At 41.2% G+C, this 72,089-nt stretch overlaps 1 long non-coding RNA gene across 1 annotated transcript; it reads left to right on the top strand.

Annotated features, from left to right (window-relative positions):
- The first annotated feature begins 47,576 nt into the window (after positions 1–47,576).
- Positions 47,577–54,499, top strand: LOC307208377. Its single transcript, XR_013835127.1, has 3 exons — positions 47,577–47,676; positions 49,561–49,667; positions 54,102–54,499. It is a non-coding gene; the product is annotated as an uncharacterized lncRNA (long non-coding RNA).
- Positions 54,500–72,089: the final 17,590 nt, after the last annotated feature.

The raw sequence follows: 72,089 nt of genomic DNA, 5'->3' as shown, positions 1-72,089 counted from the left end.
CTGTGCCCTATACCACCCCCGAATTTGTGGGAGTGGGGGCACTAGGCACAAAGCCCTCCTGTGGGATTTTCGGCACTCCTCGACGCCGTCCCCGATTCGTGCCGCTGGTTGCAATGATCTTTAAAAGAAATAATTTGGACATGATTAATTGCACATACATCAAGGAAAAAGGGGAGTAAATACTGCTGACAGAAGAGATCTCTGATAACAAGACAACAATAAAATACGAGAAGAATGTCAAGATACGGTAATGACTGAGGGGGGAGGGGGGAAAAACCTGCCTCTACCTTTTTATGTGATTTAACAAGAATCCCCCTCCCCTAATGAGTCAGAAATTAAGGACTTAAGCTGTGGATTTAAGGCTGTGTGGAGATAAACTTTCGATCCAAAGCAATGTTTCAAGATGAAGCTGGAAAGCTAAGAGTTTTGGAGTGACGCAGTCAGGAAAAAATGCCGTTCGCCATTTTGTGAGGCATTGTGGGAGCTCTTGGGTCTGGGAGGAGAAAGAGAGAAATAGAGTTGTTTACATATCGTGAATCAACTCCTCGGTGGGACTTAAGAGCGACAAATGCCAAAATCTACGATGGATAAAGTGATGTTATCTACGAAGGAGATATATGGAAACCATCTGGACTTAGTGAAGGAACGGGAAATCCACACAGGATTATTACACTTGCTATCGGCTTAAGGAGACTAACAGAAGAGATCGTAAAGGAAAAAGAGAAATTATACGAACAAGATATGATGTGGCAACACCAAGATAAGACTGGATAGAATTATGAACTTTGTTTGGACTGATTGGGATTGATTTGGACATTAACGCAGTAATAAGAAGATGATCTGAATTCCCCTTTGGATCTTGAAGTATGGGTTCCCCCAACAAAATTTAAAAATTTGGCTTTGTAATTCGGAATTTATATATGTGATTTAATTTGATGTGATTGGCCAGTTAATAAAAATTATTTAAAAAAAATAAAAATAAAAATAAAACTCAGCCTTTCAACATATGGATGGGAGGGGGCAGTTGGAGGAGGAAACATTGTATCTCCTCCTCCTCCCACAACCAGGAGCAGGTGAGTTTGATCCAGTGTGGTAGTACTCCTTCATGAGTGGCTTCCTTGCACACTCACAAAGGAGAAGCAACCAGCCAACAAACAAACCCTTTGTTTACCAGCTGCTAAGCAGGGGGATTTGATCCTGTATAGTGATGCTTCCAGGTGCATGATAGGTAAAACAGGTACGTTTGTCTCTGTGGCAAATAAATTGTTTGTGTTATTATTGTTATTTTGTTGTTGAAAGAACATTGCTACTAGCACTATATCACAACTTCTGTAGCCTACATATAGTATGGGTATGTGTCCTCTTTTTTGCTCTTCAAAATATGGCAACCCTAAGATGGTTTCATTCAGTATAAGGCAACTTCCTATGTTCTTATAGACCACCTGGACCACACTTTCCTGGAATCAGGATTGGAACTGAGTTTTAAGCAATAACTTAGAATTCAAGAGGATGTCCTTTATATTGATGTTTAGAATACATATTTGAGCTGTCAAGAGGAATTGATTCATTCAGCTACATTGCCATATGCTTTGTCAAGCTTTGCAAGTGATTATTATGAAGAAAAACATATAATTATGTTATATTGCTGAGGTTAAATGCATGTGCTCTGCATGCTGCCTGCATGGGAAACCCAAGGGATTGAAGGACAAGCTGCTGCCTAAAACCAGTCTGAAAAGCATCCAAGCCTATGACAAGTAAACCTGGGTATGAGCAGTGGCTGACTTTGGGCTCTCAAATTTCAGCAGTGCCTGTATGACCCTAAAATTTAGTGCCCCACCTCTTGTGCTATGTTCAGCATTGTGGTTGTGGTGTGCCCAGCGGTGCTGGTGCCAAGTGCAGACGAACCGGTCACTTAAACTAAGGAACTAGCTTGGTTGGAGAGCTTTCATAAGGTCTGCTGCGTCTCCACTGGCTTCATGCTGCAAGGTCAGCTGACAGGATTCAGGCCACTACTGCAGCTTAGAGGTGCATTTGATCTATAGGGCTTAGTCTACTTGTATATGTACTTGAGGAGCCAGAGAACTGATTACACAGGGACAAAGCACTGAAGTACTGTAGCTGCCAGTTAAGTTCTAGTTCAAGACCTCTCTAGCAGCTGCTGTAGGAAGACCAGGGTGTAATAAAAAAAAAATAGTCTTTCAAACATAATAAAGCTCTTGTTAGCATCCTGACAAATCCCGTACAAAATACAATATGGTCTCCTTTCCTCTTGATTGCCAGGACACAATTGAAAATATGCCAGCCAGATCTGTGGAAGGCTTGCAAACAGAAGCAAAAGGAAAGGTGATACAATTTATCTATTTCAAAAAAAATAATAACCTGTGTTTTTGAAGCTTGTGTATCAAAAATATTCAGGGTCTGACTCAAGGCTTCTCACATTGGAAAGTACCTGTTTCTGATGAAGCATTGTGAGAAAGTTAGGACAGATTGCCTCTAAAATATAGTCTGGCATCTGCCAGATTTCCAAAAAAATGCTGCACAAATGTGGTTAATTGTGGGCAACTCAGTAGGCAATTAGCTGTGCTACTCTGGCTCATGATGTATTTCCAGCATGGCTGTGCTGCTGAACAAGATGTCCACCCCTCTGTTACGATGTTCCATATGTCCCTCCATTTACAGAAACAGTTGGTGACTATTTATATCAATTACCTTTGTCATTAATTCATTTACACTCCTGATTCATGCACATTGTATCTGTCACTGCCACACCTTGAAAGTTGTGCACATATCAGGAATCCCACCCTGTCCACCTATTCTTCTACTTTAGACAAGGGCTCTACAGTATTTCTTCCCAAAATTAAAAATGGTATATAAATTTTAATACTAGTAAGTGATGCTGATGGTAGCAATACTGTCACCATCACAACCAGAACTATCATTCTGACCTGAATAACCTCATAGTGCCAGATCTGAATTATGTCAAAAATTCAGAATCTGCATTAACTTGAACATTTTCAGAATTTGGTTTCTGATATTATTTTTAAATGCAAAGTATCCCTCAAACAATTGCTCAACACAAAAAGGCTTGACGTCTTCTAATTGCATCATTTAGCCAATAGTATGCAGTAATATATCAAATCCACAATTTCTATTTATTAATGGGGAATTCTGAGTCCAATTCATTCCAACGTATTTAGAGTTTCTAGACAATTTGTCCCACCACAACTGCTCTTCCTTTTGATGAAATGTCAACTTGATACACTTACCTAAATGGCAACTCTCTGAGCACAGCTCTATACTGAAGATATGTGAAGTATAGGACTATGAGACATGGCAGAAACTCTGTTGCATGGATTTCAGGATGGAACATAGGAATCTATTTTATATCAGTTCAAAAAATTGGGCCAAGTCTCAATCAAAATAAAGCTGATTTTTTTGGGGGGTGGGGATCTGAGCATCTGAGCATAGGTGGAGACAACTGCAGATCAACACATAGCAGATTGTGTGGCCCAGAGCAATCCAGAGCTGTCAGGGGATAGGGATTAGGAAGGAGAGCCAAGCTAAGCAGTTGGCTCCTTACCTCTCTTGCCCTGACCTAGCCACTGTGATCCACGCGACGGTCACCTCCAGACTGGATTATGGTAACTTGCTCTACGTGGGGCTGCCCTTGAGACTGACCCAGAAACTCCAGTGGGTGCAGAATGCCGCAGCGAGACTCCTTATGGGGTCTTCGCTGTGAGATCACATTCACCCGGTGCTATACCAGCTGCACTGGCTCCCGGTGGAGTACAGGATCAGGTTTAAGGTGCTGGTTTTAACCTTCAAAGCCCTATACGGCCTAGGACCCCCGTACCTATGGGACCGCCTCTCCTGGTATGCCCCACAGAGGAACTTACGGTCTTCAAATAAAAACATCTTGAAGGTCCCAGGCCACAGAGAGGTTAGGCTGGCCTCAACTAGAGCCAGGGCTTTTTCGGCTGCAGCTCCAACCTGGTGGAACACTCTGTCACAAGAGACAAGGGCCCTGCAGGACTTGACATCTTTCTGCAGGGCCTGTAAGACAGAGCTGTTCCACCAGGCCTTTGGTCAGGGCGCAGCCTGACTCCCTCCTTTGGCAGTCTTTACAAAACTTTAGTTTATGGTTGCCATCAATTTTGATTTTAATTAATTTTTATAATGTTTTTATAATGTTGCACTGTTTTAGTGTTGTTAGCCACCCTGAGCCCATCTTCGGCCGGGGAGGGCGGGATATAAATAACATTTATTATTATTATTATTATTATTAGGACAAGGGGGGAAAAAGGAAACCACATAAAGGAGGAATTTACCGTATTTACCTGAATGTAATGCATACATTTTTTGGCCGAATTATGTTGCGGAAATTTGGGTGTGCATTAGATTTGATGGTGCATTTACATTTGCCAGCAAATACTTTTTTGGTTTCAAGGTTTTGAAAATAGAGGTGCACATTAGATTCAATGGCGCATTAGATTTGCATAATATGGTACCAGCAAGGACAGACTTTGGTAATCTTTCATAATATGGCTCCCTGTGCAAGGCCAAAATTTGGTGCCTCCAAATGGATCTTCTTAGTTATAGATCATCTTAATTTTGTGCCCCCTTGGCCAAGGAACTGCCCTAAATCTGGCACTGTTACTAGTTGGCTGCATCTTCATAGGAGAAGGCGGAGTGTGGGTGGCTGGATGCTTTCCCCCCACCAACCATTCTTTCTTTGTACACCTGGAAGCATCACTATACAGAATCAAAGCCCCCTGCTTAGCAGCTGGTAAACAAATGGTTTGTTTGTTGGCTGGTTGCTTCTCCTTTGTGAGTGTGCAAGGAAGCCATTCATGAAGGAGTACTACCACACTGGATCAAACTCACCTGCTGCCTTCTTCCTTCCGCTTCCCCTTCCCCCAAAAAGAAAGGGGGACCACCACCAGCCATCTAGCACTGGAGAGAGTGGCTGTGGGGTGTGCATGAGGCCCTGCCAACATAAACAACTTTGCAGAGCCCACAATCCTCCCACGTCATGGACTTCCTGCCGGGGGGGGGGTGAGGGGAAGAGACTAGGTGCTATTCTAGCCTCCTGCTTGCTCAGAAGGAGGTTGAGCCCCACAGAGCTCAGTCCTTTCCCCTTTCACAAAGAACTGCTTAGTGAAATGGAAGAGTGCACATTGCCAAACTACCAGTGGGACTAAAAAAACAACCCGGGAATTTGGGCACATTTTAAAAATCCATCTGGACAGAAATTTTAAACCTGAAAAAGAGGGCATGTCCGGGGAAAACCAGATGTATGGCAACCCTACATTAGTTAGTACTGGCAGCAGCTTTTCAGTATGTATGTCAGTACCTAAGTATGCCAGAGATTGAAGCTGCAGAGCAGATGCTCTGCCACTGAACTACAGCCCTTTTTTACCCCATTACTTATTTTTAGAGTTCCCCCCACCCTGGAGATTGGTGAGCCAATGGCAATCTGTAACTTGTGGTTGGCAATCTGTTGACCCAGTGAGTGCCATCTGTCAAAAGGGACAATGCCATAGTAAGGGGTCGTTAGAAGAGGAATTAAAAATAAAACTGATTATTTCGCAACAGCATTATACAAATCGATAGTGTGACCACACTTGTAATAAGCATATAATTCTAGTTGCCTCTTTTCAAAAATAGTATTATGGTGCTGGAAACTGTTCAGAAAAGGTCAGCCAAAATGATCATGTAGTTGGAGCAACTCTGTTATGATGAAGGGTTACAACTTTTGGAGTTTCTTAATTTAGAGAAAAGGTGAGTAAAAGGAGACCTGATAGGAGTGTTAAAATTATTCATGATGTGGAAAAAGTGGATAGAAAAAAGGTTTCCTCTCCCCCCTTCCAGTCTTATAACACTAGAACTCAGGAACATGCAATGTAGCTGAATGTTGAAATATTCGGGACAGATGACATAAAGTACTGTACTTCTTCGTGTAGGAATCTGCTCCCTTAAAACATAGTACTGACTACCAAGTTGGATAACTTTCAAAGAGGATTAGACAAATCCATGGAGGATGAGGCTGTCTTGATCTACTAGCTATGATGGCTGTGTTCTTCCTCCACTGATGGAAAATCACCATTGGGAAAGACTGCTGCTGAGCTCAGATCCCACTTTAGGGCTTCCTATAGGCATCTGGTTGGCCACTGTGAGAAAAGGATGATGGACTAGAAAAGCCATTGGTATGATTCTAGCAGGTTCTTCTTACATGGATATGTTCTATATTCATCTTGGCTAGTTATACCTTTTGCAGGCCCAATTAACACCATCTCTTTTCAGAGTTGAATTAAGGCAATTTTCATGAATACTGGTGATTATTTTGCAGCCCATTCAATGTTGAGATGCCAATGGAAGGTGTGCTAATTCAGGATTCCATTTTCTTTCCTTCCACCAATATTATGTGAGATAAATGACCAGGTCAAGCTACTTTTGCTGCTTTGGGAAGAAGGGTGGGATATAAATTTAACAAATGAAATTAAATAAGTGTTCATACATTTGGTCTAGTATTCTGACTAGCTGCAGCTCTTCAGAGTCCCAAGGAGAATTCTTTCTCCATACCTTATAGCTTATTCTTTTAACTATAGAAGCTGGGGGCTGAACCTGTGGCTTTTTGCATACAAATGCCAAATGTTTCTTGCTAGTGAGTGGGGGAGTCAAATGCATCTTACCCACTTCCCCTAGATTGCAATCATCTCATGGTGAGAGTGAAACAATCCACTGATGGAAAAGAGAAAATGATCACATAAACTGGTCTTGTAGAGAAGAGAATAATTTTAGATAACCTTTATCACAAAAATGTGGAATTCTAGACATATGTTATATAATAATAAGGCTTCCGTGCAACCTATTCCAGGCCTCTTAGTCACCTATTCTGATTTACTGGAAAAAATGCCACCATTGACAATGGTACAATGTAATCAGATGATTAATCCAAAGCCTAAAATAAGTCCATGAGACACATATAATTCAATACCAATTTTCCCTACTGAGAGCTTGCCACTAAACTAGAAATTAAGGAAGAAAGATAAGTGGCAGGCCACCTCTCCTATGTTATTTATTCTGAATAATATCACATTCCGCCTGACTCCCCCACATTGAATTGCAAATGCCAGACACTCAACATTTTCATTCTAGGGTCCTTGTAGTAGCGGCAGCTATAGTATGCACACAGAATGTCTCATACATACAAAGTCCTCTGCATTAACTGGCTGTTCGGGATGGGATATAACAACCCCAACTTTCTGAACTATGGATTCACAAGCCAAGAAAGAGGGTGAAGACCCCAACCTCACCTCCTTCCATTGTGTATTGGCTTCAGTTCCAGTCTCTTTAGACCAGAATTGCCTGTTATGGATGATATTTAACTTTAGTCCTCAGGCCCATACAGAGCTTGTCTGAGGCCCAGTGCATGAGTCTTGTTAGAATAAACTTCTTGGCATGACAGCGTAAGTCTGGCAATACTCTCCTGGCACCCCCTGGCCAGCTTAGCCCTCTGAAGCCTGGGACAAGTGTACCCAACTACACCCCACCTCTTCATGGGTTTGTTGGGCCTACACATAATAGACCCACTGAAATTAGTAGAGATGACTAACTTATGTTCATGAATTTTAACGAGTCTACTCTGGATAGGACTTAGTTGAAAAGGACCCTACATGAGGGACACAGAACTCTAGCTTCATGGAAGTCTAATAACCAGGATTTTGACCTTAAGCCAGAGATCCACATTTTGGATGTTTTGAGAAAGTCTAGTTTAAAGAGGCTAATAGTGACAGAGGTATGTAAAAGAGTAAAGGAGGAGCAATGAATGGGCATGATGGCCCAATACTTGTTCTTGACTTTGATGGAGGGGACCTTAACTTGGGGAATGGCTGCCACTCAGCACTAGAGTATGTGCTTTGGCTATGGGCAAGCCTGAGAATTCAGAGCAAAATAGAAATGGGAATGGAAATTGCTGATGTCTACTTATACCCTATCTGGAATAAAAATCAATCCAGACAATATGATTTGTATGTTGTTGTTGTTGCTGCTGCTGCTGCTGCTGCTGCTGCTGCTACTTCTGCTTTCAGTCCATAAATGATTCAGAATCATGTTTCCTCCTCATTTGCATTGTGTATCCTTTGAATTGAAATGAATGGGGTGGAATAACATAATTAAAATGTAATTAATGTAATTTCATCATACTGGACAGCAAGATGACTAATGTAGTTTTTGACAGAAGGTGACCTACAGTGGAATGGAACAGGGCTGCATGTTAAAAATATATGGTAGAACTGAAAAGTGGAAACATCCCCTTTTTCTTATAGACAGTCCCATGTTCAATACTCATCCTCTCCAGTTAGGGTTATGAAATATCTGTGCATGGAAATTGGGAGAGTTGCTACTTGTCGGTGAAGACAATAATGAGATAGGGAGACTAATGGCCTGACTCAGCATGGAGTAGTTTTTGTGTTCATGTGTGATTTGCAAAACCATGGTTTAGAAAACTAGGATCATTATGTCAAAAAACGTCCATTTTCTTCAGTGCCAGGTATGAATCCACTTTGGAAATTATCCTTTGTCGGGTCTGCATTTTCAAATGAATGTTCCTAAGTCACATTTCTTGATACATGGATGAGAATGCAATTATCTTTTGGATTTTTCATTCCTCTGAATTTCATGATGCAGCTCTTGGCTAAAGGAGGAGGGAGGGAGGGACAAAGTGCATAACACATGTGCATCTCAGGTTAAAATACATGTTTATTTCTAAAGTTTACCATGACTGCCATTATTCCTAGCCTTTTGTCCTGCTGGCTGGGGCTGATGGGAGATGCCAAGCCTAAGAACATGTGGAGGGGCACATGTTCCTTCATCCTATTTTCAGGAGTGCTCTTTTGCTTCCATTTATACTTTGCTTTTATCTTTGTAAGTGCAGTTCTTCTCCCAGCCAAGCTCTGACACCAGCTTTCCCATCAATTTGGGAACCTGTGTTTATTGTTGAATGTCTAAATTCTAGCCTCAGGCAACTATGCTTATTTCAATGTTCTATCTTTACATGCTGCTACATCAAAAATCCCCCCCAAAGATGGGTTGCACAGCTCAAAACACACTGGGAATCTGATTATTCACTGAAACAATACATTTTATGTGCACCTGATATAATCTCCCTTGGGTCAGGATTTGGAGGCAGTCTCTCCTTTTTGTGACATTATAGGCCTTGAAGCAAGTTCTTGTGTTTAAAAAGGTGTCTGACATGCTGTGGTCCTTCCCTGCCATTACAGGGATGTACACTGCAACTTCATTTTCATCCCTTGTTCTCAGAAATGCATAGAAATGGATTCACCCAGTGGGCATAGTACATGTTAAAAGAGAGCAGTCTGGGAGGAGACGTTGCATACCAAAACACACATTTGAAAAGGATTCCCTTGGAAAATGGCAGCAGTGCACTCGCATCCAAATGCTTCCCATGGCACTCTGCTTTCCCAAAGTTGGCATTCATTCTTTGATAAGTCATTAGAAGAGATGACATGTATATCTTGGCACAACTGGAACCCAGGGAGAATCTGACAGATGTTAGAGTATAAATCAGTTGTGATGAGCAATGCTTAGCCTCTAGAGACATCTTCTGGTCTTCCACTAAAGGTTACTGAACCAGAGATAATACAAAGATGCAGATACAATTATACAGAAGAAAACACAAGGTGCTTTCTATCTCCACTTAGAAAAGCCTAATGTATGAATAATGTTCCATCTGTATGACAGCCAAATGCAAACAGAAATTGATTTTCTATGTACTAAGTTCAGCGTCACTGACTTAAAACAAGCTCCGTGACTTGAGGGACATTGTCAGGGATATGTACAAAATTCATGACATAAGATGGTTCTCTAAATGAGAAACTGGGACAACAGCGTGGATGGGGACAGTTTGGGAGGGGCGGCAAGTTGACATTGCATGAAACTTTTGTAGCATGTAATCCAAACTAATCAGGCACTGAAGGCATTTCAAGGAAGACTAACAAAGTTTCGTCAGATAAAATCTTTTCTAAAGCATTTGAAATGTGTCAAATGCTGTTGTACAGCTATGTAGCCTGCTATTAACTTCTCTAGATGCACAAATAAGATGAAAGTAATGGGAAAGGAACAGTCGTCTCATTGCTAACAAGGTTGGGGAGATGGATTTTTCTGCCGGTGGCCTCAGCCATTCCATAGTCCGCTGTCATCTAAATCAACACAGGAGCAAGGCCCACCTGCATCAGTGCCCGCTAATGTCATTCTCAAGATACTAGATGGTGATTCAAATGCCCCTGACAATTGAGCAGAGGAAGGAAACTATAATAGGCCAATGGTAAACCCTCCGTTATCAGTCATATAATGTCATTGATATATCAAATTTATATATAACATTTTAAATAATAAATTCATATAGCCAAGGAGAAAAACTGTCTTAACACCTAAGAGATTATGCTATAATAGTAATATTTGCATTAAAAGATATTGTCCACATTTTGGTGATCACACACAAACTCTGATTTTTTTAAAAAAAATACATGTTGCCAGAGTTCGTTTTAAATTTTTTCCCATCCACTCCCTGAGCACAGTTTTAGCCACCATTATAAACTTACTGCCTAATGAGGACTGGTATCATTGTTGGCATCCATCTGTCCCAAGACACAATGGAGTGCGCCTCCAGGGGTGAAGTCAAACCATTGCATTAGCAGCATGGAAGTGACCTCCCTGGATGTGTTTCTGGGCTGTGTTTCTGGAGGTCCTGGGCTGCCTAACTGACTAGACCACCACCCTCCGGGTCTCGCTGCTGGTGGTCCAAAGGAAAGCACAGCAGTATGTTTGGCTGCAGAAGTTTCCAGAAGGAGGTGTACAAGGTTTACTCATTATTATTTTTCCCCAAAGATATTCCAATCTCTCTCTCCTCTCCCCACTCCCTGTTTTCTGCCCAGAAATGGCTGCGGCTGAGCAGCAAAACACAATCAAGTAAAGAAGTAGGCAATTTCCCACTGTTCAGGTATCTTAATCCATTTTTGTGTATGAGGTTGGGCCATTTTCCCCCTTTGTATTCAGATAACTTAGATTTTGGATAATGATTGTTACAATAGTGGGATCGGTGTGTATTTGTGTATGGTATTTCACTTATATGTGTACCTTCATACCTCCCATTAATAACCACACTTTTGTAGGAGAACTCCATTTGCCCCATTTTAAAAACTCAGAGGGGTTCACAACAATTTTAAAACTAAAATAACCATAGGATTAAATTCCATCTCTCTCTCTCTCTCACACACACACACACAATCCTAAGGATGGCAGAAATTCAGGAGAAAGGATTGCAAAGAAGAGGTCTACCTTCCTGCTGTGATGCTCTACCATTTTGAATACCATTTTGAATTTTATCCATGCATCAATTCAGTGCATACCACAAACTCTTTGGAAATTCACATCTTTTTTTACTCTAAGGCAAAGGCAGCCCTCCAGATAACTAATATGTAAGAGTAACTCTCTCTCTTTTTTGTAGGAAGATAAATAAATTGTCAAGAAGGAACCTTTAACTTCATAGCTTTTATTTATTCCATTTCTCTCTCTCTATCCCATCAGAAATGGGCCACATTTTTTACTAGGAGTTGGGAGCACCTTTTCTCTCCAATCTTCTAAAGATTTTTAAATATAGATTTATTCAAGTGGGGCTGCAGCAGCTTGGTAGATGTAGACTAATAAACACCAGCACAGTGTGAGACTGATTTTATGCACAGCAACTTGGCAGCCTCAGAGCATTTGCTGTAGAATATGGATATGCTAATACACCTCCCTTGTGAGAAAACTCCATTGCCTAAGAAGAGTCAAAATTTCTGGGTAGTACACACAGAGGCATCTCCCACAGAATCTGCTTTCTAGAATCAAATCATTATCATCACTGTCATAATTAATAATAATAATTTGACTATTATGGACAATTTGGAAACCAATTACCAGCCTAGTCACAAAGCCCAAATGGGGATGGGGGTATATTTGGATATGGTAACAGTGATAAACTTTGAAAAGGTGTTGTTTAGAAGACTCACAAACTAATGGGGTGTCTGTAGTTCATTTATAACATAAATACATCACAGTGTGGAATATTCAGAAGCAAAATATTCTGAAGGCAGCTTGGTAATGTTGATAACTAAAGGAACTACATGAGCCCTAAAATGATGGATGGAGGCTCTTCTCTAAATGCTTCCTTCATCTCAAGAAGCCGGGTGGCTCCAGGGCAGATGGTACTTTTGGTGGTGTATTTTTGTTTATTCTACCATGCCTTTCAACATCTTTTAACACAAGGATGAGTGACCTGTAACTAGGGATGCTGGAGAATTCTGGCAAAAATGGAAAAGGAATCAGAAATCCCTTTTTCAAAAATGGAAAAAGAATCAGAAAGCTACAGCTTATATGTGGACAGGAAAGGAAACCAGTCAAGCATACACAACTGGTATCTGTTCACATTGTTGTATTTAAGTTCACAAAAGATGCATAATTACTGGGGTTTTTTTTTTAAAAAATCATTTTGACATTTCTTTTACATTGAAATGAATATGTTATACAAATAGTTACATTAGTTATGCAACTGACACAACATACATTAAATAGCAAATAGCAAGACAAGTAATGCAGTATTTTGTGCAAACCAAACTTCAGTGGACTGTAAACAGCACTGGTTGTGACAAATAAAGGTCAGAACAGAAATTGCTGTTGTCTTACATCCCTGCCTGTGACCGATCAGATGTTTGTGAACTTCAGCTTTCATAATCCTTGGCCTCTGGCCATGCTGAATAGGGCAGTGATGGGAGTTGAGGTTGAACAATATTGGGAGAGTCAAAAGTTCCTTACACCAACTTTAACATAATTTAAAGATTAATGATATTTATCTCTGCTTTTACAGCACTTGTTTTTATCCCTTAAGAAGCTATTTTAGCTCTCTGTTATAACTATATGCTCTCTAGGTGATTGTGTTTGGCATTTTGATTTACATTCTATGCTGGTTTAATGTGAAGTGTGCTGCTGCACACTGCTGAAAAGTTCTTGCTCTCTACAGTACTTTCTTCTGTTGTGCCACTGAGTTGGGCTTGTTGTGACATCTGAGCACAGGCTCATGTTTCTCGTCAAACAAATGAGCAGTAACCATGGTTTGTTCTTAGGCTACTGCTTACGGTTTCTCTGGGGAAACAAAGCAAGAGCCTGGGTTTTGATGTCATGATAACCCAGACTCTAGCTTGCTTCTTGGTGATACACCAGCAGCAGGAATGGATGAGTGGAGTTGCAACTTATGAGCAACCTGAATGAGTTCATTCACATTGACACACTGCTTGTATTTAACCGTGGTTTAATGTGGCGTGTGAATTCAGGCACTGAGAACTGCTTTAAAATGGATAGCTTTTATAACAATGAAGATCTTGTGCATGAAAAAAGCAGTCCAAAACATTTTTATTTAAAAAACCCAAAAACCCAAAAACACTTAACATTTTGCATTAGGGCCAAATGAAGCTTTATGGGGTGGGAGTTCCCTAAAGCTTGACACTATCAATGTATATTGGCCTTGAGAACGACAGCTCCTGGTAATCATCGCCAAGCAAGTCTTGAAGAAAAACATGGTGGATTTCCAAAAACATTTGCGTAAAATCCAGGGTGGCTGTCTACCAGCTCTATCTGGTACGCCAACTGAGACGCTACTTGCCTGCGCACTGTGTTGCCAGAGTGGTACATGTGCTGGTTATCTCCCACTTGGAATACTGCAATGCACTCTATGTGGGGATCCATATGAAGGTGTTTCGGAAACTGCAATTAATCCAGAATCCAACTAGACTGGTGACTGGGAACAGCTGCCAAGACCACATAACACCAGTCCTGAAAGACCTACATTGGCTCCAAGTAGGTTTCCGAGCACAATTCAAAGTGTTGGTGCTGACCTTTAAAGCCCTAAACAGACTCATTCCTGTATAGCTGAATGGGCGTCTCCACCCCCATTGTTCAGCCCGGACACTGAAGGCCTCTTCTGAGGGCCTTCTGGAGGTTCCCACACTGTGAGAGTGGAGCTACAGGGAACCTGTAGTGGCACGCACCCTGTAAAATGCCCTCCCATCAGATGTTAAGGAGATGAGTAACTATATAACATTCAGGAAACATCTGAAGACGGTCCTATATAGGGAAGCTTTTTATGGTTTAAGGTTTAACTATGATTTTATATATGCTGGAAGCCACCCAGAGTGGCTGAGACAACCCAGTCTGATAGGTGGGCTACAAATAAAAATAAAAATATTATCATTATCATTGTTGTTGTTGTTGTTGTTGTTGTTGTTATGTCCCAGCATCTCTCGCCCTGACCTAGCCACTGTGATCCACGCGACGGTCACCTCCAGACTGGATTATTGTAACTCGCTCTACGTGGGGCTGCCCTTGAGACTGACCCAGAAACTCCAGTGGGTGCAGAATGCTGCAGCGAGACTCCTTACGGGGTCTTCACTGCGAGATCACATTCACCCGGTGCTATACCAGCTGCACTGGCTCCCGGTGGAGTACAGGATCAGGTTTAAGGTGCTGGTTTTAACCTTTAAAGCCCTATATGGCCTAGGACCCTCGTACCTACGGGACCGCCTCTCCTGGTATGCCCCACAGAGAAACTTGCGGTCTTCAAATAAAAACATCTTGAAGGTCCCAGGCCACAGAGAAGTTAGGCTGGCCTCAACTAGAGCCAGGGCTCCGACCTGGTGGAACACTCTGTCACAAGAGACTAGGGCCCTGCGGGACTTGACATCTTTCCGCAGGGCCTGCAAGACAGAGCTGTTCCGCCAGGCCTTTGGCCAGGGCACAGCCTGACTCCCTCACTCGGCAATCTTCGCGGAGCTCTGGCCCAATGGTTGCCAGTGGCTTGATTTGAATTAATTTCATAATGAATGATTTTAGAGTGTTGTTTGTGCTGTACTTTTGTACTTTTTATTTTTGTTAGCCGCCCTGAGCCCGGCTTCGTCTAGGGAGGGCGGGCTATAATTAAAATTTATTATTATTATTATTATTATTATTATTATTATTATTATTATTATAACAAGAGAGGAAAGGAACAAACTTCCCCTAGCATGCTAAACCATAAAGAGTACAAAGCTTTGGATTGGTTTGGAAAAATATGGGGATGGGGAGAAGAGCTTGTACCATTTCTGAATTAATCCAAGGTAAGGTCACCCATCTCTGCTGAGAAACAAATCAATATATATCTACCAAATACCAAAAAAAGGAAACAGTCTCTCTCTCTCTCTCTCTCTCTCTCTCTGTCTGTGTGTGTGTGTGTGTGTGTGTGTGTGTGTGTGTTTGTGCGAGAGAGAGAGAGAGAGTGACTTTTACGGTAATTAAAACAAAGAGGCCAAACAAGCACATATATTTTTAATTAGTGCAAAGGGAGGACACATTTTCATGTTGTTTCAAGCAGCAGATTTGAGTAATTGATCCTCGCTCTTTGAAATTCAGTTGCTCATTTGATAGAATACAACTGTTAGATGATAATGTTTGTGCTGTGGCTTTTCCCTGAACTGTTAATTACTGAAGCAGATTGTTCACATTTAATAAGTAATGTCTAATTGTTGGCAAGTTGCTGAAAGAGTTCAATGTAAAATAAAGTAAAATAAAACAAAGTGGCAGAGATTTCATGAATGCTTCAGTTTAAATTTTGTATATATATTTTTTTCTGCTTTATTGTTGGTATCCATTTGTCTCAAGAGACAATGGAAGAGGGCGCCACTACAGGTAAAGTCAAACCATTGGATAGTTACAGCACCTGCTGCAGCTGTAGAAACCAATATGGGAGAAACATGCTTTATTGCAGGTGTGGCAGATGAAGACATCCAGTTTCACTGTTACAGGTGCACCATGGTGTTTATTCTCTATGTGCTCCTCCCAGCAATCATTCTTCCTCAGGTCACTTCTATGGATACACAACCTGAGTGTCTGTCTCCAGGTACCATGGTCAGCTGCAAGGGATTCCTACATGGATGGATAGGAACCCACACAACACACAAGCCCAACCTGCAGCCACAAAAATTTGAAGGGAGTTTTAAAGCACCCTGAAGGGAAAAATAGAAGCTTCTTCCAACAGGGGAGGAAAACTTTCCAGAAATTGATGGAGAAGAGCTGGTGGGGCACAAGTGCTGGAAAAGCACAGGTCTCGTTGCAGCACTTGAGCATAAGAAGAGGCTGCTGGTTTGGGCTAATGGCCCATCTAGCATCCTTTTCTTACAGTGGCCACCCATATTCCTATTAGGAAGTCGACTAGCAGAATTTGAGCACAAATGTTAGATTTAACCAGTGCTTTTACCCCTAAAAAATGTTTAGGGGTACTCTCATTTTGGCTGCTCCCCCTCGCCCCCTTCCTCTTCTCCAACCCCAGACGAGGGACTCAATGCAGCAGTGGCAGTGCTGAGAGGACAGGAAGGCCCACCTAAATGGCGGGGTCGGCTTGAGCGAGGAGGGGCGAGCACTCGCAGGCTAGCTCTTGACGTGCAGTGAAGTCAAAATGCAATCTTCACAGTAAATGAATAAAACTTTACTGAGGCAAAACATATTTCTTTACAAACGCATAACGTAGGAGAGCAAGGTAACACTGAAGGAGAATAAACTAGACTAGAGGTCACATTAAGCCCATTGTATTTCTCCTTCCTTGCTCTGTGTGTCTTCCTATAAAAGATACAATATTTGTACAAGGAATGAGTCATCTAGAGGATGAGACAGAGTGAGTCAGATAGCTGAATGAGCCTGCACTTTTCAGCATTTTTCAACACTTTCTACACTTTACTGCTTCTGCTCTCAAGACCTTTGTCACATGACAGCTCTAGCCCAGCAAGAGGAGGAGGAGGAGGAGCATCGTTGCCTCCACCACACTCACCCCAGACTCCACTCCCTGGGCACTGGCGGGGAGAATGACGGAGTTCCAGTCCGTGCTGCTACTGCGGAGACAGCTGGCATGTCAGTCCATCTGTCTGTCAGTTGGGGCAAAACAAAATGTTTAGGGGTACACATACCCCTGTGTTCTCCCCCCCCCAAAAAAAAAGTACTGGAAGCAAGCCCCACTTCTGGGTAAATTTTCTTAACTGTGCAGCCTATTGGTGCAATCTAATCCCTTGCCATCTTGTATGCAGGATTCCACTGCTCCTAACTCTTTTCCTATTGTCTCCCTTCTTCCACATGGATAAGGGCAACTGTGCAAGGCACACATATGCACACATATGCAAGGGATTTTGCACATTTAGGCCCTTTTAAAGAGCCAGTGTAGTGGCTAAAATTATGGGCTTGGGGATACTTGGGTTCCCAGCCTCAAAACTTGTGGGGTACCCTTGGGCGTAAGAACATGAGTCTGTTGGATCAGGCCAGTGTCCTATCTAGACCAGCATCCTCTGGCAGGACCTGAGCACAAGAACACCCTCCCCTCCTGTGGTTCCCAACAAATGGTATTCAGAAGCATTGCTGTCTCTGCCAGTGGAGGAAGGACATGGCAATAATGGATAGTAGCCACTGATAACCTTATCTATGAATTTGTGCAATCTTCTTTTAAACCATTTGGATTGTTTAGCAATCTGCCTTACCTCACAGGTTTGTTAAGATAAGGGAACACATACACTGCTATGAGCTCCTTTGAGTAAAGGTGGGATAACTAAATAAAATTAACAAAAAATAATGTGAGGATCGCAGTGAAATAAACTTCAAGCATTCCCACAGAACGTTAATATTCTCCATACTTTCTTTGTTTCCTCAGACTTTCCCATTAATGCTGAGTTTGTACTAAATTCAACATTTCTTTGCAGCAACAAGGTGAAAGAAAGAGAACACTATGGGATTAGTTTTTCTGCATGAGAGCTCAACCTGAAATCACCCTGTTTCCTTTTCTCTCTCTCTATGCTCGAACATCTGTGTAGCATAATTATAATTAAGCATGTTTTGAATATTAATTGTTCTAATGTCATTGATATAGAGGCCTAGGATACAATGAGTCGTTGCTTTTCCAAAGTACTGTTTTATTTATGGATTTTGCCAGATGTTCTAATCATTTCACTTAGATTTTTCCACCAGGAAAACAGTTGCTGAGGCTTGTGAAACTCTTCCCTTCACCAACTGTCAAGGAAATAATGCTGTCCCCAAACAGTAGGTGAAATCTCTAAGAACGCCCCCTCTTCTTCTTCTTTTCCAGTCTTGAAGTATCTGAAACATTTGCATTGCTGTTGACTGAGAAGGGATTTTGCTGAGAATTATGCAATTACTGTAATTATCAGTAACTATGTGCCTTTAGTTTAGTATTTGTTATAGAGGAAAAATACTGGAGAGCTGACTCATTTCCCCCCATTACATATTGCTGCGCCTTCTGAGAGGATTCCAGTTGTAAATAGAATGTTGTTTCCTGTTCTTAGTGTGGGGGCGTGTTAACTTCCACTCCTTCCCTTGAGAAAGATGGGAGGGAGTTGGAATGAGGGGTTCACATGAGCTTTCAGGGCCAAGCAGAATAGGGTGCAATCCTGCTTCTAAGATCCTCCCTAAGCCCTTATTCTACTTGGCAGTTCTCTCCCTTCTTAATGCAGTATGGGCTTTGGCTAGTCGCCTGTTAAAGAGGTTGAGTGGGAACTTTTAGGATAAAATGGGCCTTAGGATCCTTTTTTCCCTCTACTTCACAGTAATAATTCATTCCTGATTGTGGGAGGTGGACTCCAAGATCTTCAGGGTCACAAGTTTCCCATTCTTGGACAACACTCACTATCAGCAACTCTCCAATGTAGGGGTTTCCCCCACTGAGACCTGCCTGAAGATGCCAAGGATGGAACCTGTAACCTTCTGCATGCAAAGCATATGATCAACCACTGAGCTGCTATAATCCTTCCCCCTAACAAGTGATGATATATTGATTTAGTTATTCTCTTGTTGGAGAAATAGCATAGGGAATCATCAAGCCCTTTAGAGAATAATCTCTAGGCCTGAGTGAAGAACTACAGGGTGCCATAGGTATGCACTGGGACAAATTATCCTTGTAGCGAAGTCTCTATATACCCCAGTAACTGTCCTGGTGGGCAGCTAGGAATGGAGGACCATACATTTCTTCACAACATTTTGAAAACTTTTCTTGAATTTGGAGCAGCAAACATTTCACTGAACAATACTCATATACACATTGTAAAAAAATAAAAATTGTAACATTATCTTTTAAACTATCTCAAATGTTAAATCAAAGGGTGGTATAAAGGTAAAGGTAAAGGTACCCCTGCCCTACGGGCCAGTCTTGACAGACTCTGGGGTTGTGCGCCCATCTCACTTAAGAGGCCAGGGGCCAGCGCTGTCTGGAGACACTTCCGGGTCACGTGGCCAGCGTGACATCGCTGCTCTGGCGAGCCAGAGCCGCACACGGAAACGCCGTTTACCTTCCCGCTGGTAAGAGGTCCCTATTTATCTACTTGCACCCGGAGGTGCTTTCGAACTGCTAGGTTGGCAGGCGCTGGGACCGAGCAGCGGGAGCGCACCCTGCCGCAGGGATTCAAACCGCCGACCTTTCGATCGGCAAGTCCTAGGCGCTGAGGCTTTAACCCACAGTGCCACCTGCGTCCCCTAAGGGTGGTATAAATCCCACTAAATACATTTTAGATCAACAACTGCAATGTGAAGTTAATGTCATCTATTATCAAAGGTTGGGGAAATAACAGAAGTAGAGATTCTACTGCATCTACTCCATCTCCAAGTGCTTCATGGAAACAGAAAAATAATTTAGTGTCTTCATCTGGAAAAAGACTAAGAAGCATAAACAATACTGAAATAGCATAAAGCATAACTAATAGAGATGTTCTGCCCTAAACTCATTGCAGTGTCTGACAGGGTAGAGGGCATAAAATAGAAATATATCTGAGAAGGAGAAATAATTCTCATTTGGACACACATAGTTAGAGAGAGGGATCTGCAAGACAGGACAGAGCCCAAAAGTTAAAGCATGCAATTTTGAATAATTGAATAGTAAAATCTGTTTACTGTGTAATTTAGAACATCAAGTGCTAAAATCTATTTACAATCAACAAGTGGAAGCAGATTGCTTCTCCCAACCCATCCCCACTGGTCTGAATTTGGATTCTTCAAAGACTCTGGTCAAATTATTTTCAGCCTTAGTCAGCTCTGTCAGCAGCTCTCCAAGGTTTCAGGCAGAGGTTTTTCTCTTCACCTGCTGCCTTTCAACTCATGATACCAGTAACTGAAATGGGGATCTGTATGCAAAGCAGAAATTCAGTTTGGTTTGTGTATTAATCATAGATGTCAACGTTTCCCTTTTTTAAATAATAATAATAATAATAATAATAATAATAATAATAATAATAATAATTTATTTATACCCCACCCATTTGGCTGACTTTCCCCAGCCACTCTGGGCGGCTCCCAATCAAGTATTAAAAACAATACAGCGTTAAATATTTAAAACTTCCCTAAACAGGGCTGCCTGTCTTTTAAAAATAGGATAGCTACTTATTTCCTTCACATCTGAAGGGAGGGTGTTCCACAGGGCTGGCGCCACTACCGAGAAGGCCCTCTGTCTGGTTCCCTGTAACCTCACTTCTCGCAATGAGGGAACCGCCAGAAGGCCCTCAGCGCTGGATCTCAGTGTCCGGGCTGAATGATGGGGGTGGAAATTCCCTTATTCCGAATAGGATTCCTTGCAAGAAAAGGGGAAAGTTGACAGCTATGGTATTAATGAAAACAGTAGTAGGCAGTATGGAGGCGCTGGTGGGGCTCTCCTGGCTTCCCAAATGCTATGTGTTGCTATCAGCTGCTGAAAGGGAGGTTTAAGGCTATAGGAAACTCAGTATAGTATGGGTGCAGTACCAGGAGCATTGGATTGGCTCCACCACATCACCTGGTCTCTACTGCCCTGCCCCTCCCACTTTCATCTCAGTCAGCAGCAGCAGCTGCCGCCGCCGCTGTGTGTGACATTTGAAAGCTAGGAAAGAAACAAAGTCCTACTCCTGAGAACTCCTGAATGCAAACCTGCCTAATTTGTGCTTCTTGAAGCAACACACAAACAGAAATGCAGCTGTCCTTTGAAATCTGCACCACTAAGTTTTGTACCATAACCCCCCAAAAAGGTCTATTTTTAAATTCCAAAAATTGATAATTTTAGGGGAAACTGATTGCAAAAACATGTAGAATGGACAAAATGTGCAGCAAATATTGATTAATTATTGTGAGGACTTAAAACACACACACACACACACAAATCCCCATATGAGGCACAAAAGCAGGAAACTGAATTTGAGACTGGAGGAATGAGAAACTGAAGGTAACCACCACTTTCTTGCTTGCTTGTTTACTTGCTTATCTCTATCTCTGCACTGTCCAACACCAAGCAATCTTGAGGGGGATTACATACATACAACAAATAAAGCCTCACAAAGCCAACAATTAAATCCACCTTAACTAATAGTCAAGACCAAAAACAGTACTGAAATAGAGGACATCCAGATCTCATCTTCCATTTCCAAAGTTGTCTGAACAAAAATATGTGTCTTGGCCTGCTGTCAAAAACCTTGAGAAGGGAGGGGATTCCACAAACTAGAACTGACAGTTTCATTCATTCCTAAAACAACAGGAATTTATCTTGGAGGACTGTGTGTTTGAGCATCTGGATTCATGTGGAACATATTATGGACATATTAGTATTATCAACCAGATTAATTCATTTCCAGAACACAACATCTTATCTCTCATGATGTAATATAGAACTCATTCCCAATCCATTGTCCTCTTTTGTACAGAGGCCCTTTGATGGCATCATCTCTAGGAGAGGATGTGGGTGAGGGAAATAAAGGCGTGCCTATATACAGGATGATATCTCGGCAGCTAGCTCCTTTGGCAACACATCACTTGTTCTTGGCCATCTCTTTAGTCCTACCCTCCCTATGGTGGTGATGGGGACAGAGCTGGTGGCGAGTTATCTCAATTGTCCCTGCTTTCTCTATTCATTTACACTTGATGACAGCACCTGCAAAGTCCATATGTTGCATGGCAGTGGAACAACAGCAAACATATTATGGGTGGAAAGATTTGTTTCACATCCAATTAAAGCATGGGCAATGTCTGATCAAAGGTTCAAAGACGCTGACTGTTCTAAGCATAGGGGTGGGTGTGTTTTTTTCTCTCCACAGAACAAGCATAGTTAATAGTGAAGATTCCCCACAGGGTTTCTCTTGCTCTTTCCTGACCAGCTAATTTTGATTTGGCTGGTAATTCATGAGCAGCTGGAAATAAGCCAGCTCCTACTTTTACTTCTCCATCTTGTTACTAGAAGCTTTTAATTAAAATTAGAGGACTTGGCAGAATTCCTTTCCAGCACAGAAATAGTGATGTCCTTTTGAAAGTTTATGAAGCTAGGAAGAATGGGTATGTGTGTACAACAACAACAACCCTAACTCAGCCATTTTTTCTTCCTGTGTTTTCTTCCTGGCTGCATGGGAGCCAGGCAAAAGCTAGATTCTTGGCAGGTCTACATATTTGTTTTAAAAAGATGTGCATGTATTTTCCCTTTTTTACCAGAATCTTCAGGGCAGGTGATAACATCATTCCTTCCAACAGCCAACTCAGGTGGCAGAGTGCCAATCAATTTGGAAAGGAAACAGGACCACACAAAATAAGGGAATGGATTCTGCATGTTCAGTGAACTCACAAGATATGCTGTCACATATACAAGTTTATACATTAAACAAAAATAAATATGTTTGTTTACATAAGTGGACAAAAAATTATGAGCTTAAGGAATGCTTATTGCAAGTGGACATGTAGAGCAGGGTGAGGAACTTCTGGACCATGGGTCACATTAGGCCCAACATAAATCCCTGTTTGGCCCATGAGGCTGCTTCTCCAAACCATGTCCACCTATGCCACACCTGACATCATGTGTGACATCATGTATGAGACAGGTAAGAATGTGACTCAAGGAACAATCAGGATCTTGAATGGACTAGTTGACAGAGCTCCAGTGGGATCAGCTGCACCAGGGAAAATAGCCTTTAGGGCCAGACCCTGGACTCCCACAGGCACCTTCCCCTGAGCCCTAAAAACCAGATGCCACTCACCACATGTCACCAGACAGGGGATGAAGGGAACACACCAGGAGAGAAGCCATGGAATTGAGGAGGAGTGCCTGTCCTCAGACCAGAGGTTTTGCCCTTTAAAGGAGTAGAGTTCTGTCTGGAGACAGATGCTTAAAAAGCCTTAGTCTGCTCCCCAGTCTTCATCTGAGATATCCATGTGCCAGCAACTTGAGCCTGCAATGACTCTGGCATGGTGCAGGCAGGCAGTTGGAGCACCACAATGACTCTCCAGTATGTTCATACCATGGCAGCCTCCCCATCACATTCACTGCCCAGTATGCTGTAGGTTTTGGAGGCTAGGTAAGCACCATCACCCTTCCCCACTGGCTGCTCCCAACAGGGATGTTTCAGAGAGAAGGGAACACAACATATTTTCCACTTTTTCACTATCTAGAACTGTGATGTTCATCCCTAACTAGCCAGCTCTAAAGTGCCTAGGATTGAGGCTTGCAGCCCTCTAATAGTATACAGCACAGCAGACACATTTTCAATTTCCTTTCCAGATTTCCAGATTTACTACACCGGCGAGCACACAGCCCTCTATTGTAATACTTATGAAAATCATTCCCCTTCAGCAAAAAGGAAGGGCGAGGAGTCAACTGCTGCACCAAAGATAATAGCATGTGAATTTAGGAGCTACAGGATGTTGCCTTATATGAAGTCAGACTGTAGATCTACCTAGCTGAATCTATTGTCTAATAGTCTTACCTGACCTTCAAATGCTTTGAATAGACTACATCTCTAATCAGCCTGGATGGTGTTAATGAGAACTGTAGCCCAGTGCAATATGCATATTGACACCAGGCTGAGGAAGGCTGGTCTGCACTGCCTGGTAACAGTTTGGACAAGACTCCTGTAGATGCAAGGGATTGAACCCAGAACCTGATGTATGCAAATTGTGTGCTCTGCTGCCTGTTGCCATCTCTTACCACAAATTGCCAGAGCCAATCTCTTGCAGGAGATATCACCTTTCAAACAACCAGCTACCAATCTCGAGCAAGTAAGAAAGATTTAGCAGAGGGGCATTTCTGACAATGGAGGCCAATCAATACATTTTCCTTACTTCTGAAAGTTGGAACTGTACCCCAAATGGCAGTGTCACAACCTTATTATTCTCCAGCTAATGCAAATTCACCCCACCCACCCCCACCCCGCACACAAAATGACTTGGTTTTTACAAGCCTCATATTAGTATGGCATACTTCTGTATCAATTTGAAATGCATCCACAGATCTGGGTTGCTATTTTGTATTCTCAGAGGAAGCAACTCACTGATGTTCCTCATCTGCATTACAAGGCCTCTTAAGCTGGTAGGATCTCCAAGGGAATTCATAGACAAAAATACTCCCCCTCTAATAATGAGGCACAAATGCTTAGATGTGGCGTAGCCAGCAGAAATACAATAAGATATAAACCATCCAATTCCCAGTTGGTTTAATGTCCCTGTTTTTTTTTTGTTTTTTTACTTTCTGTTGAAAGGATGTCGAATTTTATGACTGCCGTTCATATTATCAGAACTGGCCTAACCATGGTGCAATTCCAGCACAACTGTTTACTAGTGGTGCCACTGAATTTTTACTAAAGTAAAATTTTGAGGGAAATTTAGAATCTCATTCTTGAGGAAGGCATCCAGACTTTTTCTGAAGAAAGAAAAATGAATTTTGAGAAGACTGTGGGCCACCACTCAGGGCCAAGTTCTGGGAATTATGGCTCCTCCCCTTTTTATGGCCTTAGGCACAGTACAGGGCATAGCCCAGTATTTATTTAAAGTAACCATCAATTGCAGCAGCAAATTAGTAACTTCGACAAAAACACAAAGATCTCCCAAGTTCAAAACTTCTCACATCTTACCTGGGTCTTGATGTCCCAATGAATATCTAGGTCCTTTAGCATTACTCACGGTCCCTTGGGATTCTTTAGCCAATGTACAATTTGAAAACGTAGCAACACTGTTCCAGGAAATGGTAACAGCAAGCTCCAATAATTTCTCTAAAGTTGGGGGGAGCAACCAACAGGTGGCAGCAAAAAGGTTCATGCAGTTCATTTTTATACAATATGTATATACAACTTTAGCCAATAAGAACAGCAGACAAGGATCCTAGCTATCAAAAGCCACTCATGGGTGACTCTAGACATTAAGAAAAGCAAGTTCCAACCTGCTGAGTAATTCAACTTGGTCACATCTCCACCATACATTTAAAGGACCTTTATACAATTTTGACAGTCATGGCTTCCCACAAAGTACAGTGGTACCTCGGGTTATGAACTTAATTCATTCCAGAGGTCCGTTCTTAAGTCAAAACCATTCTTAACCTGAGGTGTGCTTTTGCTAATGGGGGCGCGCTGGTGGCATGCAATTTCCATTCTCATCCTGGAGCAAAGTTCTCAAGCCGAGGTATTACTTCCGGGTTAGTGGAGTTTGTAACCCGAAGTGTTTGTAACTCAAGGTACCACTGTAATCTGAAAACCACAGTTTGCTAAGGGTGCTAGGAACTGTAGCTCTGTGAGGCAACAACTCTCAGAGCCCTGAAATGTGGTTATTTTTTTATTCTGAACAGGTGATGAAACACCAGCAGTTTCTGCTTCCACTTCCATTGGAATTATTTGACATCTCCACCCCCTCATGCTCAGGGTATTTCTCTTGTTAGCTAGGTTTTGCTTGTCTGCTTGCTTAAATGCTTTAAAAATCTGAGTCAACAGAACCACTCAGGACTTTAGAAAGGTCCTGATCAACTTCAGATCCCTTGTTAATACTGCAATCTGAGTTGGGAATATGAACTCCTCACTTGAATCATTCCTCTTTGCCTTGTAATTTGGCAACTACTCAGAGCCAATGGGTACCCCTAGTAGTTTTCAAAGGGTTCAACTTCTGCTTCTGTTGCTACTGTAAGACTTGCCTTGTATCACAGCAGCTGAAGCAGGTATATACAGACTGATTGTCCAAATGGCCTGATTAACAAATAAAACAACAACAAAAATGTCCTTTACAAGGCAGAGGGGAAATATTACTCAAGAGGCGAAAAATAGGTTTAATGAAGATAATGAAGACTGTTAAAGTCAAAGAGCTGGGAGGGGGAAATGAGCCAAGCTGGGAGACACAATCTAAGGCATGGGAACAAAAGTCCTTCAAGAATAAATCACAAATACAAAGTGATAAATACCTGTGATAGTAGGACTGACAGCCTGATAGTGCATACATCACAGTAATCCAAAATGAAAACAGTATCATTCAATCTTCTAGCGTCTAACAGGCCCCAAGCTATTATTAGGTGATTTGAAATCGCTCTACAAGTTACTTTTTGGACAGAGTTTCTCTGGTCCGCCCCCACCCTCCTCCAATCTCTGTTCTATAGAAATAAAAAAGGCATTAAATCCTGTAACTCAGTTATCAGGTGCTCAGCTTGGAAGCACAGAGGGATTTCGGCAGGGCTTGGAGCTATAAAGCATGTGGCAATACATGCTGGGTTCTCCTGAACCAACTGACCTCCCAGTATCAGAAAGGATTCCAGTCCATGGCATTTATCCCATGGATGTGTGACCTCTACCTTAACCAGTGTTGCTTTTTTTAATATAGAAAAAATAGGTGCTGTAACTCACCATCAACATCTCCCTTGTCCTCTTATAATGGCAATGGCGCCCACCTGAGAGGTGCCGGAACTGAGTTCCAGTGAACTCAGCCCTGCTCTTAAGAAATTACACTCATTGTGTCAGCTGACCATAATAAACCTTTGGTGGATTGAATTACCCCCATCTTTTGCCTTCTCTTGTATGTTTTCCCTGGCAAACAACTCTATAATACAGTTCAAATTTCACTGTAGAGCAATTTCTCATGACAATTTAAGGATACAGTGGTACCTCGCAAGACGAATGCCTCGAAAGACGAAAAACTCACAAAACGAAAGAGTTTTTCATTTTTTGAGCTGCTTCGCAAGATGGATTTCCCTATGGGCTTGCTTTGCAAGACGAAAATGTCTTGCAAATTTGTTTCCTTTGTCTTGCAAGTTTGTTTCCTTTTTCTTAAAACCGTGCATTCACTTCGAGGAGAAACTCATAGCACGCGGTGTGGTAGCCTTTTTTGAGGTTTTTGAAGACTTTGGTGATTTTTGAAGCTTTTCCAAAGTCCGTGCTTCGCAAGACAAAAAAATCGCAAGACAAAAAAACTTGCGGAACGAATTAATTTCATCTTGCGAGGCACCACTGTATGTGTCCCTCTTGCCTGAAAAACAACTTACCATACTTTTCCGTGTATAAGACTAGGTATTTTGCCTAAAAATCATACTAAAAAGTGGGAGTTGTATTATACATGGGTAGTGCATAGGGTGGACATTTGAATGGTTGCTGCCATGGCTGTCAGCGGCTATTATACATGTTATTGGTTGCTGCGTCGATGGGTATTGTTGATTGGCGGATGCTACAGCAATTGGGTGGGCGATGTGCAGCTTCTGCCTTTGAAGGGACAGACGAGAGAGGCTGATTTTGTGGCACGTGCAGGTTAGTGATCTTTGGCATTCCCCCATAAAAAAAAGCTCAACAACTTGGGGCAATCTTCCCCGAAAAAAGCTCAACAACTTTGTTCCATCTCTCCCCATTTTCTTAAATCTGAGTCCCCCAAAATAGGGGGCATCTTATGCATTGGGGTGTCTTATACACAGAAAAGTATGGTAGCTAATGAGCTGACTTGATAGAAACTCAGAGAGACACTGTACAGAAATAAAATGACAATGTCCCAAACTCCAACTGCATTAGGAAGCTATGGATCAGAACGGTTTGCTTCAGAACGTGGAACCCCTCTCCAAAATTCCTCAGGCATCCTTGCTTTATTAATTAGCAGATTATCTCCTTTTGCTTCTTTTTCAAATAGGTAAAATGCAAAACCTATATTACAATCTAATATATGTATTGGATATCTTGATACAATAATGAAGATTGATGTATTATGTACAGGTACAGAGAACAACAACAACAACAAATTTTATTTATATCCCGCCCTCTATGGCCAAAGCCGGGCTCAGAGTGACTAACATCATACAAGTACAGTGGTACCTCTGGTTACGTACTGAATTCGTTCCAGAGGTCCGTACTTAACCTGAAACTGTTCTTAACCTGAAGCACCACTTTAGCTAATGGGGCCTCCTGCTGCCGCCGGGCTGCTGGAGCACGATTTCTGTTCTCACCCTGAAGCAAAGTTCTTAACCCAAGGTACTATTTCTGGGTTAGGGGAGTCTGTAACCTAAAGCGTATGTAACCTGAGGTACCACTGTAAGACAATGCATAAAAACAAGCGATCAATAAATTAAGATACATCCCACAATTAATTCAAACAAAATAAAATTAATACTGGACAAGTGGCAATCTTCAGGTTAAAATTGAAGACGGTTGCCAACTGTTTCCACTGATATCAAAAGCACCTGTGAGTGGGCTGGGAACCTCCTTCGTGCTTGTTCTTATACAAGGAGAAAATAAGTCAGACTGAACCCTGACTAAAGGCCTGGTGGAACATTTTCATCTTGCCGACCCTGCAGAAAGATGTCAAATCCCACAGAGCCCTAGTCTCTTGTGAGAGAGCGTTCCACCAGGTCAGGGCCATGGCCGAAAAGGCCCTGGTTCTGGTCAAGGCCAGTGTGATCTCTCTGGGGCCTGGAATCTTTAGGATGTTGTTATTTGCAGACCGTAAGGTCCTCCGTGGGGCATACCAGGAGAGGCGTTCCCATAAGTATGAGGTCCTAGGCCATATAGGGCTTTAAAGGTTAAAACCAATACCTTAAACCTGATACTCCACTGGGAGCCAATAGTCTCAAGGGCAGCCTCATGTAGAATGAGTTACAATAATCAAGCCTGAGGTGACCATTGCATGGATCACAGTGGTGAGGTCAGGGCGAGAGAGGTAAGGGACCAACTGCTTAGCTTGGCGGAGATGAAAAAATGTCGCCTTTGTTATAGCTGTAACCTGCGCCTCCATATAAAGGGAGGCATCAAAGATTACACCCAAACTCCTGACAGAAGGCGCTGGTACTAACTGCGCCCCCGCAAGGGATGGGAGTTGCCCCCCCAACCCCATATCATCTCAACCCAGCCAAAGGACCTCTGTCTTCAAAGGATTTAACTTCAACCGGCTCCCACGTAACCATCCAGCCACGGCTTCCAAATATCTGAACAGTGTGCCTGGGGCTAAGTCAGGATGGCCATCCATCAACATATAAAGCTGGGTGTCATCAGAAAACTGATAGCAACCCAAACCGAAATTTCGGACAAGCTGGGCAAAGGGTTGCATATAGATGTTAAAAAGCACCAGAGAGAGAATTGCGCCCTGCAGCACCCCACACACCGAAGAGTAGCACAACAACAGCTCCCCCCCCCAGTGCCACCCTCTGTCCCTGACCAGAGAGGAACGAGTGCAGCCATTAAATCACTGAACCCTGAATCCCCACGTCGGCAAGGCAGTGGTCTCGAAATTTGTGATCAACCATGTTGAAGGCTGCTGACAGATCTAACAAAATCAGCAGTCCTGACCCTCTTTGATCCAGCTTCCTACGGAGATCATCTTTTAGGGCGACCAGAGCTGTCTCGGTCCCATGGCCAGAGCGAAAACCGAACTGGAATGGGTCCAAAGCTGATGTTTCATCCAGAAATCCGCCAAGCTGTTCAGCAACCGCTCTCTCAATCTCCTTACCCAGGAATGGAAGATTCAAAACTGGGCAGTAATTGGATAGATCTAAAGGATCTAATGATTTATTTATTTTTAAGAGCAAACACACCACTGCCTCCTTCAATCCCCTGGGAATGTCCGGGTGCCAAGGGACAGATTGATGATCTCACCCAGGGGGGCCCGCACCTCTTCTGGACATGCTCTAATCAGCCAAGACAGGCATGGGATGGAGAGGACAAGTGGTGGGCTTTCCAGCACGGAGGAGTCTGTCCACATCTGCTGGGAAAATCTGGTTAAAGTGGTCCAATACTGGACCCGAGGACAGTAGAGGGGCCTCCAGTTCAGTTATTGTATCCAAATTGGTGGGGAAGTCACGGCGGAGCAACATTCTTTTAGTCAAAACTAGACTTCAACCTCTACAATCAGGAGGGCCAGGTCTAGGAAGTAACCTACATGATCTGTAAGATGTAACCAACAGAACATCTGTAAATATCCTATGTAAGAATTGAGTATTTCTTGTAGTTCCTCTCTTCCACTTCCTTTCCCTTTCTAAAATCCAAAGGCATTGTATTTTTGTTCTTAGCATCTACACACACCAAAGCATGGTGCACATCTTTTTATACAAAGCTAAAGGCAGTGGTAATATATCTCCACACACAAACACACACACATCTCATTTTCTTGTCAAAAGCATCACTATGACCTTATCAAACAAATTTATGTTGACAATTTCCTCAAACTGTATATTCCCCTGTGAGCTAAATTATCAGATGCAATTTGGAAATGTGTGAGGATGATTATTCATTAAGTTTGGAGTTTTTTCTCTCACTCCAAGAGCGTGATGTTGCACCAAAAAAAACAAAACAAAACAAAACCAATCCTAGAAGGAAGGAAGGAAGGAAGGAAGGAAGGAAGGTTGGTTTTCAGGTATGTCTATCAATGCAACACACAATGCTGCTGTATAACTGTAAGACTCTTTCACACTCAATGGACAGAATGGTCTTGATCAGTTCATGTCCCTTTCACACATGTTAATCAGAATGTCTATTTCATTGCATTTGCACTAAGATTTTTTTTATTTTTTAAAAAAGAAAAGTCCTAAAAATGTTACACACTTTTAGCATTTTTTACCTTGTTTATATGAAAGTGGTTCCAGGGCTTCTTTTTTCATTCATACTTTCAAGCTGTTTGGAGCAGCTAATATGTGCAGTGTCTTTCAAAGGTAAAATACTTTTTCTGATGCTTCAGGAAGTGGCTGTACATCACAGCATGCAGTCCCTTCCTGGGAAATTGGACTGAGAAAAAGATTCCTTCCCCCTCATACTTATTAGGGAAGCCATTTCTTTCTCTGTACAACAGCACCAAAAGGTTACCTTGTAAGGGACTGCATGTTATGATGTATGGCTGCTTCATGGAGCATTGCACACAAAGTCACACACACACAAGCATTTTATTTGCATGGGGTGGTGCTGTGGGTTAAACCACAGAGCCTAGGACTTGCTGATCAGAAGGCCAGCAGTTCGAATCCCAGTGACGGGGTGAGCTCCCCTTGCTTGGTCCCTGCTCCTGCCAACCTAGCAGTTCGAAAGCATGTCAAAGTGCAAGTAGATAAATAGGTACCGCTCTGGCGGGAAGGTAAGCAGCGTTTCCGTGCGCTGCCACATGACATGACGGCCAATAAAGTGAGATGAGCGTCGCAACCCCAGAGTTGGTCATGAATGGACCTAATGGTCAGGGGTCCCTTTACCTTTTACCTTTACATTACACTTACCAGTTGCATCAAACAGTTTGAATATGTGATGGAAGAAAGGAAGAAAGGGGCATAAACTGTGAGTTGTTTGGCTGTGTGCAGAAAGTTTCATATATATGTGGACTACCCTGCATAACAACATTCTAATCTATGCACAGGTCAAGGTAAAACAGGTAAATTGGTTCCAAAGTTCAAAGTGAACAAAATCTTTTCTCATCCCTTAACTACAATATACAGCAACAAACCCACCTTTGAGTTTATGCCAACAGAGTTGCAACTAAACCTGACTCTGTTCAGCATACTTCTATGACACAGATGACTTCCATGTACCATTTGTCAGTGCCAGGGCAAATGGTCTAGAGTAGACTTGATAGCCAAGCCAGAAAATAGGCAGGCAGGCACAGAGGTAGAGATGGGGAGAAATTTGATTCAGTGAGCATTTAAAGGCAAATCTACCCAATATGCACTTGTGAAAATACAGTCATTCTTCAAAATTCACACTTTTCAGATTTTGCAAGATAATTATCCAGCCAAGTAATCTCCCGTATCTCCAAAATTGCATATGGTAAACTAAAGCATGCAATTATGTATTGGGGTGGGGCATATGCAAATGAATTGTTTGGATTGGAAATTGTTTTGGGGGGAAAATGGGCAAAATTGTACAAAACTGTGTATATTAGGGAGAATTCTCACCAAAATGCTGATAAATTTTTATGAGGACATTTTTCAAAAAAAATAATAATTGATGCAAAACAATTTGTGGAGAACTGAATTTAAGATTGGAAGGGGGGGGGGACCTGAGATCGATGTGACAAGATTTATCCAGCTCTACATAGAGCATCTTAGTGGCAACATTGGTCTTACTCTTTAAGTCTGCATAGGCCTCTTCCCTCAAGTGATAAGAGAAAGTGAGCATCTCCCTCCCTCTGTGGATTGCCTTTCCTACTCATGCAGCCTCCCTCCACATTTCAGAACCCTGATTTTCCAGAGCTCTAAATTATCTAGAGAACACACACATAGGCTCGCTATTTCAGAAGTTATCCTTCTAGCTCATGGAAGGTGTTGAGGATGTCAACAGAGTGTGCCGGCTGCGGCGGTGGGGGGGGGGAGGTGTGATTGTGTAGCAGATCTAGTATGCTCCAGACATTACTAGACTACAACAAATCATCCCATGCTGGCTGAGACTGATGGAAGCTCAAGTCCAAGAGTATCTAGAAAGCCACAGGTTCTCCACCTCTACAATAAAGCAACCCCATCTTATTAAAACTAGCAATCTAACAAAACAAAAAAATACAGCATAATATAATCACTAAGAGCAGACCATGCAATCACATCCCAGCAGTAATTAGTTCCTGTAAAAGTCATCTAAAAATACCCAGGGCTCAGGCCTTCCTCAAAGCACAGTGTAGTATTCCACAATTATGGGGCACTGCTGAAAAAATCCTGGTGCATATGCTTGCCAGCCTAGCTTATTTTGCCTGTTTGGCATCTCATCAGGGCCTCCTATGGAGATCTTATAGTACTAGCAGACTTGCGTAGATCTAGGTGATCCCTTAAGTAATCTAGTCCCAAACCATTCAGATATTTACAGGTCATAATCAACATTTTATAATTGTGTCCAGAAGTGTGCTGGCCACCAGTGCAACTGGTACAATATGCTTTGCTTACGTGGTTCCAGTCGGGAGCTGAACAGCTGCATTTTTTACCAGCTGGAGTTTCTGAACCATCTTTATAGGAAGTCTAACAAAGGGTATGCAACAGCAGTCTGGTCTGGAAGCACAGGTATCACTATTGAATGGGTAGCTGTGGTGAGAGGCCAGTTCTCTCTAGGTAGCATTGCAACTATTGTAACCAATTGATGAAAGGCACTCTTGCCCATGACTAGCCCAGCCTCTCCAGTTGGCATTGAGCCCAGGAGCACTCTGAGCTGCCAACTTGATATTGCTACCCCCATCCAAGACCAGATGTGGTTTCCCAACTCACAGCTCCTCTGCCTTATCTGGACTAAAGTTCATCCAGCTCACCCTCATCCAACCTCCAGGTACTGACTAAGTCAAGACTTCCAACAGTTTTCCTGGGATAAGAAGATGTAAGAGAGAAGTACTACCCGTACATTGGTGACATTTCAGTTCAATCTTCTGTATGACTTCTCCAAGCAATTTTATGTAGCTTTCTATTTTAAGCTGCTGGTTCTTGGTAAAGGACTGTCCCTGTTTTGTTTCAGTTTTCCTTTTAGAGGATATTTTCCTTCCAGTATATGAATGAATTGACTATAAAGAGGAAACTGCTTTGGTCAAGCTACTAAAACTTTGGAAGTCAGTTCATCAGGTGCAGAGTTATTGCTTGAATTGCTGACATTTTAACCAATCCCTGTAGCTGTGCAATTAGCAGATGATACCATATACTAATATATCATGATTATATTCTGTTTAATTCTGGACTGAGGCAATAATAGAAGAGGGTCACATCCAATGGTGATCCTACTCAGAGTAGCCCCATTACAAGTAATAGACATTACTTAGCTCTATCAACAGTCTGAGTATAAATTAGTTGGAAACAATCCCGAGCGTAGCAAGGGTAAAGCCACCATTATAAACTTTGTCTTGTATAATTCCATAACATTGCAACCTTGAAAAATATGTATATTAAAGCTGGATACCCAGTTTCTGCAGATTTATATTCCCAGCCTAATAAAGTTTTACAGCAGTACCTGTTGCCTACTATCAGCTTAGATCAGAGAATGGCCTTTTACTTTCTCCACTTTTGAATATTTCTTCTATATGCATTGAAGGCATCAAGGTCAATGAGTTTCTCTCTGTGAGGGGTGTGTGGCTTGCTGAATATTTTATATGGCAAGGCTGAAAGGTGACAGAATAATGCAGGGTACTTATGATTATAGATGCACAGAAATAAATAGTCAGTAGCAAAATAATGGATTCTCAATAATGTATTGGACCTGGCAGCTTTTAGGATGTCAGACATAAAACCTGCCTATATAAATGAGCTATCGAAGACGCTACTGCTGTCGAACAAGGTGGCCAGATTTCTAACTAGTCAGAAATGTAGCAAGACTCCTAACACCAGGCTCTCCTCCCCCCCTGCTCTCCACCAACTCCACAGAAGCAAAATGGCTTTTGATATTGAATCTTTCAAAGCTGAGCTCGTTACTGATAGCAGGCCATTCCCCTGCAGTAATAGAAGATTATAATGTCTCAGATAATGTCAGGGAGGGTGAAATGCACAGCATTAACCAACAGAGAAGCTAGCAGCAGGAGGGAGATGCAGTTCCAAGTCTCATTCCCAACTCAGTTATTTCACAAACAGCTGCCACGTGTTGGGGACATAAAATACATTTAGGATTATTTATTGATCCCAAAGGACCTACCTTTGCCCCTCAACTACTTGATCAATCACAGAATCAAAAACATGAACGCCGCACTAGACATTTTAAGATATTCACACACACACACAAACACACACACACACGCATATATGTCAACAGCATCAGATGCTTCACATTGCATTTATGTTCAACTGTTGACATAGGTCTGCTGTTCCATTGCTGCTAAATGTCTAATGCATACAGTCTGCAATTCTCTGCCAGCTTACATTTAGCAAAGTTTGTTTAAAAAATAATAATTCAGAATAAGATAAGGTTTTTGTTTGCCCCAGACCTTCATATTTTCCAGGGCCATGTACAGCTGTCTTTCTCCAAGAGAAAATGTTTTTTTGTATATCGTGTTATATTCAGTAACATTCTTATGCATTCTTTTGAATATTATAGCCCACTATATCCTTTTTTGTTCATTGCTTGACTGGAGAACTGCATTACAATTTTTTAAAAAATGTGAATTTTGAAGGAAGGCTGTGTTTTGGTTTGCATATTACTTTGGAAAGTGTTAGCTTGGTATGTTTTACTGAATGAAATTTCTTCACCACCCCTAGCCAAAACATATTCTATATATATTCCATGGCTCTTTTTCTTTTGCATTTAGATTTGCAATTGGGGTGGCAGGGGGAGCAGATTTGTCTGCCCATGTCAATAACTTTAATTGGGAACCTTCATGGAATTTAAAACTGATCAGAGGAATAGGTAAAGCCTGAATTTTAGATTCCACGTGGGAAATTAACCCACTTATCATCAGTTTGCCCTGTTCAAAATGGAGGGTGTTGTCAGGTCTGTAAACACTCTTCAATGAACAGAAAATTCAGTCTAAGGGCCAAGCTCGGCAATCAATCACGCCAAAACAAGATCTTGCACTTTCATACTGAGCAAACAGGAGGCAATTAGAACACCACCATTTGTGAGAGGGAAGGCAGAAAGAGAAAGATTAGCAAGAATTCTCTCTCCCTTGCCCTGATGTGTATCTGCCAATCTCTGTTTAGATTCTGTGTAATGATTAGCTCCTTTTATCTGGGGATGCAAGATAAATGTGTAAGATTGTCATTATTAAATGCTTCTGAAAGTAATTCTGAACCTTACAATTGCTCTACAGATTTTTTAGAGTGCTGGTTAGCATTGCTAATTTGCAACTGGCTATTATTTTTTTTAATGACAAACTGATAAAGTGATATGTTAAGCTTGAGTGGGAAATTCAGCTGGTGTAATACGTTCACTTCTGCAGGATGCATTTGCATAAACATTTGGTAGGAGAAAATGAGTCCTCGGGCAGTTCAAAGCCCATTCTATTTGATGGGTTTTGAACAGGGGATCTGCAACTTGAGTGATTTCTGTTACAATACTTTCATCTGAAGTTTCACAGAGGATGAGGAACTTGGAAGACTTCATGTTTGCAGATAGTCAGGGGGGCGTAATCTAAGAGATGGCAAAGATTAGGAATCACACAATGCTTAGTTGTACAGATGGGTTGTGACAGGAGTGCAGCATTTCATTTACTCGGTCAATTGCCTATGTACTGGAATGCTGAAAAAATGTAAATGTTGATCAGTTTTTTAATAAATTCTGTACTATATATTTTAAAAAGATATATCTTGTTGGTAAGCTGTGCAGGAAAGAATTTCTGAATGATAGCCATATAAATAAAAAATAATCACCATCAAAGTTCAAATGTAGTCTATGGTGGGTATCTACCAGTGCTTTTTTTCTAAAAAACATAATGTTTAGGGGTACTCTCATTTTGACTCAAGAAAATCACCATTTTATAGTTCAAATGAGGAAGAATAAATGCAGTAAATGGACAAAAGTACAAAGATTCACAAAATCTTGCGTACTCCCCAGAAAAAAAGCACTGGTATCTACTATAAAGCCAGGTTTAAGGAACTTGAATTTATTTTAAAAGCCCTGAACAACTTAGGTACAGGATATCTCAGGGATCACCTGAACTGTTATGTCCCTGCTTGATCACTGGGATCAACTGCAAGTTGTTCACCAGGTTGGTAAGGGTTGTCATGCAACAAGAAGAAACTGGGCCTTTAGAGTCATCAGCCCAGTATTGTCAAATATTCTCTCAACACAGGTTCAGCAGGCACCTTCTGTTTCAACTTTTACATGCCTTCTGGAAACTTTTCTATTCTGTCAGTCTTAAGCATGTGATTAAGAACACATCTGATTTCTGATCTTACCTTTTAATATATGGTTTTTATTGTATGGATTATATATAACTTGTAAACTGCTCTCATATTTTTCTTTATAAGAAATAGCAGTATATAAGATTTATTTATTTATACCTCACTTTTTTGCCTGACAGGGACTCAAGACAGCTTATAGATAAAAATAATATTAACATCTGATATAGAAAATAAGGTCACATCTAAAAATGTAGGTGAGGGGAACCAATCATTTAAAAAAACAATTAAACATTGATAGAATTAAAGCTATATACATGTGTTAAAACCATACAAATATTTTAATAAATAAACATACCCCAGGGAGTACTAGAACTACTGAATAATAGAGCTAGGATGGGCATTAGGTTCAATGATCTGCTAGCAGCAGCAATCTTATATTAACCTATATACTCCTTCACACAGTATCTAAACTGTGGAAACTGCTACCTAAAGATGGGATGATTGCTGACAGCTTAGATGACTTTAAAAGGGGACTAAACACATGGAATATAAGACTATCAGTGCCTATTAGTAATGATGGTTATATGCTGCCTACAGAAACAAAGGTACCTACAGAACACCAGTAACTGGGCAACAGCAGTAGAGGGCTAATGCCCTCATGACCTAGTTGTGAGTTTCACACAGACATCTAGTTGTCCACCATAGGAAACAAAATGGTGGACTAGATAGACCTTGGTTTGATCCAGTGGGGCTCTTCTTCTGTTCTTATAAGTGGTAGACCACCATTTTCAAAATTAAACATAATTAAGGAGTAGTAGATCAACCACCTTCTCCTTTCTTGTGAAGCATATCTAAACTTTTGCAACCTGTTCTTAAAGATTTCCAGTAATGAAGATTTAATCTCTCATACGTTCCTCTCAGTACTTGCAATGTAGTGTCCAGTGATGCACGTCAGAACCATTGGGTGCCTTTTCTGACACAACTTTGGTGCCTATAACATCTGCACAGCAGGCAGGCATTTAACAATCTCAAGGATAGAGGTAAATGGAATTTTCACTTTTAGAATTTTTAACTGCTAACTTTGATGTCAGGTGTACAAGAGTTCTACTAGTTGTTGTTGTTGTGGCTGTTGCTGCTGTTGCTGTGGTTGTTGTTGTTCGAAAGTGACAAACCTGCACACCATGGAGTGGTTCAAACCATCACCAGTGTTTCTTCTACCTAACAGAGGAATGGGGGTGAGGAACTGTTTAGCTAAATGGCAGAGCACATGCTTTTCATTGTAAAAATCCAGAGTTCAATCCCTAGTGTTTTCTGGTACAACTGGAAAGACTGCTGTCTGAAACCCTGGAAAGCCACAGCCAATGTAGAGAATACTCAGCTATATGGGCTAATTATCTGGCTCATTGTAAGGTAGTTTCCCAGCAGTGCAGTTTTACATTTTTTCCTGAAGTAAGTCCCAATTAAGACTCTCAAAATAGACCAGTAACACTTTTGGATGGGCTGCAGAAATGTAGAACAATGGTAGATCAAGATAAAAAAAATTAAAACCTTCTTGTACTTAGGATGGATTTGTGGCCCTATCATTCCAAAGAAGCATTGTAACAGGTACTATTGAAAGGCAATGGAAAGCAGATAGGAGAGGACAGAAGTCTATATTTATGAATAAAGAAAATGAGACAAAGATGATCACAGTTTGCCTGTAAATCAGATTACTCTGCAAAGACATCTTAATTTTCTGGCCTTATTGATCCAGACAATGAAATTGTAAAGACTTCTCTCACACTCTCTTGCAATTGATTTTTTATTCATTTGATGTGACCTATCACTCAAGTACAGCTTTATCAATCTATACAATCCTTTTTGTGAGGGTTTTTTTAACAAGAAAAATAAAATAAAGCTTAATGAACATACTCCAGAAAAATCAATGGATGCATGTTTCCTCATCAGAACGTTTAGAGTTTCTCATTAAGAAACACTACAGACTGAACTTCACTATTGCAGATATTCAATAAATTTGCAGTGGTGCCATTAAAACTCTTACTGTTGCTCAAAAACCTTTATTTAGCATTGGCAGCTATTCACTTTTCTATTGCAGTGCCTAGGTTTGAGCTAGGGAATCTATGGCATTATTCAAGGTCAAACATTAAGGAATTCATTAATTACATATATAGCCTCCACAAATATGGAATTGTATACTGGTCAGCTTTGAAAATCAAGACCATATTATTCCCAAATAGGAGTATTACTCCTGGGAATGACCATGCTGCATGATCTGATCTCTAACAACGGATAAGAAGACCCAAACTATGATTTGGGCAACTAAGGCAAGGGAAGAATTTGTGTGAAATAGTAGCAGGATTTGGCGTGGTGGACAGTTATTCAAAACCCTGTTTAAACTAACAGTCAAGAGGGAGGGAAGGAGAGGCCCACCTGCTTCTCCGCCCTGTCCCTGCTCCAGCTGCATGACCCTGAATTGATTTGGGACCAGAATCCAGGCTGGGGAAGCCCCATATTATCCCAGTTCATGTTGGGGCTGCTCCAAAGCACTCGATTCGGCCATGAATTGGATTGGGGAGGAGCATGAACAGCCCTAACACCAAGCATGGTATCCCATTAGCCATCTGATCTCAACAAAGTCACTTCAGTTACCCATGCTACCTAAACAATCCAGAATCACCACCTCATTTCCCTATTCCATCAAACATCCTGTTAACCTCCACACTCCTTAATCCTACATTTAATAACATCCTTCATTTCGCATGAGCCTGAAGACAAATCCAGATCCTTATACATATATCTAACTACTTCCTTAACTGCCACATTAACACCTCCACAATACCTAAATAGAGTGGAATCAATGGCTACTATTCAAAGTGGTTATATAAGTGGTTATATATACCATATTTTTCGCTCTATAAGACGCACTAGACCACAAGACGCACCTAGTTTTTGAAGGAGGAAAACAAGAAAAAAAAAATTCTGAATCTCAGAAGCCAGCAAGAGGGATTGCTACGCAGTGAAAGCAGCAATCCCTCTTGCTGTTCTGGCTTCTGGGATAGCTGTGCAGCCTGCATTCGCTCCATAAGATGCACACACAATTCCCCTTACTTTTTAGGAGGGAAAAAGTGAGTCTTATAGAGCAAAAAATATGGAACTAGTTGCTGGGGATCACAACAGTCAGAAGAGGCTGTATTGTATTCAAATCCAGCTTGTTGACTTCCCCTAGATAGCTGGCTGGCCACTGTGGCTACAGTGTTGAATTAGATGGGCCTTTTGTCTGGATAGAAGGGATCTTCTCCTGGATAGAAGGGATCTTCTCCTGTCCTTTAGGAAGGCAATTAAAAACAGCCTCTTCATGTAAATACAGTTATTTTTTACCTGCCAGTATCATGCCCAGTAGAAATCAAACATTATAGATATCACCCATTCCAAAGTCACAATGGGAAAAGCAACACTGGTGAGTGAGGCAGGAATCTGACTAGAGATGCTTGATAATGGGAAACCTTGGTTTGAATTTTAAAGAGCAAGTAAAGTGAAGATGGGTATTCCTTCCCTTCACCCCTACCCCCCATGGGGGAGAAATTTGATTTTGTTATATGTTGATGAGAAGCCACCTTATTTGCACTTTTCAGATCAATAAATGAACAGAAACACAATTATTGTTTGAAATTTGCACTTATCCAAATTTTGTGATGCAGTTGCCTAACCAACGCGTATAAAATGCATATATTAGGGGAAAGTGTGCATGGAAATGCCTGCATACAAAATCTATTATATTAGGGGAATCTGCTTATATAGGTATATACAAAAATGTGTATATAAGTCAAAACTTCAAACAGGTATATATTAGGATAAATCCGCATGTTTAAATGCTGATGAATTTTCATGAGGAACTTTTTTTAAATAAAAAGAAAAATGAAACTTGAAAATTAATGCAGAAATGTGAAAAACTGAATTTCAAATTGGAAAAATGAGAAACTGAAACTGAGAATGGCAGAATCATCCATCCATAACCCTTTCCAAAAGCAGGCTATCATGAATTTTCCTTCACCTCTCCTCTACCTGTTAGAATGAGATTATTACTCCCCCTACTGCCTTCTCTCTCTCTTTCTCTGTCTCCATCCCTTCTCCCTTTTGTATCATTAGTATTAAACTGGAAGCCATTATTTTAAGCTATGAACCATCTTGAGTGCACTGGGAGAAAGGCAATTTATTATTTATTCTTGTATATGCTGCCATCTATGTGTATGCCACTTTGCAAAGTACATGAGGACAGTTACCTGCCTTCAGGGTTTTGCAATCTATAATTCAACACAGGGAAGATAACAGGGTAAAAAAAGGGGGGGAATGGAGCCCGATATATATAAATGTAGCAAATAAAACAAAGGGTGGTTCCTATTGAACTCCTGATACTTTGTCCACAGCTTCATTTGTGTTATAAGGACAAATTTAATGTCTTGGCCAACTACAAACTTCAAAGTAAAAGACTTGTCCTGAAATGCCCATTAGGTGACTCTCCAGTTAAAAAGCTAATACCATCCTGCCACATACTATAATCTTATTATTCCAACATCTCCATTTTGTTGAAACATCAGCATTCACACTCATTCAAAATTCACAGGCCTTGTCAAAGGGTTTGCTTCCAGCCATCTTTGGTGTTGCAAAAATGTCCATGTTGCATCTAATGCAGTTTGAATTATCCCAATGGCCAGTGGTGAATATTTGGGGCATATCAAAATTGTTTGGCCATAAGTAGTGACTGCTTGACTTGGCTAATTAGCAAGAGCGGCCACCGCTGCATCTCATGGATACAAAGAAATCTTCTCAACTTGTCAGGAGCTTAAGAATAAATCAGTTGGAAATGACTAATTAACACAGTTTAAGAACAGCTAACGGACATTACGAAAGACAACTACAAGGAACTATTTTTGAGTTGTAGAAAGTAGTATGAAGGATACAACTTTGTTGTAGCTAAACATTTAGAAGTTCCCCTTCTTCTCCCTCTTTGTACTGTAGAGCAGTGATGAATGAGGACATTTTGGCCCTGAAGGAACTTATCCATAGACACTTGGGAGCTGTACAGTTCCACAAACCTATTCCTACAGATGAGAGCTGTCTTTCTGTGATCAGTTCCTGAGCTAATTTTTTACATGATCCAATCACATGAATGGGACTAATTATGAAGGCCCTTCCTACAGAATTAGCCCATCCCTTTCCAGCGATGTGTTAGTTTATTTATTACTTTTTTAGGATCCACACATGCATCCTCCAAATGGAAAGCTCTGACAGGAAACAAAAAGAAGAGTCCCATTTGTTAAGGTAATCTCTTCCTCTCCGCATCATAGACACATACATTTCAGCATCCCATACACATTCCCTATACAGCTAAGACAACTGTATGCAGCAAACCTGGCTTCATGAGGCATACAGGGAGGCAGGGTTTTAAAAGTTTCCAATGAACAAAAGATTGTTGTCACTACACTGCTATTATCAGTCTGGAGACAGCACTATCTTGGCTACATCAGAAATGCTGGGAGGAACTTTAAGCCCCTCCCCTCCCCACAGCACTTCCATTGCTGAAAGTTGTATGTATCATGCAGTTCGCAGGTTGCCAACCTGTTCCCTGGAGTGATTTGTACAGCTGGCAATCCTAATATATATGCTTTCATTCATAGCAGAGAAGGAAACCCTAAATTGGAGAAGAGAAAGCTGGTTTCACCTCAAGAAAGGAAAAGTAAGTGTTCAGGCCTGGCTTATGTATGCAGCAGAAAGAAAGAAAGTAGTAGAGTGGACCATGTAGAGATCGAATCCCGTTTTTAAATGCTTCTCTGCTTGAAAAATCTCCCTGTACAGTGGTACCTCGGGTTAAGTACTTAATTCGTTCCGGAGGTCCGTTCTTAACCTGAAACTGTTCTTAACCTGAAGCACCACTTTAGCTAATGGGGCCTCCTGCTGCCGCTGCGCCGCCGGAGCCCAATTTCTGTACTTATCCTGAAGCAAAGTTCTTAACCTAAAGCACTATTTCTGGGTTAGCAGAGTGTGTAACCTGAAACGTATGTAATCCGAGGTACCACTGTATGTTGAAAACTAAACACAATTTCTAACAAATTGTGCTGTAAATACTCACACACACCCAGCCGCCGCCCATGTTCACTTGCAATGACATTTTTAAAGAAAAAAGAAAAGCATTCAAAAATGGTGTTGCTCCTCACAGCAATATACAGCCCATTGCCACCACTTCAGGATTCCTACTGCACGTGTACACCAGAAGTCGGTGTCCTCCATTGGTAGAAGAGTGGTGCCTATCCATAATGGTTCCTATATTTTAGCAATTGCAAAATGATTGAGAACACTTCCCAATGACCAGGCTATTGAGCATTCATCCTGATCTGTTTACACAAAGTTTGCATGGAGAAGAGACAACACTGCCCTCCCCTCTTTTTTAGCATTTATTTTGAATTACTTGCAGGTAAGATAGGTGATAATGCATCAAGTACTGTAACGTCATCCCACACTCTGCAGCACATTTTCTGATTATGTTCCTTATCATGAAAAGTCCATTTAGGGGGAAATAGAAAATAAGTATTGAATACCTGTGTTCAATTGAGCAGCATCCATATTGGTCCACCCTAAACTGGACGGCTTTGCAGAGTGCTGAATTGTTGTCCCATAATAATCTTGTGGTAGGAACAGAACTTGCCTCTCCCATTGCACATTGCAATACATCACAGAACAGGAAGGATTGTGAAAGCTGGCTAATGACTAATTGTTGTGTAGATCATGAGCAGTCAATGTTGAGCCCTTCAGATATTGTTGGACTACAATTCCTACCCTCCTTGTCCTGTGAGAAGAATTTCTGGAGATGGAGGGAGGCAAAGACTTCATCAAAGCCTGCTCCAGTATCACTTTGTCCTGCAGAGCAATCTATAGTTAACTGTCCTGATGACTGCATCCTTGATGCCTTTTTATTGCATCAAGATTTCTATACTGCATTTTAAAAAAATACTTCAATGATAATTGCATGCTGCCTTGAAAGGATTTGCAACCTGAGAAGTAGGATATAAGCAACTATAATAAATAAATCATATCCCTAAGATTGAGTCCCCTTGTACACACTGTTAGGAGGCAATCCTTACATGTGAGAAAATGCCACTCACAGAAAAAGTGGGCCTCACATCATAGCAAACATACATCAAGATTGAACTATTAGGCTGAAATTCTTTGGCCGTTTACCTGTGAGTAAGCATCATTAAACCACTGATATTTCCAAGTATTCCTGCATATGACTGTATTCTTATAATGTTAGTTAGGGCTTTATTATTTTATGCACAACTTTAGGTGGTCATCTAATGTAAAACTGCAGGGCAGGAAGACCCCAGAAATGCATGGCAAACTTATGAAGAGTCAGTAACCAACTCTGAATCCTGATTACCATGGGCTTTAGCTGCAAACACGCTTTAAAACCTCTCAAGAGAATATATGGCTATGATTTAGCAAAGTGGCATCTGGATGCCCTACATAAATATAGAGGAAAGAACATTTTCCTGGCAGTTACAAGCCTGACTAGTAAAGTAAGCAGTTTCTCTATTGCAGCTTCAGGTGGCTCATTACAGCTCTATTGACAACTCAAATATTTTTTAGCTAAATCTCAAGATTGTTTTATGAAAAAACAACAGAAAACTTTCGGTACTCTGCAGAGATAGGAAGGAGCATAAGGTGAAATGGAGGTTTGTTTCACAGCCAGATTCCAACAACATAGACACTTCAGTAAGTCTTTGTCATAACCCTTCTAACTTCACTTACAGTGTAGGAGGTCTGATATGGTTCTTCTTGAGGACCTCTTGAGGAAACCGAGAAATGAGTTAATTAATAATATGGGGCTAACTGGAAAATACAAACAAGTGCGTCACCTGTAGATGTGTGAAATATTCCCTTACCAAGAAATGGCTGATGGTTACAGTAGTAGTTGGTAGGGCACTTAGCTGATATCCCATAACCAGCATTGTTGTAGCCGGGAAGGAAGAGGCAGAGGGGCAAGACGGGGGCAAGGTCAGCATGGTGAAAATGCACTGGTGGAGCCAATTCAGCACTTCCCTTCAAAAAAGTAAATAAATCCTGCACTCCTACTGCTGTGTTTGCACCACATCAACTACAACACCACTAGCTTCCTCCTTTTTTTCTGGTAGATCATAACGATGCTAATGATGAGAGATCAGGTAAGCAGGCATATTCAGCCACCTGCTACAGATTATTTATTAATTTACATATTTATAAACTGTTATTTGAAGGCTCTAAACCAGGGGTTGTCAACCTGGTCCCTACTGCCCACTAGTGGGCATTTCAGGATCCTAGGTGGGTGGCAGGGGGTTCTATGGCACAAGCTGAATCCTCCTTCCATCGAGCACGGGTGGGCGGTAAGGAAATTTTACCATCAAGAAAGATGCATTAGCGGATGGTAGGTATAAAAAGGTTGACTACCCCTGCTCCAAACAATGTCGAATTAGTGAAGAGAGAATTGACTTGGATAAATAAATGGAAAGAGTTCACAGAAGGTAAGTTTCCTGTCTCCTTCACTCCCCTGAAACTGCCTGTACCTTTCTTCCAACAAAAAAAGTGCCCCTTTATGGATTTTCCCAAAGGCAGGGTGGAATGGGGAGTGCTGTTGGGGGAAGGGGGAATTCCTACAAATGGGGTGGAAGCATCTTTTGTAAATATTACAGACAGAGCCTCCAGGTTCAGCTCTGCTATGAGACAGAGTCTGGTGTCTGCCTTTGGTAGCAGATGCTGGGGAGCAACAACAGAACCCCCCCCCCCCAGCTGTTCCTTCCAAGCCCCTCAGCTATTTTGCTCTGTTGTCACATGGGTATGGTAAACTGACCTCCTGTTTTAAGCAAATTAGGTTACAGAATCACATTACAAGTGCTGACCAAGATTCAGTCATTTTTCAGAATGCCTGGTTTTTTGAATGAGAAAGGGATGCCATCTTGTTTTCTGTCCCAAGGGGCAAAATACCTTGGCATGGCCCTGAGTGCCTCTGCCACAAACCATACTGTTCAAAGTCCTCATGCTCCAGAAACATTTTTGGGGGTGGGATGGGGAGTGGCAAGGAAGAGGAAAATATAAGGAGTTTCCTTAAACAAACTTCCTTCTGTTCATTTGTCTTAGGAGCCAAATTTAAGTACTGATAAGAAAGAAACTATCATAACATAATTAAAATAAAGAGCAGCAGCCCAAACAACCACATGCTTGCCAAAAAAGAAACATTATGCATCATCTTCTGAATCCCAACAAAGATGGAGATTTGTATACCTCCCCAGGGAGTAAGTTTCAAAATTTACAGGCCTCTGCTGTAATTGCCCTTATTCCATCTGCTTGAGGCTTCCAGGCTTCCTGTTCCACTCTCTTTGCACATTAAATTAAAATTCATTTTAAAATATGCATTTATATACAAAATTCAAAACACACATTATCCAAAAGCATGCCTTTCCGAAAATGTGAACTACAGTGTGAAAGTGTGAAATCTGGTTCCAAATCTACACAACTATGTTCCAAATCTACACATAGTTCTTAGAGGTGCAGATCAGGTCTATTCAGATTGGAATTTGCAAAGATTGAGTTCCTCAAATGTCCCTTTGATGCAAGTGTGGGGAACTTTTGGCCCTCCGTATGTTGTTGAGCTACAACTATCATAACCCCTGGCCACTGGCCATGCCGGCTGGGGCTGATAGAAGTTATAGTTCACCTGTTTCTAGGGGCCAAAGGTTCCCTGCACCACAATGATGCTACTGGGATTCTGTCAACCTGCCTTGAAAAACCAGAAAAGGTTCTAACTCTCAAAACTGACACAAAAAAATTAATAACCTTATATATGATTGTTTAAATTATCTTCAGTTATATAACTTTCAGTATGTTTATATAACTTATACTTTCTACATGATATCGAACTAAGCCATACTTACAGTAGATGCAACAAAAATAATGAAAGGATGTCAAGAGATGCTAATGGGTCCAATCTGAGTATGACTTAGCCTTGGAGATCATCTTTTGTTCTTCCCTTTATTTGCCAAATATTTTCTGGAAGAAAGCCTTCTCTACAGTTAGTACCCTTCTCTCCTTTTTTTGAAAAAAAGAAACTTTGAGAAAATCTTATAAGTTCCTGCTCAGCTGTTGTGCAGGAAAGAGAAATGTCTAAAGCAGCAATGAAAGCATTTTAATATCAGTAGATCAATAGCTCTGGGATATACCACACAAATCAATATAGTTAATAATATAACCACTTTGCTTTGCATAATTTCTGTACTGAGTACTTACATAATACATTGTTCCTTTGTGACACCCAGAAGCCACATCAGGATTTATGATGCTCCATTAAGCAATGCCCCCCCCCCCCCCCCGTGCGTGCTCCACATTTTCCTTTCTGCATTACCTGTCTCTGCTGCTGCTATCTGGTATCAACGTCCTGGTCATCCATGAAGGTTATTTATTATTTCAGAACATATACTGCTTGGGTTTTTCCAAAGGCGTTGAAGTTTTTCTCCTGCTCTGTAGAGTAGGACTCAAACCAATGGTTTCAAGATACGAGTAAGGAGATTCTGACTAAGCATCAGAAGAACTATCTGACAGTAAGAGCTGTTCAACAATGTAACGGACTCACTCTGGAGGTTCATTGGGAGTTTTTGAGCAGAGGTTGGATAACCATCTGTCATGAGTGCTTTATTGGGATTCCTTCATTGCAGGGGATTGGGCTTCAATGACCATTGTGGTCCCTTCAAACTCTCTGATTCTGGGATTCTAAATTGCCTTATAACATTGCAATCTGCATGGCCTCTTGGGTTTAGAGTAAGGAAGGGAGCAGCAGCTCACTGCTGCTGCAAGATCTCAGAACATTTTCTTTGTTTTTATGGGTCTGACTTCAACAACATTTCCCCCTCCCTCTCCTCCTGCCTGCACCCTGTTCCCCCACGAATCGCTCTGATGGTTCCAACAACCCCCTGGGGCATATCTGTTGGAGTGGGGGTGGCCACAGAAAGAAGGAAATTTTGCATGAGGAGAACTTGTGTAATTATTTCCCTGGATTAAGGCCATGACAAATGACCAGTGGAGTGACTATTCTTTTTTGTTCGTTTGTTTTGTTTTGTTTTCTGAGGAGCAATGCAGAAAGAAAGAGATATATTCATTTGTAGGAGGTGATGGGGGAGGGAAACAGTAACTAAATATCAGGTTAGGATAAAGTTTGGAAATAAAACATGGCATTGAAAGATTTTTGCACGTTTGAATCTGTGTACACTGTCAAGTGCTGCAGGGTTTTGCACCCTCTTCTGCTTTCTTTAGTTGTTAGCACCAAGGAGGAAGGGCTGTGATGTAGACAATAGAACAGATTTGTTTTCTGTTGCTCCAGAGGGCAGGATTAGAATCAAGGAATTAGAAATTGCAAGGAAGCAGATTTCAGCTACACATTAGAGAAGCTAAGAATGGAACAGACTGCCTTGGGAGATGGTGAGAGCTTGTATTTTAGCAGTTTCATTGCAGTTTCACTGCATTGAGCAGAAAGTTGAATTAGATGACATCCAAAGTCCTTTCTAGCTCTAACTCCCTGCACATTAGAAGGTAAGAAGAGCCTGCTGGTGCAGACCAATGGCTCATCTAATGCAACATCCTTTTCTCACACTGGCCAACAGATGTCTCTGGGAATCCCACAAATATGAGGGAGTAGTAGGGCTGAGTACCTATTCTGGAGTTATGGAGGAGCCTACAACACAACAGAGCAAGGCAGACAGCTGCAACACTGAGAATAGCCCTTGGGGGCCTACTTGCTTTGATAAAGGAAGGATGTGAAGTTCTTTTGAGCCTCTGGCACCAGTCTGTTTTTCGTAGGTTATGCGTCCTTGAGAAGAAGTAGAGTCTCCTACAGTCATCCCTTTGGCCTGAAAATAGATGCTTCTGAATTATGTATCCTCCAAGTAGGTGTACTTTTTGCACCTCTGCTGAGGTAATGTAGGAGGCACTTGGTTCCTTAAGCCCATGAAGATTCTGTCTCCAATCCTGGTGCTGTGCGCCTGCTTGCCAGACAGTTTCAGGCCCAATAGTTTCCTGACCACCAGCATCAGGCTTAGAGCAGGAACTAGATTTGTCTGCTTAGCTGGTAGAACTGTAGACTCCAGTTCTGTGTCCTAGTCACCACAGGAGTCTGAAGTCATGACAGTGTGCACACTGGTTCTGCCACCAACCTCCCATCACCAACCTGTTGTTTTCCAAACAGTGGTGGATGATGGGGCAGTGGCACATGCCTAATCTCCCAGCAGGTGGGTCACTGCTGCTTACTATGTGGGATGGCGGAAGGATCAAGGTGATTGGGAGGTCAACATTGTGCAAACACACTGGCAGGATCACCACTTGCCAGGAGGTCACATAAGAATCATCACTTAACCCCATAATCCACTGGTACTTCCAATTTATGGAAGGTGACTGCTTGCATTTGAATCTATGGAACCTCTTGCATGCTTCAGAACCATGGAAAATCAGGGGACTTCAGAAATGATTGCCAGAGAGTGATATCTTCCTAAATGGGGATCTTCAAAGAGCACACCACAGACGCTTCATTTCTAATTTAAAGGTAAGCTATGTAAGTAAGTGAAATCCATCCTGTATTCAGACAAAAAAACCCTCACTTTAATGTGATAGATATGGTAGAATCAATAACAGGTACAAAATACACATTCCATCACCATGATTCCTTGTTGCTTGAAGATTAAGAGAGGCATTTTGAGATTCGCAGTATGTTTTCTTCTTATGTAACAAGCAGATGAGTTTTAAAATGCTGAAGAAAAAAATTAAGTCACAACATTACCTGAGTAAATTCAATTTGCTAAATCCCATTTAGTCAACTCAGAGAGCTGTTTTCTGCCAACATCAGCTGCTTGGCTTGCAGTCAGTAATGAGATTACTACAGCAGATAATAGTTGTGACTGGTTATATTATGACTGGTGGGGTATTAGCAGCTACTGCAAATGTGTTCTTTAAGCAAAATGGCTCTTGAGTAGATTGAGGTAGCTCTTAATTCTTGAGCAAAAGGAAGCAATGAAATGGACATGTGTCAAGAACACCCAATCTCTTTGCTCAGTTTCATTGCCACCTTTCATTCTTCTTCGCCTGTACCCTGTTAATATCATTGGCTTGAGGAACGCAAGTGAGTGTTCTCCTACATTTTGTTTGTCTGGCACATTTCTCACCCTTCTTAGCTTAAGCAGCTGGTGTAGTGTAGTGGTTAGAGTGTTGGACATGGGCATGTGAAAACAGGGTTCGAGTCGCACTCAGCCACAGAGCCTAGTGACTGGCCTTGGAACAGCCACCAGCTCTCATCCAGACCGACTGCGTAGGGAGGGGGTTGTGAAGGTAAGATGTAGAAAGAGAGAAGCATGCACACCACCTTAAGTTTATTGGAGAAAATATGAGATATAATAATAATAGATAAATGAGCAACAGTCCTCTAAGAATAATTTAGACACTGAAATACTGACTTGCCACTCCACAAGCTGCATGACTGGATGCATATTTGGAATGCAGCTCTTAAGAACAGCACAGTGGACCATCTAGTCCAGGATCATGTTCCTGCAGGCATCTGGTTGACCACTGTGAGATACAAGCATGACCAGAGCACAAGGGCAGTTTCCCCTGCTGCGGTATCCAGCAAGTGGTATTTAGAAGCAATACTGCCCCCAACTGTGGTGGCAGAGTGCGAGTCATAAAGGCTAGTAGCCATTGATAGCCCTATCACCCATGAATTTGTCTGATCCTATTCTAAAGCCAGCAGCAAGACTGGGAGTTCACACCTCCCATCATTATGGAAAGCCATAATTTTGTCACTCAGGGAATGTACATTTCCAGGATTGACTTTATATAAATACTCTCCTCTGCAGCAATTCTCATTTATATAATCATAATTTTAAGATTTAAAACTCTAACTCTCTTCCCCCTCTTTATGTGGTTCTTTACATTTCTTTTCATCTTCCTGCATACTCCAAATTACCTCTATATATCTATTCCCGTATGTATCCTATATGTATATTGAAAGTGCAAGTTTTTACATTATTCCTGCCAATGTCTTAATCTGTTTACAGTTTGTTTGTAAATACTCAATAAACCATTTCCATTCCTTTCTTTAAAAATTGTTATCTTGATTTCTTATTCTCCCAATAAGTTTCACCATTTCTGCGTAGCCCATTAACTTCTGTATCCATTCTTCTTCTTTCCATTTTTGGGCAAATAACATTCTTGCAGCTGTGGTTGCATACATAAATACATTTCTATACAGTTTAGGTGGTTCTGATCTTATAATTCCCAAAAGGAAAGCTTCTGGTTTTTAAAATAAATATGACCTTAAACATATTTTTCAGTTCATAATATATCATTTCCCAGTAAACTTTAACCTCATTATAAGTCATATGAAAAAAGGTACCTTCTTTCTCTTTACATTTCCAGCACATATTGAATTTGGATTTATATATTTTAGCCAATCTACTAGGTGTTAGGTACCATCTATATAACATTTCCATAAAGTTTTCCCTTAAACTATAACATGCTGTAAATTTTATATCCACATTCCATAAATGTTCCCATGCATCCATTTCTATATTATGCACTGGCGGAGGAAGAGGTATTCGGGGGGAGGGCACCACCCCCAGCAGTGCGATCCTGGTGGGGTGCCATCACAGCTGCCCCTCCCCGCACTGGGCGCCATGACCCTACGGGTAGTACACCATGCTCCCAGGATGTGCGCCACACCCCTACGGGCAGTGCGCCTCACCCCTGGGACATGCGCCAGCCCCACCCCAGCCTGCTCTCTGCCCCCCGGTGCTGGAGCATGAAGCTCCACCACTGATATTATGACCAATATCTATTGCCCAGTGTATCACTAAAGATTTTACATGTTCATTCTTTGTCTCCCATTCCAATAACATCTTATATATTTTAGATATCACTTTAACATTACAGTTTAACAGGTCACTTTCTAGTTGTGATGTTTGTTCCCCAAACCCCCGCTTTATATCCTTTTTAAATACTTCATTCAGATGATTATATTGTAACCATGTTGTTAACATCTCTGATAAATCCTTACATTCTTTTAATTTAAATTCTCCACCTTCTTCTCTCAAGAAATTTCTGTAAGTTGCCCAATTTTCCATCATATTTTTCTTTTTCACTGCTACGGCTTCCAAAGGTGACCATCAATCTGAAGATTTTTCTGATAATGCATTTTTATTCCTCTGTCTTTAACTCTTTTTGAATTAAACATTACCATACCGTCACCTGGCAGCTTTTTTGTTTTTGTTTTTTGCTTTTGCTTACTTTGCTTTTACTCAAAAAATTTGTCGACTCCTGTACTGATCTCATCTTCTCTCAATACAATCAAATTAGTAGGTCCTTTTGTTATTGTTGTTTCACTCAATTCTACTGTCAAATCTTCTAGAACGCCTCTCAATCAAAGAACCAGTTCTTTTGGATTTAATTCTAAAATGGCCATTGCATCCAGTGTCTGTTCATGAAGCACCTACCGCTTCCATATCTTCTTTCATCCTTTCTTGATCTCTATTTGCTTCTCTTACCTCAATGTGTACTTTCTTAGAAGATTCTTCTAAAAGTGAGATTTCGAGCTTTAATTCTTGCACTGTTTTCTCCAATTCTAATGTTTTATGAAACAATTATTTATATTTTCAACTGCTGTGGTGTTACCATCTTTTTTTATTCCAATCTCTGTATTCCAGCTTTCATTTCTTTCCTCATTTCCAATAAAATTGTTGTTAAATCAGACTTTGTGTCCCCTTCTGTAATTGAACCCATTATCTGATCTGGAGTTGTTGTTGGACCAGAAGGTTGCTTTTTTGCTGTGTTTGCCATAATGTTTCAAATAAAATTCTTAGAATTTTACAAAATGAAGTTTTACTTCCTTTTTTTATGTACTTGTAGTTTCAGCAGATAGTGGTATTACCTCCTTCTGAATATAGAATATATTAAAGGCTGAAATAATAATAAAAAAAACAAATTCCCTGTGTGGTTATTTTTTCCACCACACTGTGTCGTAGTTCCTTAGTTTATGACCTTTTATTTATCACTTGTTCTTTTGTTTATCTTTCCTGCTTCCTGTTATTCCTCCTTCACCCAAACACAGTCACAAGCTTTATACAGTATCTCAGAAAGTTCCAGCAGATTCCACCTTTTACACAAATATAAATTGTAATCCAATTAAAAGAAAAGCTGATGTAAAACCATACAAATCCACAATCATTTTATTTCTTCAGCTCCTTGCACAACTTCTTCATTATCCAATCTAGGGAGAATTAAAATGTCTGACCAACAAAACTCTCCTTCCTTCTTCAGCCCACCCATCAAATAATCCAATTAATTTACCTTTTAACAATTGTTCACAAAGCCATATAATCCAAACCCACACAAATCCAAAAAGAGAGGGAAAACAACACAAAATGTATCCACCAAAAAGAAAAATCACAGTTTCAAAAGCTTTCTTTAGATAGTGTCAGCCCCCCCCCCCCAAAAAAAAAGTTCTAATCCTGGCACTTCCCAATATTAAAGTTCTAAAATCTATACTTGTGATATCTGTCTCTTGAATCACATGGAAATGGAAAGCAAAGGGAAAGGGGGGGGGGGAAAGATATTCATAAACTTCAGTTCTATAAATCATAAAATCCAGGTCGTCTTTTCATCTTCCCACTGCTCAAAATAACTTTTCCAATTGCAGTTTGGTAGACTTACCAGAAGATACTTTCAGAAATAAAATGGGGGGGCATCAAATTTTGTACAGTCTTAACTCAGTTCATTTACTGGTATTCTTGTGTTCAAACACATTAGCGGGTAGATATTTATTCTTTATTCTTTTGTTTCCCCAGAAGATTTTATTTCATGCAGTTCTATACCCACATCCGGGGAGGGGGGGCTCGTTTTTTCCTCCCTGGTGCAGCTCAAATTATCTCATAATCAAAAAATTATATCCTTTTAACCTTTCGAATTGGTTCCTGATCCTTTTATTTTACAGAGGTCACCGCTTTGATAACAGATCTCAAAGCTTTTTTGCTGTGTCGTCTTGTACTCAGCGTGTGTCTGCGTTCAATCACGGAGCCCATTCACCTCCCTCCAGAGCTTTGAGAACTTCGTGAGAAGGTTCACCAACACTCCTGGACCCTCCAGAACCCAAACTAAAACCTTCAAGCAGGGTTTAGTAGGTGTGTTGCCTTCGCCCCCTTCCCTTCTCCTCACAGCAAATGGGTCGCTCTAGACGACCGATCTCTGCCATCCACCATTGCCTGCAGCAGACCCTGAAGTCCCACTGGGGCACTTCAGACCATTGTGTGGAAATTTTGTCTAATATGTCCAAAGAATCATCAATTTGTCTGCTGGTATAGCCCAAAGTTTTCTGAATGTGTTCTCTCCCTCATACACACACTCATCAACATGGCAAAATAAAAACAACAACAAAATGTGAAATGTACACTTCTCATTTAAAGATAGATAGATAGATAAACACCCACACACCATTTTTCCCCATCTTATTTTAACTATACTGGCTGCATTGAATATTTTCTGGTTAAAGAGATAACATCAAACAAACATCAAAGTTATTCCTTTCTTTTAATAAGAAATTTTATTTCACTAGAAACAAAATGGTCGATTATCTTGCATATGAGTACAAGTTATTTTTGCACAAGACAAATGCCTTGCTTGATTAACGTTTCCCAAGATAGCAGTATATTTGTCTCCAGGAGAACAGATGATACATGAGAAATTGCATTCCTTTTTTTAAAATAGTGTTTTATGTGATATAACAAAAAATATCACATAAAAATAACCACACCATAATCCTTAGATCAACTATATATACAATCCATAACAATTCTCAAAGATGAGATTTCTAAAATTCCCTGACTTCCCTCCACTCCCCTTCTTGGTTCTTTTGTTTTACATTTGTTCATGCACGTCCATAATATCTTCAATTCACAATAATTTCCAATTTTATACATTATTCATCATATTACAAGTGTTTTTCAAAATCCTGCTAATTTATAATAGAATACACAGTGCTTTGGAAATATGCAATAAATATTTCTCATTTTTTCAAATTATTGTCCTCTTATTTTGTTGGGATCCTAATTAATTAATCAATTCTGCATAGTCCATTAATTTGCTTTACCAATCTTCTTTATCTTCTTTGGTGGGAGCTTCTTCTCTTTCAAATTCTGGGATGATCATGGCCGAGCAGCTGCTATAAGATACAGGAGGAAATTCTTTTGCTCTATGAAAACATTTAATCCTGGATAAACCAGTGTCAAGGCTTCCATTTTTTTTAACAAAGGTTATTTAAGCATTTTCTTCAAATCATTATATATCATTATCCAAGCTTTTAAAATAACCTTACATTGCCACCACATATAGTAGCCTCTCAAATGAGTCACCCTCCTTTTCTGTTTCATTTCCAAAATAGCCATAGCGCCCGAGAGCAATTCCCATGAGGTGCTGGTTTCATCTACCACCACCTTTTGTTCCCCCTGTATTTTCCTCAAACCTCGTACCTCTTCTTGTTCCACCTCAATGGTTTTAACATTCAGTTCTTTAAATTGTCCCATCACCTGTGTCAGTAAATTCACATTTTTCTCCATTTGAGAGGCTGCCATACTCACAGTTTTTATTATCTGTTTAGTATGTTTTTCTTCTTCTTACACACATGCTGTCTGCCTAATGTCAGATTTTTCTGCCTGGCTGGGACAAAAAGAGCAACCCAGAGCCTTGGAACAAGCTAGGACCCAATGACCAATACAAGGTATGGTACGAAATACTTAACTAGGGTTATGATGCTGGTTATCCTATAGGCCAGAGATGGGGAGGCTGGTGTCCAGCAGAGATTGTTGGGACTCCAACTTCCACCAGCCCCATCCCTGGCACCTATGGCTGAAGGGAAAGTAGTAGTAGTAGTAATAATAATAATAATAATAATAATAATAATAAAGGCCATTTGGTGGGAGGAATAATAAGCTTCAGCTTTGGAAGGCCTGGGGTATGTGATCACAGCATTTTGGGGTTGGACTAGATGACCCTCGGGTCCCTTCTATGATTCTTCACTCTCCTCTCCAGTTCAATCTTCTAAACTCTGACTGAATAAGCATGATAGATCCATGAGTTTCTGCCACTGACTCGTGATTCTTCCTGCAAAATGTCTTTTAAGCCCATTAAAGCTGAATGATTAGAGATCCTTTCCTTCCATTGAAGCAAAGGGGTATAATTTCAGGGTGTGTGAGGCAGAAGTATCATAATATTAACTGCCTGTTTAGGGCTCCTAGGCACTTAGTAAGTTTCTTGCAGTTCAGCTCTGAAAAAACTTCCTTGTGTCTTGCTCTCAGCCCCAGCAGCTGATTTTCAGAGGGGAGCCAGGTGCAGTTGAGTAAGGATAAACAATGAAAAAGAGGTGTCTGGTTTTGCATAATGTCACCGTTTGGGTACAACTTGAGCTGTTAAAAGGTTTAAGGGCTTGTTCTGGGAGCTCAAAAGCTTTCAATGCAATCCAGAGAAGAATTAAGCCTTGCTTGAAACCACTGAAATAAAAACCTAAAATGGAGCACTTCATATGGGCAGGATATAAATAAATTATTATTATTATTATTATTATTATTATTATTATTATTATTATTGGCTTTCACAAAATGTTCTTTCACATTCTCAAACGACTGAGACCTAAAGGAAAACAAAAGCTTCATTTGGGCTTCAATGTTTAAATACTCAATGAGCTCACACTTCCTGTTTTTCTGCCATGGCAATTGGCTGTGCCAATTACAAAGGAGCCTTTCCATGCTGGTAATTGAGGATAATATGGGAGTAATTATCCCTCCAACCCTCCCAGGGGGGCACTCCAACCGCAGATCGTCCTGATACCTGCTGTCCGTCCAGAAGGAAGAGGGGACAGGGGCAGCTGTGTGTAAGTCACACAGTTGTGGCAACTCTCCAAAGCTGGCCCCATGAGCAAAGGACACCTATTTTTTTAAGATAAAAATTTGGACTTAACAGGCATGCTCTGAACCAGCGGAAATAAAATAACTTGCTGATTTAATCAGCCACTGAGGAGGATTTGATCTGGGGCAAGACTTTTGTCAAGACCAAAACAAAATGGCTTGAAATACGTAAGTGGATGCTATCTTAAATACGAAATGGACTGTGTGAAATTTTGACCATGATTCTGGCAATGATCATTAAGGAAAAGATGAAAGGAAATCCTGATGGAGCTATTGTTTCAGTGTGGAGGCATCATCTTATTAACAGCTGGAAGGAGGCCAAGACAGAGTTTTGGATAATTGCCCAGGATTAATGGTGGACTATGACATGGGTGGTGCTGTGGTCTAAACCACTGAGCCTCTTGGGCTTGCCAATCAGAGGGTCGGCGGTTCAAATCCCCACAACAGGGTAAGCTGCTGTTGCTCAGTCCCAGCTCCTGCCAACCTAGCAGTTTGAAAGCACTCCTGAAAGTGCAATAGGTACCACAACAACAGGAAGGTAAACGGCCTTTCCATGCACTGCTCTGGCTTCACCAGAAGTGGCTTAGTCATGCTGGCCGCAGACCCAGAAAAACTGTCTGCAGACAAACGCTGTCTCCCTCGGCATGTAAAGCGACATGAGCTCTCATTGCTCAGTCCCAGCTCCTTCCAACCAAGCAGTTTGAAAGCACGCCCAAAAGTGCAAGCAGATAAATAGCTACCGCTCCAGCGGGAAGGTAAACATTGTTTCCGTGCACTGTTCTGGTTTTGGTTTCCTTTGCACCAGAATTGGTTTAGTCATGCTGGTCACATGACCCAGAAAAACTGCGGACAAACGCCGGCTCCCTCGTCCTGTAAAGTGAGATGAGCGCCGCAACCCCAGAGTCATCTGTGACTGGACTTAACTGTCAGGGGACCTTTACCTTTTTTTTATGACGCAGTTAAAATATTGCTGTGTACAAAATGAAACTAAAGATTGCTGAGGATGAGAAACAACAGTACAAAGGACTGACCCACTCGTTGATTTAATTGATGGATTAATTGTATAGCCCCAGGGGGAGGTGAGCCTTTTTAATTCTCTTTTGATATATATGTATTTGTAGTTTACCTGGTAAACCTCCCTGAAAGGTAATGGTTTGAAATATGCAAGTGGGTTTGAAAGAACACTGCTGGGGAAAAAAATATTTCACGCAGAACTATGAAGACGAAAGTTTGAACACACAAGTGGTTGTAAATGAAAATTAAGTGAAGGATTAACATTGGAATGGTTTATTGACTAATTAGGAAATGCAATGTGATATTAGATTATTAGAACTCCGCGAAATTCAGAACTTGGGAAGCCACCCAATGATATATAATTTGGCATTTATATTTGACTTTTTAAAATTGTATCGTAATTTGGAATGTTTTAATGTGGTTCTTTTGGATTATTAAAATGGAAGACTTAATAAATATTATATTCAAAAGTAAATAAATAAAATAAATACTCAATGACCTGCCTTTCAAATAAGTGGAAATGAAGCAGCTGGTTGCCATGGTGAAATTATGATGACACTGTCACTCTGTAGTTGCAGTGCTGAAGTCCTAAGTCAGATTCAAGGGGAAATTCCCCCCCCCCAAGGCCCTGCCCACCAGGTAAAACATGAAATGGTGCACATGCTACATCTTGTTCGTGCGCTTAGTTCATAACTTTTCTGTTAGTTTGTTAGTTAAATAAATAATAATAATATTGTATTAATTATTCCCAGCTACCATGGGCAGCTTCCAGCAAAATATAAAAAATAATGTCAAACATAAAAAACTTCCTGATAAAGGCTGCCTTCAAGTATTTTCTTAAAGAGACCCTCCCCCCAAAAAATGAAGGGAGGTGGGCGTGCATCTGAGGTCCCTCCCCTGCATTTTGAGTATTCCAAGTAGCAATATGGATACTATAAACACATGCAGAAAGGCAAACTTTTCCTCAATTTCAGCTGAGTTTCTTGCATTCCAGGGGGTTGGACAACCTATTTCTTAATAGGTTTAATTGGGTTTAGTGCTTTCTTTCTGCATGTCATTCCTTGAACAGCTTCCTGTGCAAAGATAAGGCTTACCTTCATTGCTCCATTCATTTGTACATTGGACTAGTGTTGTGTGGAGGGAAATGCAGCCCCTGGGCTGAAAAATGTCCCCCTCCTGCCCTCTTGTGTTTGAAATTCTAGAATAAGAAACTGCCTCTTTCCCCTCAGCTGCTATGTCTGTTTGTGACATCACAGAAGACCAAACATAGACAGGGCTGGGGAAACTAGGCCTCAAGGGGGGCATTTATTAATGAAGAAATGATGACTGACGAGCCCCTCCCCCTCGTGACACGTGTGGCATGTGGACTCCATGGCACACTCAGAAACCCTCCTTAGCACCCACCAAGGCCACCTGACCCTACCATTTAAAAAAAGTTTTCTCCAAATCTGTTAGTTTTTACACTGCTGCAAGACCTTTGGTTTTGGTAGTTGAGGGATTGGTATTATTTATTTATTTTGACCTTTGTGAGAGATAAATAAACTGTTTACTTTGACTTAGGTCTATGGATCCTTTTAAATAAAGTGATCTGGACAAAATGGGTGAATTAGGAAAGTTTTTTATTACACACATTTGGAAATGGGGTAATCCAAGATCAGGCACATCTTCATCAGGAAAAACATCTTATAAAGTTGCTTGTCCAGCCACACATCCCTCCTTCCACGCCCACAAGAAGGGGCATGCCAGTTTACAGAAGTATCGTGTTCATCTCATTAACATTTTACCATTCCACTTCCAATGTTAATCATAATAGAATACAACACAGCACAGCACAACACAATACAATAATCTTTATTGGCATTTCAAGTTAATGGCAATTGTGAATTCACATGATGTGAATTGTGAATTATGATTCACAATAATTATGAATTATGATTCACAATCTACGATTCATGATATTTATGAATTATGGATTCTGATTCATGATTTACAAAGCATGATATTTATGAGCTATAAAAATTATGAATTATGAATTACAATTCATATTTATGAATTATGATTTACGATTTACAATTCATGATATTTATGAATTATGAATCACAATTTATGATTCACGATTCATGATTCGCGATTCATGATATTTATGAATTATGATTTAGGATTCATGATTTAGGATTCATGATATTTATGAATTATGAATTGTGATTTATGAATTATGAGAAAAAGTCTTTTTTCTTCCTGTACTGTTTCCAAGCGATTTGAATGGGGAAATCCTTTTGATTCTTCATTGATAAGAGGCAGTGGGGTGAGGGAGATCAGGGCCACATCCACACCATATAACGTGCTATGAAGCCGCTTTAAACACTCATGGCTTCTTCCCCCAAAGAATCTGGGAGCTATAGTTTGAAAAGGGTCAGAGAGTTGTTAGGAGACCCCCTGTTCCCTACCAATAAGGGAAGCCTAACCCTAACCCTGCCCGCTAACTAGAGCTACAATTCCCAGAGTTCCCTGGAAAGAAGAGAACCCTATCCCTACCCCTGAGTCTAACCCTAACTCTAACCCTAATCCAGATAGGTAGCCGTGTTGGTCTGCCATAGTCAAAACAAAATAAAAAAATTCATTGAGCAATTAAATAGTCCCGAGATGGTATGTGTGATGTTGCTGGGGCCAGTAATGGTGTTGTCCGGGTGTATGTGGCAGCAAAGTTGGCATCTGGGTTTATCGCAGGCTCTGGTGCCAGTGTCCGTGTTAAGTCTGGTTGTAGTATTATTGTGGGTTAGGAGTTGTTTAAGATTGGGTGGCTGTCTGTAGGCAATGAAAGGTCTTCCTCCCAGAGCTTGAGAAAGAGAACTGTCATTGTCCAGGAGAGGTTGTAGATCTCTAACCCACAATAATACTGGCCCCAACAACATCACACATACCATCTCGGGACTATTTAATTGTTCATCGTCTAACATTGTGTATGCCATCAAATGCCAACAGTGTCCTTCAGCTCTCTATATTGGACAAACAGGCCAAACCTTACGCCAAATAATAAACGGACATAAATCTGACATCAGGAATCACAAGACAGAGAAACCAGTAGGAGAACACTTCAATCTCCCAGGACATTCTATACAAGATCTCAAAGTAGCTGTTCTATTACAAAGGAATTTCAGAAATAGACTGGAAAGAGAAGCTGCTGAATTGCAACTGATTACCAAACTTAAAACCATGGAGAGACCTGGTCTGAACAAAGACATTGGATTCTTATCTCATTATACATGACAAAGCCATTTTTCACCTTCTCACCCCTTGCTTTTTCCTGTAAGACCTATTGCAGTCGTTACGAGTCGTCAACAGGCTCATCACAGCTATCTGCCAATCACCCAATCCCACCACCCTTCTGAGTAATACCCCTCCCCACCTTCTCACTATATAGAAGGGTCTGGTGACTTCTGTTTCAGTGTATCTGAAGAAGTGTGCATGCACACGAAAGCTCATACCAAGAACTAACTTAGTTGGTCTTTAAGGTGCTACTGGAAGGAATTTTTTTATTTTGTTCTAACCCTAATGCTAACCCTTAACTCTTAACAAGTGCTACAATTCCCAGAGTTCCCTGGCAAGAAGGGAACCCTAACCCTGCCCCTAACTTTAGCTACAATTCCCAGAGTTCCCTGGCAAGAAGGGAACTCTACCCCTACCCCTCATGCTAATCCTAACTCTAACCCTGCCCCTAACTAGAGCTACAATTCCCAAAGTTCCCTGGCAAGAAGGGAACCCTAACCCTGCCCCTTAAGTAGAGCTGCACTTCCCAGAGTTCCCTGGCAAGAAGGGAACCCCACCCCTACACCTACCCCTGCCTCTTAACTAGAGCTACAATTCCCAGAGTTCCCTGACAAGAAGGAACCCTATTCCTACCCTACCCTAACCCAACCCTAACCCTAACCCTAACCCTAATCCTAACCCTAACCCTAAACCACCCTAACAACCCTCTGTCCCCTTAACCACCTACAGTTCCCAGAATCCCTGGGGGGGAAGCCATCCCTGTTTAAAGCATCTTCATAGCACTTTCAATGGACGGTGCGCCTAATGTGGCCTAATGTTGCCTCCCTCATTTTCTTCTCTCTCCTCACTGCCCCATCACTTGCAATGCAGCAGATGTCCGCCTGCAGTCGCCCTTCAAAGCTTCTTCTCTCAGTTACGGTCACGGCCTTGTCCACTGCACACTGCCAGTATTTCACGTTTACTTCTCCGATGTAAATAGGGACGTCCTGTGGTTCTCTTCATGACTTTGAAGGCTGGACTTGGGAAAAACCTCACCAGCTCCAGACATCCCTATAAGGCAAAGGCAAACAGGTGAGTAAGATGGCCCCCATCCGACAGGGTCCCCTCAGACTCCTCCTGTTTGGCTGCCTGTTCACAAACAAGGCTTCCAAACCAGTTTGCATCCATCTCAGCCGGCGTATCCTCACGGCTTCCACTAGCCTGAATGCAAACTCTTCTGACAACCATTCACCAGCTGCAGCCTCGCCAGGTCCATTCTCAGACATCAACCAGCTTCAGAGCTGAATATCAGTCACCTTCAAGTAGCGATCCCACCAGCAAGTAAACTTTGTACTTGCCTTCTGCTTGCTCCACGGCATCCCAGCACCGGGTGATTTTCTCCTTCTGCTTGCCAGCTTGTCGCCACGGGGCAGGAGACCACCTGGGCTGAGTGCCACCGAGCTGCCCATTTCTCTCTGGGGAGGGCAACTGCTGAGGCTTGCGCCTTGGCCCACATTTATAACCACTCAGCAGCCAAATGTTTTTGTCAACCCACAGACAATGGCAGCAGCTGGGGAGGCATCACCATCACCCCCTCAGCCCTCACAATGATGAGCACAGCTCAGCAGCCAAAACACACAAGTTGTGCTAATATCTGTGAAGGCGACACAGGGGCTGAATTAAACCGAATAGTGGGCTGGAATAAGGACTTGTAATTTACTTTGTACATGCCTGCTAGTCAATTTTTTTTTTTTAATTCTGAGAACAAATCATGAAGTTCAAATCTCATGGCTTCTTGTATAAAGACCTTTTTGGCTTGTTTTAATATTAGAAATTTTTTCCTCTGCCATTTCAAATCTATTGAGAAGAGGGGCCTATTGTACACTTCTTAAATACTTCCCCAGTTTCCCAATTTCCTGTATAGAAATTAGGTTCCAAAACAAAGTGACCTTTACTACCAAGAACAATGTTGTTTTTACCCTTATCACCACTTTGTCAAGTCTACTTTGCTAAGCTTGGGAAAGAACAAGATTTTAGTAGCCTTCCATCACTTCACTTCCCCCTCCCCCATTTACTAAGGTTAGTCTCAAATACAATTTTAGGAAGGAAAATAAAATAATTTATGTTCAAATCTTTACGTCAATATAAATCAATATACTTTTAGTGTCCAATACAAGTAAATGTTATAAATATCAACTTAATTTAAATTCTTTTTTTTTTTTTCGTTTTCGTTTTTGCAGACAGATATTGTAATCCTCTTCTTTCAATCTTGAAGCTTGACCAGCTAAAATATATAATCATTCCCCAATTATATATTTTCAATGCTAAGATCAGAGGTTCTTCTTCAAAAGTATAGTCTCAGAGTCAATCTTGTCTCTCTTTCAGAGAGGGAATTCAAAGCACTCTTCTGTATATTAAAGTTGTAATCTGTCTCCAGTTCAAATTCAAGTTCAAGTCAAGTTCAAATCCTATCTCAACTTCAGTTCTAGTTCATGTCAAGTTCATTATTAAAGGAAAAACATTGAAAATCAAGATTGGTTTTAAAGAAAGCCGTGTAGAATCATTTAATCCTTGTTACTCATTGGACTTCAGTTACACAGTAGACTTCAGTCTCTTGTAAGAGTTCGCATGCATAATATAACACCCGTAGATGGGTGCGAACTTTCTTTTTAAACTCCCGTTTTTGTCAAATTGGTAAAATTGAGTATTCCTCACCTTTGCTGTCAACTTGGAATCTTTTGGAGAAGTCGACCGCTGTAAGGCTGGTTCGGAGACTTCACTTTCACAGTCGCATTGTTGTCTAATCTGCCAGCTTTCACCTCTTCCCCTCCACTCCCAGCACCTTTCAGCACTAAGGCAGGGATCAGAACTTTGGAGATGCCCTTTCATGGATAGCAGGACCCCTCGACACCTCAGATTGCCTTCCGAGTTTTTTGGGGGCTGTGCTTCATCTTAGCGCTTCCCCCCGATGCTCTGTGAAGTGTCTGATGGAGCTATCAGACCCACCATAGCGTGGCTACCCGGAAGCCCAGAAATTGCATTCCTTGTATCTATCATTTTTATATATTTCAAATAAGGCAATCTAATTGACTGCAGAAAACATCAAGGCAGCTTACAAAAAGAAAAAAAGAACAATTATTAGTAAAAACAATTAAAACATTTTAAAAATTAAAACCAGCAATACGCTAAAAACTAAACTATGCAGTTTATTCAGTGCCACCAGACATTATGTTCTAAGCCTGACCAATCTTAGAACCCAGCTTCTCAAATATTTCCAGGAATTTCATTTTTTTATTATTACATATTTATTAAAGTTTTTTGAATACAAATGCATAAATAATAAACAACATTACTTATATCATAACATAATTTCGTCACTTCTTTGGACTCCCTCACATCTCCCGCTCCCACTTACATCGTTACAAAAAAAAAAAATTTCCAAGCAATTTACCCACTTGTTTACAATCTTATCTCCGCTCATTTAAATAAAATCTAACAATTCTCCAAAAAATTTATATTTTCCTTAATCTCACTTGTGGTTCGAGGACCCGACCCCCGCGAAGTAAAATGAAGACACAGGGACACGATATAAGGTTAATGGGCTAGAAAAGGCCACAACTTTATTGATTACAGCAATGAAAAGGTATTGGCTTAGGCATTGGATCGCGAAACAAGTGGGTTTATTCACCAGGGGTTCATCACCTGTTGATGCTAATTCAACTATAGGCTCACCCCTGATGTCACCGAGGGTCGTGCCATGGCCTCCCGCCAAGCAGGCTTCGGACGGAATACACGACCGCCAGATTCCATTAACGGAATACCCCTAGAAATTGAAGGCATAGGCGATGGCCACACCTAGCACTTCGACACACCACAACACATTATTCCAATGCCTAACCTACCCACCAATACCACCAAAAAGTTGTGACGATTGCTACGAGGTAGGCGAAAAAACCAAAAAGCCTAATGCCAAATGGAAAAACTCCTACCAGGCCCCCCGGGCAACCGGGGCGACCAACCTAAGGTCCATAGCAAGGCCAATGACCTAAGCCCTAACTCAAAGGGAGTGGAGGGTGGGTGACTCGCCCAGGACGACAAAGAGAAATGAGGCCGGGGGGGAGGCTGGCACTGCAGCATAAAGGCTGCTGGACACGCCCCCCATGGCACCTGGTTGGACAGCCACTGGGGGGGGCGTGAGTGCCAGCCAGGTGTACTGGAGGCAGGGGGCAACGCCCCCTGCTAGGAGCGGTGCTCGGGCTCCCGTCCACAACCACTCCCCTCTCTTTCAGGGAGGAGAGTCTTTATCGTCAAAATCAGATCTAATTCAGTGGTGGGCAGTTATTTATGATCTAGCATCCTTCTTAACATTCAACCAAATTACAATATTTTTGTAAATAAATCTTGAATTTCCTCCAGTCCTCCTCAACCCTCTCCTCTCCCAGGTCTTGGATTCTACCAGTCATCTCGGCCAGTTGCATATAGTCCATCAGCTGCATCTGCCACTCTTCCAGTGTGGGTAGATCTTGTGTTTTCCAATTCTTAGCGATGAGTATCCTTGCTGCCGTTGTTGCATACATAAAAAAATGTTCGGTCCTTCTTTAACACCTTCTGGCCGACAATACCCAGAAGGAAGGCCTCTGGTTTCTTAGTAAAGGTATACTTAAATACCTTTTTCAACTCATTATATATCATTTCCCAGAAGGCCTTCACTTTAGGGCAGGTCCACCAGAGGTGAAAGAATGTTCCTTCATGTTCTTTACATTTCCAACATTTATTATCAGACAAATGGTATATTTCGGCAAGTTTAACTGGGGTCATGTACCATCTATATATCATTTTCATTACATTTTCCTTCAGAGCATTACATGCAGTGAAGTTCAGCCCAGTGGTCTACAACCTTTCCCAGTCCTCAAACAAAATATTATACCCAATGTCCTGAGCCCACTTTATCATAACCGATTTAACCATTTCGTCTTGTGTATTCCATTTTAACAGCAAGTTATACATTCTTGATAATACCTTAGTCTTTGGTTCTAACAATTCTGTTTCCAACTTCGATTTCTCCACCTGGAACCCTACCTTTTTATCATTTTTAAAGACTTCTTTAATCTGAGTGTAATGTAACCAGTCTCGCACTTTGTCCTTCATTTTCTCCAAGCTCTGCAATTTCCAATTGTCTCCATCTTTTTCTAATATTTCCCAATATTTTGGCCATTTGGCCTCCATATTGGGTCTTTTTTCGGGCCTTAGCTTCCAGAGGTGAAAGCCACCTCGGAGTTTTGTTTTCCAATAAGTCTTTGTATTTTGTCCAGACATTAAATACTGCTTTCCTATTTCCAGGAATTTCAGGCACTGTCTAATCACACCCTTTTTCTAAAAAAAAGAACCAAAATTCATGAAAAGTGCCCTTGTTTTCATTGCCTTTTATTCCCCACCACCACCACCACCAATTCTGTACCCCAAGCCCTTTGTGCTGCAACTTGATACTCTTTCAGTACCTTCAGATTAGGAAATGAGGGTAGCAGAGCTGGCTGCAGTTTACTGGTGAGTTGTTTAATGGAAAGAACAACATGCACAGCACTCTTGCCCATCTCTCAGTGGTAAAATAATCTCAATCCCATAAAGAGGCAGCTGGTGCCCGTTGGGACTGTTAGAGCAGAAGGCCAATTGCCCAACAAGATGTGGAGCCAGAACCAATGACAGCCAGAGCCAACTAATTCCAGTTTTGCCCCATCCTCCTCCCTGGTGAGTTCATAAGGGCAACACCAAGGCTAAGTAGGAGGAAGCTGGCAGGTAGTCTCATTATCTGGATGTGGCTAGATAAAAAAAATGCAAGCATTGGGGGGAGGGGGACTGGCTGCCTGAAGGTAGATTTGCTCTTTTGGACCAGCCTCCACTGATTCCACACCCACCAAAACTATAAAGAAATTCTAAAGCACCCTGCAAATAAAAATGAAGGAAGAAGGAAAATGAAGGAAAAGAAAGATGCAATAATAGTTTGGCTGAGATTCCTGCACTGCAGGGGGTTGGACTGGGTGACCCTTGGGGTCCCTTCAAACTCTGCAATTCTATGATTCTATGACAGGAATACCCACCCCTACCCCAGTGGATGAAATTGTAGATAAAATTGGTGGAAAAGTTTCAGGACAACAGAGCCAGGATGTCAGGAGGCTATCCTTATGGGACAAAAGCTAACATGTATTTTACTGAGTGCTGTGCCATCTGGTGAAATAAATATTAAGTTGATTAATTGTATGAGTTTTAGCCGATTAATTGATTAAATGTGCATACATTCAAATATGCCTAAAAGCAATAGCTTTGAAGCATAAAGCACACTTCCTTCATTTTGATGATGCATGTGTGTGCTGGAGCACACATCATCTTAAGAGAGGCATTTCCTCTGATGTGAGACAGATGCTGCTTGCTATCTGCAGTTTTGTAAGTGCATGTATTAAAATTATACGCACACAAATACACACAATCTGTTGTCTGATTAATTGAGACATTTTCTTATAGCCAGGCAGGCCCTGGACCATACCCACACCCCAGCTGTATCCACTCAGCCAGCAACCAAACACTGCAATATTCCAATAAGGTCTCTTACCTGCAGGCAGGCAGGCAGGCAGGCAGGCATTACATCAGTACAGATGGATGCAGGCAGAACACACACACTCTTGCTAGCTGGGAGAGCAGATAAAGCAGGGGCCAAAGTGGTGCAAATGGGCCCCATTGAGTCCTCTGTAGGTCTGCTCCCTAATGTGATGTAATGTAGCCTGATGTAAAATTCATATATTTGTGCATAGCTTTTGCATACCGAAGCTGCACTGCAAAATACAAAGGCGTGTATATTCAGACTCAGAGGTGCATTCCAATCCACAAACAAGTTTGAGAGCATTGGATTGGGTTGGCCCACTGCGAAAAGTGGACCAAACACATTCCTCCCCTATCCCTAGTGCTTATTCAAACAAGAACAATGGCAGATGCATTTATCCAGCATTAAAAATGAGCTATGCTAAAATGAAGTATCATTTCTGTTTGTAACTCAATCCACAGTGAATGAAGCAATTCCTGAGACACAGAAATGAATTTATAAAAACCAACTGTAAATAATGGTTACATTCTGTGCTCACTGATGATCATTTTAGTTAGTTAGGGTTTTTTGTTTTGTCTTAACACTTTTCATGTATCATGGTACTGGGTTGATCAGAGCCAGATGGAGCCTGTTCAAATGCTCATGACTTCTACTCATCATGAACATATGTTCTCAGAATAATGGGATGGTTTCTCAACAAACACTAATCCAGATTTAAAACAACAACAACAAAACTATGATGAGACTCATAACACAAGAGAGACATAAACAGTGAGATAAGCACAGCTGGATGAGAAGACTCCATGTACAGAAGCCCTGTAGCATGTTATGATCAGTAATTAGGACTCTATGTATCACCCAACTAGAGAAATTAGCAAAATGGGATTTTGATATGTCCCAACAGGTGCAGAAAGAGTTCCTACACCCTAAAGCAATTAATTTTCCACAAATATTAGTTAACATCTCTCTCTCTCTCTCTCTCTCTCTCTCTCTCTCTCTCTCTGTGTGTGTGTGTGTGTGTGTGTATGTGTGTGTTTGTGTAATAATGGAATACCATAGGTTCCCTTGCTCTCTGTATGCTAGACTATCATAGTGCAGTTACCCAAAAGAAAACCAAGAAGCAATCTTTCACTAAGAGCAATGCAGACCATTGTACATCTTTATAACAGCATTATGGTAATAGAGGAGCCATCTTTTTTATATCCATGATAGATGTGCTATGCATCAGGCTGCCTATGAAAAACGTTCAAAAGCTTTAGCTGGCCCACAATAAAAGAGCAAGGCTGCCAATATGTTTAAGAAAAAGTAAGAAGGGCCACCCAGCCCAGGGGATGGTTGCAACAGTAGAGCCAGCACCTTTGCCAGCTGCTGCAGGTCAGGGTGGGAACACAGGGGCAGTTTTTAGGGGGTTGTTGTTGTTGTTTTGTTGTTTTTTTGCTGCACTAGATCCAGACTGAGCAGCAGAAGGACACAAATAAAATCCCTCATCTGTCAATATGGCATCTTGGGAACTAGTCGATCCTCGGTGGGCTGTGCTCTGTCCTTGAATTGCCCGATTTCAGCTACCCCCGAGTTCAGAACATATCTGTCATCCTTCCCTTTTTTTGTGGGAAATTCCCTTATTCCAGTGCCATTTCCCATTGCTTCCCGCTGCTATCCCGGATTGTTAGATATCCCGCAGACTGTCCCCCGGACAAGTGTGGCTGCTGATCCCTTATTTTTGAGGCTGGTGATCCCTTATTTTCAAATCTGAAAGTTGGCAGCTATGGTTCAGAACCATGCATCAGCTGCTGCTTTGGTGAACCCAGTGGGAGCTTTCACAGTTGTGGAGCTCTCTACATGTGGACTCAGGTGGAGGGACAAGTCTGTCCAATCCAATCTCTCACCAGGGGATAGATTAAGGGTTAGGGTTGCTCCCTAAATTGAATTATATGAGTAATACTATTCATCACGTCCTGATTGTGCTGGTGCAGGTCTCAGGTCAGAAGAAGAAGAAGAAGAAGAAGAAGAAGAAGAAGAAGAAGAAGAAGGAACTGCATTATAATATATTCTAAAATGCATATTAGTAACATGTATGTCAATGCACATTTTCATATAGAAACTTTTAAATAAACAGGATGGAATAACCTAATTGAGTTACACAAAAGCACCGCAGACCAAAAAACAGGCGGTTTTGTCTTTAGGAACATAGGAAGCTGCCTTTTACAAAGTCAAACTATTGGTCCATCTAGCTCATCACTGTCCATGTTGACTACCTGCAGCTGTGGGCTGAACCTGACATCTTCTGCATGCAGAGCAGGTACTCTGTTACTGAGCTATTTCCCTTTCTTTCTTCTACATTCCTACTGCTTATTACTCAAAATTACTTCTACTTCACACATGCCCATTTCTTACTGCCTCAAATTATGCAACTCTAGCAACTATGTGTTTTATAGACCTTTAGTTCAACTACAATTTTCATATTCAAGTAACATTCCCACTTTCAGGAGACAGGAGACAGGATACAACCCATCCAGAAAATTACTGTATATTTTGGAGAAGTGTATTGCCATCAAGCTGCTGCAGCACCAAGGAGACAGTAATAATAGTTGTAGCGCATTGCCAGTTGCAATGCTTGCTTATTTCCTTTCTGGCAACTGAAAATAATAATAATAATAAACACTGAATGAGATAATAGAACATGTGTGTTTTCTGTGTGATAGCGGTAGTCCTGGTGATAATCTTGAGAATGCCCCAAATATATCCTAAACCGAAGCAGAGGAGACACAGCATTACACCTTAAACCCTGTAAAATTATGCACAAGAAACCACATGCAGATAAATAGAAAACACTTTTCAAAATAATAATTATCTGAAAGAAAGTATCCTACTGCTTCCAAGGTAACCTATGAAAAGACCTGTAGGAAAATCCTCCCCCTCCATCAAATACAACAAAGCTCCAGAAAACTGGGGCATCGTGTTCAGTGAATGGTTGTCAGAAGGAAAAAAAAAAAAAGATAACATAGCATTGAACTTCAAACAATGACAAAACAATGTCATAACTGACCCTGCAATTAGGTCTTTTGGAAGGGTGCCTCTGGGGCCACTGAAAGCATTGGCTCTCTTTCTCCAATGGTGGGGAGGAAGAGCTCAGATATAAGTGAGGGGAATTCAGAGGGCCATAACCAATGTTCTTTGTCTACTACCACAACAGTCCAGATAGCAGAATATTTAATGGTTGAGCAATGAAGAAATCCAAGGGAACAAAATGTTTTGCAACAATCTTTAGCAAACAACTTGTGTTATCCCTTGTGAAACAACATTCTGCCAGCACAACGAGTGCTACAGCACAATGTCAGACTTCCTGCTTCTGCTGCATGGAATCTTGAGGACCTACTAACACCAGAGTTCTGTCATCAATAGGGCCTAAAAGGGTGTGTACGGGTGGTGGATTGGAGACGTGCTGGAGGATGACAAATGGAAGTTTTGGATACAAAGGCTCCAACTCACCTCAAACACACCACTAAGCTGGAAATTAGCGGTTGGTGGGAGCACTGTGGCAACAGGGAATTCAGAAAACCTGAGAAGGAATATGGATGACAAAATTCCCAGAAGCATCCCTAATTCTTTATTTTTAGCTTGAAGAAAAAACACAACTAGGATCCCTGGCTAACATAAAATGATGATGATGATACCACTACTAACTCATCAGAACACCCATAAGCAGTTTACAAAGAACAAACTACAATATTCATTAAATACTGACAAATGCAAACATTAAAAACAAACCAACATAATTTTAAACCAAAATAGCATTATTGATAATAATTCAGAATGCTAAAAAAGGAACATATGATTAAAAATTGGTCAGTTACACCTTGTGCATAGTCTACAATGCATAAAGGAAGGTGCTTTGAAGAAGAAGAACCAATACTTTTAACTGTCTTATTTTCCATGTGACATTTGCATTCATTCAGTCACTTGCCCAGCAGAAGCATGCTTTACTGCACCACTTGTCTTCTTTAATAACGTCTCAATCTAAAGTACTTGTTATATAAAACCACATTTCCCATAAAAAGAAGGAAATGGGACTGCAGGATGTTAATTAGCCTTTTGACTTTGCATTGCCACTCTGTATACAAGGCATTATTGCATTACCTGTGCTTGTTCAATTCACACGGTCACATAGATATAT

Source organism: Podarcis cretensis, assembly GCF_951804945.1.
Source record: "Podarcis cretensis genome assembly, chromosome: Z".
Taxonomy (NCBI): Eukaryota; Metazoa; Chordata; class Lepidosauria; order Squamata; family Lacertidae; genus Podarcis; species Podarcis cretensis.
Note: the sequence above shows the minus strand (reverse complement) of the source record. Positions and strands in the feature narration are given on the sequence as shown.